At 41.3% G+C, this 72,089-nt stretch overlaps 3 protein-coding genes across 8 annotated transcripts in view; 2 read left to right on the plus strand and 1 right to left on the minus strand.

Annotated features, from left to right (window-relative positions):
• LOC131978774 (LIM and senescent cell antigen-like-containing domain protein 1) overlaps window positions 1-8,277 on the plus strand; it is a 40,403-nt gene extending 32,126 nt beyond the window's left edge. For 3 of the 4 annotated variants that reach the window (XM_059342534.1, XM_059342533.1, XM_059342531.1), the window contains exons 7-11: window positions 612-704; window positions 1,387-1,435; window positions 2,139-2,214; window positions 2,506-2,692; window positions 5,511-5,644. In XM_059342534.1, coding sequence (XP_059198517.1) covers window positions 612-704; window positions 1,387-1,435; window positions 2,139-2,214; window positions 2,506-2,650 — 363 coding nt within the window. In that variant the 3' untranslated portion in view covers window positions 2,651-2,692; window positions 5,511-5,644. Of the gene's footprint in view, window positions 1-611; window positions 705-1,386; window positions 1,436-2,138; window positions 2,215-2,505; window positions 2,693-5,510 lie in introns of all 4 variants that reach the window. The other variant, XM_059342532.1, reaches the window with a different exon arrangement.
• Window positions 8,278-8,747: 470 nt separating this feature from the next.
• Window positions 8,748-48,809, plus strand: ranbp2 (RAN binding protein 2). Of its 3 annotated transcripts, XM_059342525.1 has the most exons (30): window positions 8,748-8,937; window positions 11,403-11,470; window positions 11,568-11,661; window positions 12,155-12,172; window positions 13,774-13,926; window positions 14,058-14,288; window positions 14,381-14,523; window positions 15,161-15,356; window positions 17,353-17,493; window positions 18,481-18,640; window positions 20,755-20,936; window positions 21,795-21,985; window positions 23,066-23,189; window positions 26,339-26,500; window positions 27,417-27,554; window positions 28,464-28,595; window positions 28,672-28,902; window positions 29,035-29,118; window positions 29,334-29,475; window positions 29,589-29,683; window positions 29,854-34,318; window positions 38,568-38,744; window positions 39,761-39,847; window positions 40,050-40,225; window positions 41,976-42,357; window positions 43,468-43,557; window positions 44,082-44,236; window positions 44,325-44,598; window positions 45,113-45,468; window positions 47,790-48,809. In XM_059342525.1, exons 1-30 carry the CDS (start codon window positions 8,866-8,868, stop codon window positions 48,093-48,095), a joined length of 9,225 nt encoding a protein of 3,074 aa, XP_059198508.1. In that variant the 5' UTR covers window positions 8,748-8,865; the 3' UTR covers window positions 48,096-48,809. The 3 variants fall into 3 exon arrangements, with proteins under 3 accessions (XP_059198508.1, XP_059198507.1, XP_059198509.1); XM_059342524.1 differs by lacking the exon at window positions 12,155-12,172 and having other exon boundaries at window positions 11,568-11,679; XM_059342526.1 differs by lacking the exons at window positions 8,748-8,937; window positions 11,403-11,470; window positions 11,568-11,661; window positions 12,155-12,172 and adding an exon at window positions 12,244-12,264.
• Window positions 48,810-51,375: 2,566 nt separating this feature from the next.
• tpt1 (tumor protein, translationally-controlled 1) lies at window positions 51,376-57,409 on the minus strand. Its single transcript, XM_059342537.1, has 6 exons — window positions 57,250-57,409; window positions 56,131-56,204; window positions 53,696-53,880; window positions 53,500-53,605; window positions 52,725-52,841; window positions 51,376-51,793 (listed from the first exon to the last, which is right to left on the minus strand). Exons 1-6 carry the CDS (start codon window positions 57,275-57,277, stop codon window positions 51,791-51,793), a joined length of 513 nt encoding a protein of 170 aa, XP_059198520.1. The 5' UTR covers window positions 57,278-57,409; the 3' UTR covers window positions 51,376-51,790.
• Between the last annotated feature and the right edge of the window lie 14,680 nt (window positions 57,410-72,089).

The following is a 72,089-nucleotide window of genomic DNA, read 5'->3' on the forward strand; positions in this document are numbered from 1 at the left end:
TTAGTTTAGTTTTTATTAGTTTTAGTTTAGTTTTTATTAGTTGTAGTGTAGTTTTTATTAGTTGTAGTTTAGTTTTTATTAGTTGTAGTTTAGTTTTTATTAGTTGTAGTTTAGTTTTTATTAGTTGTAGTTTAGTTTTTATTAGTTGTAGTTGTTTTGTAATGGGGTATTTGTTGGGTCCAGATTCAATAAGGTCACAATAAATGTTTCCTTTATTTCCTTTGTCTGATCCATCTCAGCCCCAATAAGTTTATTAAGTCATAAAACCAGATAGATGAAATAGATTTCATATCAACCAAAAAGGTTTACGGATGAAAAAGTTGACAAAGACCAAAACGAAGCGAACGTTAGTTTTAGTTAGTTTGGAACCACAAAATACAGTTTCAGTTAGTTATGGTTTTTTTAAACTCTGTTTTTTATTTCTATTTCAGTTAATGAAAATGTTTTTTCAATTCTAGTTTTAGTTATTTTGTTAGTTTTCGTTAGTTTTCGTTAACTATAATAACCTTGATGAAACGTCTGAACTGGTCTGGTCTGAACTGGTCTGAACTGGTCTGAACTGGTCTGGTTGTGTTTAACCTTTTGTGTGCTGGGCTCTGGTTTGTTTGCAGCATTTCGTGTGTGCTAAGTGTGAGAAACCGTTCCTGGGACACCGTCACTACGAGCGTAAAGGCCTGGCCTACTGTGAGACCCACTACAACCAGGTGAGTCTCAGCAGGACCAGACAGTCCTGGTCCAGGTGAGTCTCAGCAGGACCAGACAGTCCTGGTCCAGGTGAGTCTCAGCAGGACCAGACAGTCCTGGTCCAGGTGAGTCTCAGCAGGACCAGACAGTCCTGGTCCAGGTGAGTCTCAGCAGGACCAGACAGTCCTGGTCCAGTTAATCCTCATCCTGAACCTAGAACACAATTAAATTAAACATCATCATCAAAGTTATTCTGGGAAACATTATCATTTAACATGATTACTGATTGACTTTGAAAACATTTAACAGTGGTTTTTTTATTGAACCTTTGAAAATAATCTAAAAAAATGTCTAAATAAAATAATATGTTATCATTATTTATTTACACGGTCGCCCTTAAAGATGAAATAAAATATGTTTTACCTCTTTCCATGAAATGATTGTGACAATGTGATTTATTCTGGACAGATAAAGTGTTTATCTTCCCAAAACTTTATTAATCAATCGCTCCCAAACATATCACAGTAAAAATGAAACCATAATTAACAGGATTGTGTCTGAAAACAGAATTATTCCAACTTTATGGATGATTGTGTTTGTGTCTCTGTGCTTGTTTTGATGTTGTTTGAACAGCCTGAAATATGAAATATGAGCCTGATGAAGTTTGAATGTTTTATAACTGATCATCTTTATCTCACTCAGCTCTTTGGAGACGTTTGCTACCACTGCAACCGTGTCATTGAAGGAGATGGTGAGAAAACCTTTATATTTTATATATATATATACATATATATATATATATATATATATGTATATTCATATGTCACTGTAGCATCAGTTTTCACGCCACGCATTTTCATCAGCTACTCCTTCCACAAAGTTCTCCACCATCACTAGATCTCCAGGTCTCGTCTCCCACTAATTGGTTCATCCAAAATGTCCGTCCATCCATTTTCCTCCGCGTATCCGGGGCCGGGTCGCGGGGGCAGCAGGACATCCAGACGTCCCCACAGCAGAGTTTTGTGTCTTGTCAGTGTAGACGGATTACAGTTTTACACTCTGGAGGCACATTTTACCGCTTTTAAGCCCCAAAAACACGTCAACGTCTAAACGAAAGACACTTCACATTAAATATTTAGTCGTTTTTACCTGCAAGAGTCCTGTAAACAAGCCTTAATGTCAGAGTGAACTGAAGTCAGGTGATGTTTATCATGTGATCTTTGTTGTGATGTTTATCATGTGATCTTTGTTGTGATGTTTGTGGTGATCTTTGTTGTGTTGTTTGTTGTGATGTTTGTTGTGATGTTTGTTGTGATGTTTGTTGTGTTGTTTGTTGTGTTGTTTGTTGTGATGTTTGTTGTGATGTTTGTTGTGTTGTTTGTTGTGATGTTTGTTGTGTTGTTTGTTGTGATGTTTGTTGTGATGTTTGTTGTGTTGTTTGTTGTTTGTATCAGTGGTCTCGGCTCTGAACAAGGCGTGGTGTGTCAACTGCTTCGCCTGCTCCACCTGCAACACCAAACTCACCCTGAAGTAAGTAATAAAGGAGAAACTGATAATCAGCAGTTCTTCTCTCACATGTTGGTGGTCGCCTCCTCTCTGCGCCTCCTTTTTATTTCTCCCCTTCCTTCATCAGCTGCTGTCTGTTTCCTCCTTTCTCTAATAATTCTGTCTGTTGACTTGTTTCTCCTCCCTTTCTTCATCCCTCTTTTTGTGTTCTTTGTCTTCACTTTTATCATTCTCCTCCTCCTCCTCCTCCTCCTCTCTGTCCTCCTCCTCCTCCTCTCTGTCCTCCTCCCTGCTCCTCCTCCTCCTGGCCGTCAGGGAGAAGTTTGTGGAGGTGGACCTGAAGCCGGTGTGTAAGCCGTGCTACGATCGGCTGCCAGACGACATGAAACGGCGGCTGGCGAAGCGAGAACGAGACTCCAAAGACAAGAAGAAGAAGTTACTGATCCCCATGTGTCTGTGACCTCCTCTTTCTCCTTTCTCCTCTTCCACTCCTCCTCCTTTGGTCAGTTTCCATCTCGCTTCCTCTTTCTACTCTTTTTTATCTTTCATTGTCATCATATTTAAGACTTTTTTATGTTTCATTGTTATTTCATCTTGTCGGGTTATGAAAGCAGCCGTTTATATTATTATTATTATTATTATTATTATTATTATTATCATTATTATCATTATTATTATTATTATTATTATTATTATTATCATTATTATTATTATTATTATTATTATTATTATTATCATTATTATTATTATTATTATTATTATTATTATCATTATTATTATTATTATTATTATTATTATTATTATTATTATTATTATATTAGAGAGTGACTAGCAGGAGTCAGGGTTGAATCAGATCAGTCACATGCTGAAGTTGTTTCCTGTCTGGACCTAAAGAGTTGAACTTTAATCTCTTCTGTCCGGCTGTGGAGCAGCTGACTGGTCTGACTGGTCTGACTGGTCTAACTGGTCTGACTGGTCTGACTGGTCTGACTGGTCTAACTGGTCTGACTGGTCTAACTGGTCTAACTGGTCTAACTGGTCTAACTGGTCTGACTGGTCTAACTGGTCTGACTGGTCTAACTGGTCTAACTGGTCTGACTGGTCTAACTGGTCTAACTGGTCTAACTGGTCTGACTGGTCCTGCCAGTCAGGATCTGGGAACAAATGTTGTCCAGGACAGCTGGAGGGACAGAGACCACGCTGAGTGTTTAAAACCAGATAAATGATCTAACACTTCTAAATCTAAAGTTTTTTTTTTATCTTGGTAAGAACCAAATAATCATCAGGTCACTCTACTCGGGCCAGTTCATCACTGCTGCAGCTTTACTTTATCTGGTTTAAGAGTTAATTTATTATTTTAAGTGTTCAACATGCTTATTTCTAGATTTAATAATCTTAATTTAATAAATCTTGTCAAGGTAAATTATCTGTCCATGCAGAAGATCATTTCCCTCAGATTTACTGTTTGATCTGGTTTTAGACCTTTAGATTTACTGTTTGATCTGGTTTTAGACCTTTAGATTTACTGTTTGATCTGGTTTTAGACCTTTAGATTTACTGTTTGATCTGGTTTTAGACCTTTAGATTTACTGTTTGATCCGGTTTTAGACCTTTAGATTTACTGTTTGATCTGGTTTTAGACCTTTAGATTTACTGTTTGATCTGGTTTTAGACCTTTAGATTTACTGTTTGATCTGGTTTTAGACCTTTAGATTTACTGTTTGATCTGGTTTTAGACCTTTAGATTTACTGTTTGATCTGGTTTTAGACCTTTAGATTTACTGTTTGATCTGGTTTTAGACCTTTAGATTTACTGTTTGATCTGGTTTTAGACCTTTAGATTTACTGTTTGATCTGGTTTTAGACCTTTAGATTTACTGTTTGATCTGGTTTTAGACCTTTAGATTTACTGTTTGATCTGGTTTTAGACCTTTTTATCAGTGTGGTCAGTCGTTGTCAAATTAAAGGTCTTTGGTAGAGAAAACTACTCTGCCGAGGATTTACAATTCTCCAAATGTGTTATTTCAATCATACAAAACATTGTTAGCTTTAGTTGTCCCAGACATTAGAATGAACAATAACCTGAAGAAAACAAGGAGGTCGAATCATTTCTCCATCACTGAAGGTCTTAAAATACCCTAATGATCTGGAAATGCCCATCCACAATAATAATATTTATATTTATAGTTTCTTTCTGTTTGTTTCTATGTGTTCATGTGTTGTTGCAGATGTTTCTGTAAAGTTCTGAGATGTTTGATTGTCAGAGAGTTTCTGGACATTGTTCAGTCCAGCAGACAGAAATACAGACATACATGACGTCTACCGTCATAACTATATATACATTTATATAACTATAACTATAACTATATATAACTATAACTATATATAAATGTATATAACTATAACTATAACTATATATAACTATAACTATATATAAATGTATATAACTATAACTATAGATAAATGTATATAACTATAACTATAACTATATATAACTATAACTATATATAAATATATATAACTATAACTATAACTGTATATATAAATATAACTATAACTATATATATATAACTATAACTATATATATATAACTATAACTATATATATAAATATAACTATAACTATAACTATATATATATATAACTATAACTATAACTATAACTATATATATAACTATAACTATATATAAATGTATATAACTATAACTATAACTTTATATAACTATAACTATATATAAATATATATAACTATAACTATATATATAACTTTAACTATAACTATATATAACTATAACTATAACTATAACTTTAACTATATATAACTGTAACTGTAACTATATATAACTATAACTATATATACATTTATATAACTATAACTATATATAACTATATAACTCTAACTGTAACTATAACTATAACTTTAACTATAACTTTAACTATAACTTTAACTATATATATATAACTATAACTATAACTATATATATAAATATAACTATAACTATAACTATATATAACTATATAACTCTAACTGTAACTATAACTATAACTTTAACTATAACTTTAACTATAACTATATATTTAACTATAACTATATATAACTATATAACTCTAACTGTAACTATAACTATAACTTTAACTATAACTTTAACTATAGCTATATATAACTATAACTGTAACTATATATATAAATATAACTATAACTATATATATATAAATATAACTATAACTATAACTATAACTATAACTATATATATCAATATAACTATAACTATATATAACTATAACTGTAACTCTAAGAGTGTGTGTGTTTCTCCTTCTCAGGAACAAGTTTGTGGAGTTCGACATGAAGCCGGTTTGTAAGAAATGCTACGAGAAGTTTCCTCTGGAGCTGAAGAAGAGACTGAAGAAGCTGTCTGAGACCGTCGCACGCAAGTAAACAGGAGCAGGAGGAGCAGCAGGGGAGGAGCAGCAGGGGAGGAGCAGCAGAGGAGGAGCAGCAGAGGAGGAGCAGAGGAGACCCTGAGGAGGAGCAGCAGAGGAGGAGCAGAGGAGACCCTGAGGAGGAGGAGCAGAGGAGGAGCATAGGAGCAGCAAAGGAGGAGCAGAGGAGGAGGAGGAGGAGCAGAGGAGGAGCAGAGGAGGAGCAGAGGAGGAGGAGGAGGAGCAGAGGAGGCCCTGGGGGGCCACACTAGGGCTGTACCTGCACAACATTTGAATCCTGAATCCAAATTGAAATGCTGCAGTTTAATTTATTCTGTAGATATTTATGCAGATACATATTGGGCTACATTAATATTAATCATATTTTACTATTTGTTGCTGCGTAGAATACTTGAAGACTTGTGTGATCCAAACATTTCAAGTCCAAAAATCTAAATATATATTTTAAAAAAGAAAGATTCACAATATGTTTCTGCTCATTAATAGTAGATATTTGTTGAGGTTTAATGTGTTTAACTAATCTAATGTCATGAATTCATAAAATATCAGACATTTGTAGTTTCATTCAGAAGCTTTAATATACGCTTTGAATGTAAAAACAAACAAACAAACAAACAAAGACGTTTGGTCCAGTCCTAAAATAAATGAGTTTAGCAGGTTGAATGATTGATGATCAGTCAGCAGCTTCAACATTAACTTTAGTGCCTTTTGCCTCAAATACTGTATATTTCACACGCTTGCCTTATTTACAACATGTATTAAAACAACAATTAACATGACGGTTCTGTATCTGAAAACAACATATAAGAGAACATAGAAACATGATAAACCTGCGTGTTTAACTCAGCTATGTGTCTTCTGTCAGATATATATATATATATATATATATATATATATATATATATATATATATATATATATATATATATATATATATATATATATAATGGAGTAAACCAAAGACAAAATACAGTTTTACTGAATGTGTTTTCCACTAACATGTATTATTTTATGTATTATTTTAATGTGTATTTTCTTTAATATTAGGCAAAGTAAGTTTGTGTTTAGCTCTATAAAGTTAGAATTTGTTTTAGCGTCTACAGTTTATCCACATCAACAGAGCAGCAGGTTGTTTTGTTGCATTTTACAATATGAAACAAACAGCTATTAACTCTGAGTTACCAGTTCATTAGGTTCACTTGGACAATCTTAAATAATCCAATGCAACAGCCAAAAATGAATCCAAAGTTGCTGTTCAGTGTTTGTGAGTTTGCTACAGAACTCTGAATATCAGAAACATCGTTAAAGTCCCAATCAGCAGCAGAATACAGCGAGAAAACCAGAAATACCAGACAGACGAAGCAACATCAGCTTCACAGTCTCAGGATTATAATAGATATATTATATCTTTAATATAATATATATATTATATCTTTAATATAATATATATTATATTAAATATATTATATATTATATAATATATATATTATATCTTTAATATAATATATATATTATATATTAAATATAATATATATATATATTACATTAAATATATAATATAATATAAGTGGAGTAATGTTGGTCAGGGATCATAATGTTTGTAATGTTTGGACCGACTTCCTCAGGTTCAGAATCTCTTAGCAAAGAAACCAACTGTTGCAAATGAGAGAAACAAAGTTTAACTCCAGCAGTTTTTTATCAGAACGCTGATCTTTTACATGAAGTCCGGCGGTTTAGCTAAATAAAGGGACACGCCGGACAAAAGCACCACATTTTTTCCACATACTCTCTATGACTATAGGTTTATATTTTTGGTAGGAGCCACTTCATCCAGATTGCAGATCGGAGATGGCAGCCATATGAAGTCTATGAGAACCAATATATCTTCCAAGCCACTCAGAAGGTCAATCTGGGTGTTAAAGTCTACATTCATTTAAAGCTGTTGAGAATATCACTAGATGATTATTTGATCCAATAGAAATGTTCATGATCTCCCAGACTGGAAGGTCTTCAGGTGCTGCAGCAGGAATCCTGAGCTCAAGGGAACGCTTTGATCTCATATCAGATCTTCATCAACAGATTATTTACAGTGAGTCATCTAGTGATATTCCCAATATCTTTAAATTATTCTTTGACACGGAAAATGTAGATTTTGACACTCAGATTGACCTTCTGAGTGGCTTGGAAGATACATTGGTTCTCATAGATTTTATATGGCTGCCATCTCTGATCCACAATCTTGATGAAGTGGCTCTTACCAACAATGTAAACCTATGGTGATGGAGAGTTTGTGGAAAATGTTGGTGCTCTTATCCGGCGTGTCCCTTTCTGGTCCTGAGCTGCCTGACTGACTGTTTGATAGAAAAACATTCCACTATTTCATGGAAATGGACGCTTGTGTCACTGGGAATTTCACTTCCTGCGCCACAGAATCTGTCACAGTTGTAATAAAGTAAAGTACAACAATGTTTTATTTGATATCTTAGTAGCTGAGATGACTAAACAGACAGACACTGCTCCTATTTATCTTCAAATGCTTTGAATATTTATTCATGTAAACACACCCGAGTGCATGTTCCGGCTGTTTCTCATTATATCTGAGGTATTTCTGTAAACTCTTCTGAATAAACGTTGTATGGCAATGCTACCAGTGTGCATTCATTCATCGCTAACAGCTGATCCTCAGGTCACGGGGGCGAGAGGCGGGTCCACCCTGGACAGGTCTCAGACAACCACGCCCTCATTCACTCCTACGGGCAATTTAGAGTCTCCAATTAAATCTAGGTGCATGTTTTTGGACTGTGGGAGGAAGCCGGAGAACTTGGAGAGAACCCACGCTGACACGGGGAGAACATTATATGTTATATATATATATATGTTCTGTGGTTGACAGCAGAGCCTCATATATTCATATATTATATTATATTTATATTATATTATATTATATTTTTATATTATATTTTTTTATGATATCTGTCTGCCTCCTCTCCTTCAAAATAAAATGCGTCATCGTGCGTCACACTGGATCCTCGCTTCTCATTGGTCCAGGAGCTGGATTCAAGTGAGCCACGTGACTCTGAGCCGTTTGACGGCGGTAATGAGCGTGCGCAGTTACACGCATAGAGATCTATGAGAACAGCACCACCAGGGAGGTATCAGCCGGGACAGAGAGCAGATATTAATGTTTATCATCTAGTCTCTGCTCCACCATCTACCGGAGTCAGCAGGCGGAGTCATGCGGCGGAGCAAGGTGGAGGTGGACCGCTACGTCTCCTCCGTCCAGAGCTCCTCTCCGTCCCTCAAAGAGGTGAGTTAGCCTGTTAGCAGCTAGGCTAGGTAGCATGCTAGCTCCTCTCGTCCCTCAAATAGGAGAATTAGCCTGTTAGCAGCTAGGCTAGTTAACATGCTAGCTGCTATTAGCCCTCACTAAAGGAGGTCAGTTAGCCTGTTAGCAGCTAGTTAGCCTGCTAGCCGGTATCATGTGTGAGGAGACCGGTAACCAGGTAACCGGGCAGTGTGGACTCCGGAGACGGTTAACCGGAGAGGTTTACCTGCTCCTCCGGGCTACCGGGGGCTAGCTGCTCCTCCAGGCTACCGGGGGCTAGCTGTCCCCGGCTAACAGCCGGGAGCAGATAACCGGCACCAGGAGCCTCCAGACTCTTTATTAATGCTCGTTATTAATGCGCGGCATGGCTGGGACAGACAGCTAGCAGCTAGTTAGCATTAGCAGCTAGCTAGCAGCTAGCTAGCAGCAGAGAGTAAGTTTCATTTCCCGGGAACAGCAACATGTCTCCTCCTGTCAGCAGCTGCAACATTTCTCTGTTTAACTGCTGATATGATCATCTTTAACTGTTACATGGAGAACTTTATGGTTCTGAACATTACCTGAAACTTTTGCGGTTCTGAATAAAAGGGACAAAATATTCCCATCAGGATAACTTTTATTGTTATTTATTGTTTATTGGTGGTTTTCACATACATAGAACTTGCTGTGGAGAATTCCTGCATAACAACAAAGCACTAAAATATAAATAGAGATTGAGGAAGCTACTCAAAAACAGCAGCATAGATAGAAAATAAGAAGAGTAGAAGAGGTCAACATATAAAACCTCTTGTAAAGTATAAGCCGTAGAAACAATATCAACAGATATGATATGTAAATAAATATGTTATGTAAATGAGGGAGGAGCTGTGCAAGGTGTCCAGGAATGTGCAAATTAAGATTATTAATATTTATCATATATGTAGTCCAGGTTATTGGATCACTATAAACTACAAAACAACGTAACATTTATAAGTGTATCAGAAGAGCTTCAGGAGACTATTTGAATCTTATGCAAAGAGTCTAGACAGATGGTTCACACCACAGACATATTAAATAGATGGATAATATAATGGATAGATATAAAAGACTTATTATTATCTATCATATCTGTATACATACAGATATGATAGATAATAATAAGTCTTTATTAGGGCCACAGGAGCACTGGCCCCTACGGCAATAGCTCCGAGCACTATTGTTATACTGTGGATTTTTTCTTTTTCCTCTTCCGGACATAATTTCGTCCCACAAAGCACTTTTGGCAAAACCATAATACCTATCATTGATCCGACTTCACTTTGAGCGTCCTGAGTTCTTCCTGAACGTCTTCATATGTTTTTATGTTTATGTTTGTGATTATGTTTGTGAAGAAAAATGAAGAAATAGCTTTGTTAGAGCGATCTAAAAAACTGTTCCATCTCCCTTTTTCATAAATCTTCCTGTGTTTTTAATATGGGAGCCAATGAGGCTGTTGGTGGTGTTGGTGGATCATCTGTGCGTCCTACGCCCAAACTATAACTCTGACAGCTTTACCAGAGGATTGTGAGGGAGAAGACTAATTTTCCTACGTTTCTATGTATAAATTATTTCTGTAGAGTGGAATTTGCGGCCTGGAGCGCAGTTTTCTAGTTTACTATTTGACAGTTTTTTCTCTCCCTCTACACACATTCCGTGCAATACACACCCATTAAAATCTCAGAATTTCTCCAAAAATGATCATGGCCATTGAACAGGGATTGATAAAAAACTATATGACCTATCGAAACGTGGATTAATACACCGATACACAAGACTTGTGTCTACTGTTTAAAGTTTAAATGGAGTCTCTAGGTGAAATTATGCCGGAGAAGTAGACGTTTAAAAATCTACAATTATTGTTCTTTGTCGCTCTTTTTTTTTTCAGCCGTCCCATTCACTTCAATGCAAAATTTTGCGCAGTTTTTCGCGAGTAAAGTCTTAAGTCCTGAAAAATATGTACCGGGGCGAAATTGTGTCCAGAAGAGGACGAAGAAAAAATCCACAGTATAACAATAGTGCTGGGTGCGATGGCCCCGTGGCCCTAATAAGAAGAGTAGAAGAGGTCAACATACCAAAACGGTCGTCTTCTGATCGGAGGGTTGGTGGTTCGATCCCCGACCATGGCAGCCTACATGTTGAAGTTTCCTTGAGCAAGATACTGAACGATTATTGCTCCTGATGCTGCGTTCATCGGTGTGTGAATGAATTCCCACTGGTGGCAGGTGGCACCAGTGTGCCCTGGTAGCCTCTAACACCAGTATGAATGTGTGTGAACGGGGGTCCATGGGGGGCCATTTACTTTTTTAGGAGTACACAAGAGTTAAGGCGTTTTATCAATAAACTTTTAACTCTTCATGAAATGACCGTTTGACTGCTAGTTAACAGATCGACAACATTATTGTATAATACTGATTATTTTCTTCCAACAGAAGCCAGTCAAGGGGTTTTTATTCGCTAAATTGTACTTCGAGGCAAAAGAATATGAACTTGCAAAAAGGTAAGCACAAGCTTCTCTATTATTGATCGATTGGATGTGGTCTCCATTATAATCTTATTCTAATAATTATAATCTTTCCTTTTTCTGCTTTTCCTAGACATGTATCAGAGTATCTCAAAGTCCAGGAGAGAGATCCCAAAGCACACAAGTTCCTGGGACAGCTCTACGAGAAGGAGGGAGACGTCAACAAGGCCGTAGGGTGTTATAAGGTAGGAACCACACAAGATTATATATAGATTATATATAGATTATATAGTTTATATACAGATTATTAAAGAGGGAGACGTCAACAAGGCCGTAGGATGCTACAAGGTAGGAGCAACACAAGATTATATATAGATTATATAGTTTATATACAGATTATTAAAGAGGGAGACGTCAACAAGGCCGTAGGATGCTACAAGGTAGGAACAACACAAGATTATATATAGATTATATAGTTTATATACAGATTATTAAAGAGGGAGACGTCAACAAGGCCGTAGGATGCTACAAGGTAGGAACAACACAAGATTATATATAGATTATATATAGATTATATAGTTTATATACATATTATTAAAGAGGGAGACGTCAACAAGGCCGTAGGATGCTACAAGGTAGGAGCAACACAAGATTATATATAGATTATATATAGATTATATAGTTTATATACATATTATTAAAGAGGGAGACGTCAACAAGGCCGTAGGATGCTACAAGGTAGGAGCAACACAAGATTATATATAGATTATATAGTTTATATACATATTATTAAAGAGGGAGACGTCAACAAGGCCGTAGGATGCTACAAGGTAGGAACAACACAAGATTATATATAGATTATTTATAGATTGTAGATAGATAGATAGATAGATAGATAGATAACATGAAGGCAGATCAGACTAAAGGGTGTTTATAACTTTGTTGAATTAGTTCAGTTACTTTAAAGGGGGCGAATACTTATGCAATCACTTATTTTACCTTATATATTTTTAATTAATTGATACTATTTTGTAGAAATCTGTTTTCACTTTGATGTTAAAGAGGGTTTTTTGCAAATTCTTTTTAAAAAGGCCAAATTATATCGACCATGATTTCATGTGTAAAAGCAACAAAACGGTGAAACATCCAAGGGGGAAGAATACTTTTGCAAGCCACTGTATGTGTATTTTTATATATATATATATATATATATATACACATTCTCCCTATCAGGACGGTACGTCAGCACAGATGTGGCCCTGTCTATATTTAGCCAAGAAAAACTTTGAGTGTATAGACGTGCACAGAACTGAAGAAAGTAAATGACAGCAATGAACTAATATGAAGAGATGTTTGAAAAGACAAAGTGTCTCTTTGGAACCAGTCCTCATCATTGGTGAACCAACCAAACCGGTACTTTGGGATGTTATTAATACCTGGAAGTTACACACATTCTTCTGAATGTTTTACATAGAAAATCTGTCTGACAGTTTTTCATCCGTCCACCTGGTTTTAAATATGTAAAATGTGAAAGTTTCAAACATACATTTGGTTTAAGATGCAGTAGGTAATCCATCAAAGTGAGCATTAAATGTCCCTTGGCTTTTTGTTGTTGAGCTTTAGGTTTACTTCCACATTCAAGAATTAATATTTCCTAAAAGCACTGATGAGCTGTGAGAGAATTATAAAGTCTCGGCAAAGTTTAACACAACTGGCAGGGACAGTTTTAACTTACATTACCTTGTTATTAAATACAGCTGATAACAATAAAGGCTACTGTATGCATGCTCTGAAAAGAATATCAGAAGTAATGTTGACTGTAATCAAGTCAGTTGAACATAACAAATCTATCAACGTGGTCCTAAACTGGTTTGTAGAGTTTGTTTCCCTCGTGTGACTGTATTCAGGCTGCTCCACCAGCATTACATCTAAAACAACAGATTTATTTATCACGGAGGAGGAGGAGGAGGAGGAGGAGGAGGAGGAGGAGGAGGAGGAGGAGGAGGAGTCCAGTTTTAAGGATCAAACATTTGGCAGAGCAAACTATGACCATGTTGGGATTACTTCAGTTGCTTCAGAGAGATCCAACCAATCCAATCCACTTTATTTGTATAGCACATTTAAACAACAAATCAACAAAAAAAACATTTCCATATAACAACCAGCAATAAATAATAAGTGTATACATCTAAAATGATGCTATATATAAAACCGTAAAATCAAACAGATAAACGTAATAAAATCATCGTGGTTATTCCATCACTTCATTAGGCTTTATTTAGTTTTATTATTATTTATTTTTTATTCCAGTCTTGTATGAACTGCTCTGTGTGTTCCAGCGGTCGGTGGACCTGAACCCGGCCCAGAGGGACCTGGTCCTGAAGGTGGCTGAGCTCCTGGTCGGTAAGCAGGAATGTGACAGCAGAGCAGAGTTCTGGGTGGAGAAAGCTGCCAAGCTGCTGCCAGGAAACCCTGCAGTCTTCAACCTGAAGGTGAGGCTCCTTTCCTCCTGGTGTATCCACCGTCAGTGACCTGCTGACTCCCACATGTCAGCCAACAGGTTTCTGTTGATAACTCCAGTGAGAATGTCTTGGAGAAGGCTGATGTGTGCTCCTCTCTGCAGGAACGCTTGTTGAGTCGGCAGGGTCAGCCGGGGTGGAACCGGCTGTTCGACCTGCTGCAGGCCGAGCTGGCAGCCAGACCAGCAGACGCCCACGTCAACGTGAAGCTGGTTCAGCTCTTCTGTCAGGACGGACGGCTGGATGAAGCTGTTAAACACTGTCTGGCTGCTGAGAAGAGAGGCGTCCTGACCAGCAGCCTGGACTGGTACACAGTGGTGGTCCACACACTGAAGGTAGCGTGGAGCTAGTGACCAGGATACCTTCTGTCTTCTGTTCTGTTTCATATCATGTCTAACCTGTCTAACTGACGTGGTGCTGGTTCCAGGAGTATCTGTCTCAGCCCAGCGTCTCCAGTAATGAGAAGATGTGTCGGCGTCTCCAGAGAGAGCTGCTGTTGGCTCACTGCAGCCTGCTGAGGATCTCTCTGTCTGAGAGCAACATGCAGCCCAGCCTCCAGGCTCTCACAGGGTCCGTACTCACCATTCACCCTCACGTCTACACTTCACTCATCATTTCACACCATCCTCAGCTTCTTTGTGTATTTATGCTGTATTTCTACATCCTGGTGACTATTCTGTTGCACTTAGAGAAGACAACACTCTGAACTCTGAAACAGTTGCAGAAACTATTTTCCATTATCTACTTTCCTTTGGAGCACACTTTGCACACTGCAAAAAAGGTGAAAAACCAGATCAAACAGTAAATCTGTCTTTAAAAACCAGATCAAACAGTAAATCTGTGTTTAAAAACCAGATCAAACAGTAAATCTGTGTTTAAAACCAGATCAAACAGTAAATCTGAGGGAAATGATCTTGCTGCATGGACAGATAATTTACCTTGACAAGATGTATTAAATTAAGATTATTAAATCTAGAAATAAGCATGTTGAACACTTAAAATAAGAAATTAACACTTCTAAATCTAAAGTTTTTTTTTATCTTGGTAAGAACCAAATAATCATCAGGTCACTCTGCTCGGGCCAGTTCATCACTGCTGGCAGCTTTAATTTGTCTGGTTTTAAGAGTTAATTTATTATTTTAAGTGTTCAACATGCTTATTGCCGTTTTAGGCCTAAATGGGTTAAACTGTGTGTGTTTGTGTGTAGTTTTGACCAGGCTATGCAGACACTGAGCAGCGTTGCTGGTCGCCATAGTGACGACCTGTGTGAGGTGTTTGTGGAGATGAGAGGTCACCTCTACCTGCATGCTGCCACTCTGCTGCTGAAGCTGGCTCAGGACCACCAGCACACCTGGAGGGCCGTCATCGACCTGGCTGCTCTCTGCTACCTGCTGGCCTACCAGGTACACCAACCACCTTAGAGTCCATTAACCCTCCTCCAACCACCTTAGAGTCCATTAACCCTCCACCAACCACCTTAGAGTCCATTAACCCTCCACCAACCACCTTAGAGTCCATTAACCCTCCACCAACCACCTTAGAGTCCATTAACCCTCCACCAACCACCTTAGAGTCCATTAACCCTCCACCAACCACCTTAGAGTGCATTAACCCTCCACCAACCACCTTAGAGTCCATTAACCCTCCACCAACCACCTTAGAGTGCATTAACCCTCCACCAACCACCTTAGAGTCCATTAACCCTCCACCAACCACCTTAGAGTCCATTAACCCTCCACCAACCACCTTAGAGTGCATTAACCCTCCACCAACCACCTTAGAGTCCATTAACCCTCCACCAACCACCTTAGAGTCCTTTAACCCTCCTCCAACCACCTTAGAGTCCATTAACCCTCCACCAACCACCTTAGAGTGCATTAACCCTCCTCCAACCACCTTAGAGTCCATTAACCCTCCACCAACCACCTTAGAGTCCTTTAACCCTCCACCAACCACCTTAGAGTCCATTAACCCTCCTCCAACCACCTTAGAGTGCATTAACCCTCCTCCAACCACCTTAGAGTGCATTAACCCTCCACCAACCACCTTAGAGTCCTTTAACCCTCCACCAACCACCTTAGAGTCCATTAACCCTCCACCAACCACCTTAGAGTGCATTAACCCTCCACCAACCACCTTAGAGTCCATTAACCCTCCACCAACCACCTTAGAGTGCATTAACCCTCCACCAACCACCTTAGAGTCCATTAACCCTCCTCCAACCACCTTAGAGTCCTTTAACCCTCCTCCAACCACCTTAGAGTCCATTAACCCTCCTCCAACCACCTTAGAGTCCTTTAACCCTCCTCCAACCACCTTAGAGTGCATTAACCCTCCACCAACCACCTTAGAGTCCATTAACCCTCCTCCAACCACCTTAGAGTCCTTTAACCCTCCTCCAACCACCTTAGAGTCCATTAACCCTCCTCCAACCACCTTAGAGTCCTTTAACCCTCCTCCAACCACCTTAGAGTCCATTAACCCTCCTCCAACCACCTTAGAGTCCTTTAACCCTCCTCCAACCACCTTAGAGTCCATTAACCCTCCACCAACCACCTTAGAGTGCATTAACCCTCCACCAACCACCTTAGAGTGCATTAACCCTCCACCAACCACCTTAGAGTGCATTAACCCTCCACCAACCACCTTAGAGTGCATTAACCCTCCACCAACCACCTTAGAGTCCATTAACCCTCCACCAACCACCTTAGAGTGCATTAACCCTCCACCAACCACCTTAGAGTCCATTAACCCTCCTCCAACCACCTTAGAGTCCTTTAACCCTCCTCCAACCACCTTAGAGTCCATTAACCCTCCTCCAACCACCTTAGAGTCCTTTAACCCTCCTCCAACCACCTTAGAGTGCATTAACCCTCCACCAACCACCTTAGAGTCCATTAACCCTCCTCCAACCACCTTAGAGTCCTTTAACCCTCCTCCAACCACCTTAGAGTCCATTAACCCTCCTCCAACCACCTTAGAGTCCTTTAACCCTCCTCCAACCACCTTAGAGTCCATTAACCCTCCTCCAACCACCTTAGAGTCCTTTAACCCTCCTCCAACCACCTTAGAGTCCATTAACCCTCCACCAACCACCTTAGAGTGCATTAACCCTCCACCAACCACCTTAGAGTGCATTAACCCTCCACCAACCACCTTAGAGTGCATTAACCCTCCACCAACCACCTTAGAGTGCATTAACCCTCCACCAACCAACTAACTAACTAACTATATAAGACAAAAAAACATGTTCTCAATCAGCACGTAAAGCTATGGTCAGTAGAACAAGATAATTAAGATACTATTGGTAGATAGAAGAAGAAAATACTTGGTAAGCTTCATGTTTTTTGCAGTGCAGGAACTTTTGAATATAGTGTGTTGTGTTTTTCCTTCCACCAGACGCCCAGACCGAAGCCCAAAGTGACTAAACGCGATCAGTCGGCTCCACAGCTGCTGGAGCTGCTGGCCAACGACAGACAGAGTCAGGCCGGCCACATGTTGCTCAACCTGAGCAACGACTCGTCCACGTTGATCAGAGAGGTCAGTCACTGAATGTTATCGTCTGTTTCAGCAGGATGGAAGAGGACACCACTGAAGGGAAATGGAATAAAATGATTGGATTTATTTTAATTTATTAAATATGGCTTGGAATTGATATTTTATGCTGTAGGTCAGGGGCCTCAAGCTGGGGGCCGCTGCCATCTCAGTGGGGGGCCACTTCAGTGTTCGAGTTTCAAAAAGAAATCATAACTTTTCCTGAAAACAGGATTTATTTTCAAATATTGTATGATAATATTACAAAACTATTAAATTCACAGTAAGTGCAAATGTTTTTGGCCTCATTGTTAAATAACTAATCAAAACCTTTCATGAACTAATTGACAGCACTTCTGTTCATACATTATTCACATTTTAACAGTTTACCTTAAATAACTTCCCAGCTTTGTGGAAAAGTTCTTTGTGGGATAACAGAACTCTTTGTAGCTGCTCGGCTCGCCTTTTCCTGTCTTCTCTGCTGTGTTTCTCCTACTGTTCTCCGTGTTTAGTCGTGTAATGTCGCTTGAGATTATAATCCTTAAGAACGGCAAGTTTCTCTTTACATATTAGACAGATGGCATTTCCACCGAACTCGAAAAAAAATACTGTAATGTCAATCTTTCTTGGAATTGTCTGTGTTCGTCATCCACTTTTCTCTTACATTTGGAGAGCGACATCATCAGCTTCTTCTTCTTCTCCTACTATTTACCTTTTCTTCTTCTGCGCTTCTCTTTCATGTTGTCATTATTTCCTGTGAAATCATTTTGGATTTATTTATTTATTATTAGATTTTTTAATTTATTTAAATTGCATGCAGAATTATTCTCTCCCGGGCCGGGAGTTGTAGGTGCAAACAACTGTCACAACCATGACCGATGCTCTGTTGCTTTGTCTTCACTGTCTAATGCTGAATGGCTTATTTCTGCACCGATAAACTGACGGTTCATTGATATGTTTTTAAACCTCCATAACTGTATGTTTTGTCTGTAGGTGGTGGAGGCGTTTGGAAACCCTCGTGGTCAGGACTCTCTGTTTGAGCTCCTGTTTGGACCTCAGGCCTCAGCTGGATCCTCCTTTATTGCCAATGATGACATTCGTTCCATTAACACCACGGCTCCAGAGCCAAATCAACTCGCCAAATGGGATGCAGGTAAGAAACCAGTAGTCTGCATGGATTAAAGTTCTCCATCGCTACCACGGATTTCCTTCATTTGGAGTTCAGAGGCCACTTATGAGATCAGTAGCCGTGTTTCCTTTAGGGGGAAGAGTGGCTGCAGGGAAAGTCTCTGGCCACGCCCTCTCTAAAGTCTCTGGCCACGCCCTCTCTAAAGTCTCTGGCCATGCCCTCTCTAAAGTCTCAGGCCACGCCCTCTCTAAAGTCTCTGGCCACGCCCTCTCTAAAGTCTCAGGCCACGCCCTCTCTAAAGTCTCTGGCCACGCCCTCTCTAAAGTCTCTGGCCACGCCCTCTCTAAAGTCTCTGGCCACGCCCTCTCTAAAGTCTCAGGCCACGCCCTCTCTAAAGGCCACGCCCTCTCTAAAGTCTCTGGCCACGTCCTCTCTAAAGGCCACGCCCTCTCTAAAGTCTCAGGCCACGTCCTCTCTAAAGGCCACGCCCTCTCTAAAGTCTCTGGCCACGCCCTCTCTAAAGTCTCAGGCCACGCCCTCTCTAAAGGCCACGCCCTCTCTAAAGTCTCAGGCCACGTCCTCTCTAAAGGCCACGCCCTCTCTAAAGTCTCAGGCCACGTCCTCTCTAAAGGCCACGCCCTCTCTAAAGTCTCAGGCCACGCCCTCTCTAAAGTCTCAGGCCACGCCCTCTCTATAGTCTCAGGCCACGCCCTCTCTAAAGGCCACGCCCTCTCTAAAGGCCACGCCCTCTCTAAAGGCCCTGGCCACGCCCTCTCTAAAGTCTCTGGCCACGCCCTCTCTAAAGTCTCTGGCCACGCCCTCTCTAAAGTCTCTGGCCACGCCCTCTCTAAAGTCTCTGGCCACGCCCTCTCTAAAGTCTCAGGCCACGCCCTCTCTAAAGTCTCAGGCCACGCCCTCTCTAAAGTCTAAGGCCACGCCCTCTCTACGGTCTCAGGCCACGCCCTCTCTAAAGTCTCAGGCCACGCCCTCTCTAAAGTCTCAGGCCACGCCCTCTCTAATGTCTCAGGCCACGCCCTCTCTAAAGTCTCAGGCCACGCCCTCTCTAAAGTCTCAGGCCACGCCCTCTCTAAAGTCTCAGGCCACGCCCTCTATAAAGGCCACGCCCTCTCTAAAGTCTCAGGCCACGTCCTCTCTAATGTCTCAGGCCACGCCCTCTCTAAAGTCTCAGGCCACGCTCTCTCTAAAGTCTCAGGCCACGCCCTCTCTAAAGTCTCTGGCCACGTCCTCTCTAATGTCTCAGGCCACGCCCTCTCTAAAGTCTCAGGCCACGCCCTCTCTAAAGTCTCAGGCCACGCCCTCTCTAAAGTCTCAGGCCACGCCCTCTATAAAGGCCACGCCCTCTCTAAAGTCTCAGGCCACGTCCTCTCTAATGTCTCAGGCCACGCCCTCTCTAAAGTCTCAGGCCACGCTCTCTCTAAAGTCTCAGGCCACGCCCTCTCTACAGTCTCAGGCCACGTCCTCTCTAAAGTCTCAGGCCACGCCCTCTCTAAAGTCTCAGGCCACGTCCTCTCTAATGTCTCAGGCCACGCCCTCTCTAAAGTCTCAGGCCACGCTCTCTCTAAAGTCTCAGGCCACGCCCTCTAAAGTCTCAGGCCACGCCCTCTAAAGTCTCAGGCCACGCCCTCTAAAGTCTCAGGCCACGCCCTCTCTACAGTCTCAGGCCACGCCCTCTCTACAGTCTCAGGCCCCGCCCTCTCTAATGTCTAATGTCATTTCCAACTCCTTGCCGTTTAGTGAAAGCCCATATACATCAAGTCTTTGTAAACGGGTTCCTAGGGCCAAAATCTTTTAGCCTGATGTGGTAATTTCATATCTCAATACCAATACATGTCGTGGTATAGAATATTTTCTAGTAATTCAGTAAATAACTAGTTTGCCCAATTTAACCACAAGGTAAAGCCTGTCTTTGTTTACTTCATGGTCTCAGTACAGCTACTCTATGCTTTGCTCCCATGTGCAAGGATCATCAGAGGTTGTAAATATTGCCCTAACCCTACTTTGTGTTTTTTAAATATATTAAATGTCTATTGCACATGTTTCTCTGTGGTGCTTTGGATATGTTAGTATTGTATTGAGTACGTAGAATGAACAGAGTATTATATAACTGCCTCCTGCAGGCTCGGTCCTGCTGCATGCTGGGGACCTGCAGCATCTGAGCTGGTTGGGTCTGCAGTGGACCCTCCTGGCCCAGAGACCCGCCATGAGGGACTGGCTGCAGCAGCTCTTCCCTCGACTCACTCTGGAAACCTCCAAGCTGGACACCAACGCACCAGAGTCCATCTGCCTGCTGGACCTGGAGGTAGGTGTAGTACACAGGATGAAGCTCTACAGGAGGATCTGCAGCATTTTGTCATGTCCAGTATTCAGCATTGTTATAGAATGTATGAAAGAAAATGTAATGATGCATTTTAGGGTGTAAATAACCTGGAAATGTCTTCATACCATTAAAATACACACACATACAAAGTATGTAACGTATCATTTAGGGATTTGGTCTTTTTTTGAGACTCGCCTCATTAATCTTGTGTTTACCAGTAAGAGTAAGGTTTTCAAGATTTTTTTTTTAATACAATAATTGTCCCTGTTTAGCAAAATATCTATACAGGGGTCAATCAATGTGTGTGTGTGTGTGTGTGTGTAAACGTGAGGACAAGTTAGTTGTAAAGTAATATCTTTAAAAGGATATCAGCTTGCTGAATATGAAGGCGCCCAGAAGTCAGGCTGAACAATTTGGGAAAATAATCTAATTGCAATTTTTTTTCACCAGTATTGTGATTTAATTTCAAATTCCTGATCATCTGATCCGTTCACAAGCAATAAATCCTTCCATCGTCTAACAACAGCATATAAACAACGTCTCTAGGTTATAATTAAACATCCGTATTTGTCTGAGAAGTGCTGACCAGTCATGTCTGAGGTCTTTGGTTGCTTGCAGGTAAAAAGTGGCAACATTTATGGCTGAAATGCAATCTGAGAACCTGATGACTCCGTTGTTTATTTGCTTGACTTTCTCATGAATCTGTTCATATGCAAAGAAACAATCTGGTGCAGATAGTTTGGCGTCGTCCACCAGTGAGACACTTCCTGATAAATGTCAGTTTTGCTGCTCAGTTTGTAACATTGAACATTTAAACTAAATGTTGTTGTGTCCCTGCAGGTGTTTCTGTACGGCGTGGTGTTCTGCAGCCACTGCCAGCTGCAGGAGACGGCTAAGATCGGCAGCGGAGTGAACCAGCAGCAGCTGTACGAGCCTCGCTGCCTCCCTCTCCCTCTGCTGCGCCTCCTCACCACCGACAGGCAGAGGGAGTGGTGGGACGCCATCTACAGCCTCATTCATAAACGAGCAGTGTGAGTTTAAACAAAAATGCAGTATGTTTCCTAAAATACAAGCTGTTAAAATGATTAACTGGTCAGCGTTGTTTACGTCTCATCGATAAGATTGGATCAAGTGACAGGAAGTTGTCTCATTTAGTTTTATATAGACAATGTGTGAAGTTTATTACATAACATTTATAGTTGTTCTAGCGCCCTCTGGTGGTGGCAGTCCCCACGCTGTGTTTTTAGACAGATCTTTTGTATTACTGCCGTTGTTTTTGACTGGTGAAGCTGAGCTGGCCAGTTAAGAGATATGTATAAAAACTGATTACAACTTGTGTTGAAGCCCTTAAATATGTTGATGTTTGTGGATTGTACAGTTGATTAAATGTCCGTGTCATTAATGTTGTGATTTTGTTTACATTTGTGTCGTTTCGGTTGATTAGCTGGCGAACGGCACGGTTGCTATCCATGTGCTAATAAGCATAGCATGTAAAACTGTTATGCTAATGCTAAATGAACACGTGTAAAGACGGTAATCAGCTGTTTCATCAGTTAAGACCTCCCTATACGGTGGGAGTTATTAGATTAACGAAGTTTGTTTAACCCATTTAAGGCGGGAAAGCATTACCACATTTCTACCATTAAAACCGGGGGCGCTGTTGCGTTATTCTACCATTAAAGCGGATACGTGGTTTTGTAGTATTTGTAGTTTTTTCTACCTATTTTCGGTCTCTTGGCCAATGAAATGCATCAGAATACATGTGGGAGTGTCTCAATGCATCACGTTGATTTTTAAAAAAACTTTATTGAAGGTTTGGACAAATAAACTCAAATTCTCATGAAAACCACAGGTATAAACTCTAAAAAATACTTGTTGAATTTATTTTCTATCTGCTACAGAGGCTGAAAAATCTATTATTTAGTAGGAAGAGTTGACACTTCTGTTGAGTTTACAGAAAAACTTTTAGGGGCTTATTTAAAAATCACCGAGGTTTTACAGGCTTTTTTTCCAGCCGTTTTAGGCCTGAATGGGTTAATAAAACCGTACAGACAACTTTTTACACACTTTCTGTGAGCGAGTGTTGAGTCTTCTGGTTCATGTCTCTGCAGCCCCGGCATGTCGGCCAAACTCAGGATGATTGTGCAGCATGGACTAAACACTCTGAGAGCCGGAGAGAAACACGGACTCCAACCAGCGCTGGTCATCCACTGGGCCCAGTGTCTCAGCCAGACGGTACACACACACACACACACACACACACACACAGTCTGAGGGTCCAGCTAGACCAAAGACAGGATGTGTTTATCTTTGCATCTCAACCTTTACTAGCAGAAGGAGTTACAGATTGATACAGCTGCTTGACTCTGTGTGTTGGAGTTTGGGGCTATTTTGTTGGTTTTGAACTCCTTTTCATTCTGCCTGCATAAACAACTTTAAAAACCTGTTTTCAGCACAACTTACCTATATGACCTGATTTTTTTTTTCATTTTGACTTACTGGATCAACATTTTGAACAAAAAAAAATACAAAAAACATACACAAAATTACAAAAAACACACACAACATTACAAAGAAGACATACAAAACACATCAAAAACATTAAATATTTTTACAAAAAACACACAAAGAAATTACAAAGAACACAAAAAAACAGTAAACACAAAATATTACATTAAAATGCCGTGCTCCGGCGCTTTCCTGGACTCCAGACGGTTAATACACTCTACTTTCTAACTTAAACTGATGTTTTATTATCAAAAGTTCTTGCATGTTCATGCTTTGCCTTCATGCAGTGTCAGAGCTACACTGCAAAAACCAACTGACAAAAAAATAAGAAATAAATAAATAGAATTAAGCAAAAACATGCTTGAAACAAGTCAAATTATCTGCCAGTGCAGTAAGTAAATGTTTCTTTGTAAGAATTCTTTAAATAAGTAAAAAATATCTAGAAACTAGGAAAACAATGATGTCTTGAAATAAATCCAAATATACTTATTTTGAGCAATTGTGGCTTGAAAAGCCAGACTGTAGTAACATTAAAATAAGCCAGAAATACTTGAAACGAGCACGTTTTGGTGATAGAAAATGCTTTTGAAATATTCAAACTACCTGCAACTAAAACTCTCAACTGGAGCCAATATTTTAGGTAAAAACTCACCATATTCAACAGTTGAATAGATTGAAAAGCATGAAAAAGCTCACAATGTCAATCCTAAAAACAAGTCTTTACACAATAAGATAATTACATAAGCACATAATAATAATACTAATAATTAAATAAGCACATAAAGCTATGGTCAGTAGGTAAATTATACTCAAAACCATATAATTAAGATACTATTGCTAGATAGAAGAAGAAAATACTTGGTAAGCTTCATGTTTTTTGCAGTGTTCTGCATAATGAACAACAAGATGTAGAGATGGACAGCGGTATGTGCTGCAGAAACATCACTATGAATACATAAATATCAACGTTTCAAACGTTACCAAGAGGATCAGCTAAAGGAGTCCAGAACAGTTGTGGGTGGCAGTCGTGCACACAGAGACACGCAGCACGGCCAGAAAAATCTCCCTGAGATAACTCAGCACCTGCCAGATCGCTGCCGTCCACCTGCTGCTCTCTGTCACTGAGCTACAACTGTTGGATGGGATCAAGATGTCCAAGCACACTGCAACGAAGGTGTTTAGTCTAAAAACCAGATACAACAGTAAATCTAAAGGTCTAAAAACCAGATACAACAGTAAATCTAAAGGTCTAAAACCAGATCAAACAGTAAATCTAAAGGTCTAAAAACCAGATCAAACAGTAAATCTAAAGGTCTAAAACCAGATCAAACAGTAAATCTAAAGGTCTAAAACCAGATCAAACAGTAAATCTGAGGGAAATGATCTTGCTGCATGGACAGATAATTTACCTTGACAAGATTTATTAAATTAAGATTATTAAATCTAGAAATAAGCATGTTGAACACTTAAAATAATAAATTGACTCTTAAAACAACATACATTTTCTAACACTTATAAATCTAAAGGTTTTTTTTATCTTGATGTGGTTTTTTTCTACCTTGTTATTGTTCTGCATTAAGCTAATGTGGCAGGTAGGGCTGCACGATTATGGCCAAAATGATAATCACGATTGTTTTGATCAATATTGTAATCACGGGGCGTCCCGGTGGCTCACACTGGTGGAGCGCTTACCCTCAAGGCTGAGTCCTCGCCGCGGCGGAGCGGGGTTCAAGTCCCGCCTGGGCTCCCTTTGCTGCATGTCCTCCCCTCTGTCACCCCCTTTCAATCTATCACTTTCAATAAAGCATGAAAAATGGCCAAAAAAAATCTTAAAAAAAAAATATATATTGTAATCACGATTATTAATCACGATTATTTATCATGTTAGGGAAAACATCTGTATTTTTATTGCACTACTTTCAAACAAACAGTGTCTTTTTTATCTTGATCTTTTTTATGTTTTTAGTGTCTGGTGTTTGTTGTAAACAAACAGAGATCGCTAAGCTAACACCTCCTGCAGCAGCAGCACCACATACACACTGTACTGCTACAGAGCTATCTGTTAGCCTGTTAGCACTTACACACTGTACTGCTACAGAGCTAACTGTTAGCCTGTTAGCACATACACACTGTACTACTACATAGCTAACTGTTAGCCTGTTAGCACATACACGCTGTACTGCTACAGAGCTAACTGTTAGCGATTTGCAGACTGGACGCTAAGGGGTTAACATCCCCTCCGGCTCTGCAGCTGGGAGAGACTGCTGCAGGAGGACTGTGCTGCCTCGACTCGTTCTTACTCTTGTTTAAGAGCCGCTGGCCCCCGCAGCTCGTTAAGAAGAGCCTCCGGCCCCCGCAGCTCGTTAAGAAGAGCCTCCGGCCCCCGCAGCTCGTTAAGAAGAGTAAGAACGAGTCTCCAAAAGTCTCCAATAACACCAGAAAAAGTTGCTGGATTTGTCTCCAGTCGCTTTTTTGAAAAATAGTCTCTAAGGGGGTCTGAAAAGTCTCTAAATATAGCAACAAAGTCGCTAAGTTGGCAACACTGCTTCTCCAGCTTTTACAAATGTCGCATGTTGTTGTGGCGTCCAGTGCTACATCACATCCTGCTTAGCGTTCTATCCAATCAGCAACCAGGATTTTTTCAGGGGAGAAACACGGCCCCGCCCCCTGGTGGTTGGAGGACTACTGGTGTAGAAAGTGTTGATTGGATATGCAGGAGAACCGCATTTTAAAATGGAAATAACACAGACGATCAGGTTAATTTAATCGTGGCGGCCAAAATCGTGATCACTATTAAAACTGGATTAATTGTGCAGCCCTAGTGGCAGGCTGACCTTCTCTCCTTGATGCTCAACCTCTTCTTGTTAATACCTCAGGGCGATGGAGTGAACTCCTACTACGACCAGAAGGAGTACGTCGGCCGCAGTGTCCATTACTGGAATGTTGTGCTTCCACTGTTGGAAAAGATCAGAAACAGACGCAGTATACCAGAACCACTGGAGCCCCTCTTCATACACTTTCCTTCTAAAGATGTTCAGGTAAACACTGTTGTGTTTGTTCTTTTATTATATGAAATTCTGGATATGAATAGGTGATGGGTGGACTTTCTTTCTGTTCACCCTGAAGTCGGTTAGTCTTAATCCATAAGAACCCAGAGCCAGTTATCCTTAAAGGAAAATTATGGAGATACACAACAGACCAAGTGGACCACATAGAACACATTTATCATGTTTTAAAAAAAATTTACCCCTAAATGTCAACGATCCGTGACGTGACATATACGATACATTGGGCGTTTATGGTATTTATCTTTATGGTATTTCTTATTTATAAAATCAATTAACTAGACACCTTTTCTGCTTACAGAAACACAAATTTGCCTTTTTCTCTGCATCTCCACAACATTTATCAAAATTGTGAAATTAATAGTGCTGTTTAACAACTAATTGTTTTTCATATTTGTTTTTAAGTAACAAAATAAGAATAAATCAATAAATAAAATAAAATAACCATTTGCCTTTTTGTTTGCATCTCCATAACATATATCATAATTGTGACTTTAATTTCTTCAGGAAATCTGGTCAGAACAAGTTAAATGCAATACAGGACATTAATAGATTAGAATTGTTAAATGGGTTTAAACTTAGCCTCGGAATAAAAAATAAAAGCTTCTTCAAATTAGCTACTTTTTCACATTTCTGTTTCCAGTCACAGCTACATGTTAGAGTCACTTCCTGTCACAGTCACATGGCCACCACACCAGGTGTTGAGTATACGTCTCTTAGGGATTTAATGAGTTAAGGTGAAGCATAAAGCTGAATATGGGAGATTCTAGAAGATTTAAAGTGTTTGTTACACGGGTGTCAGTGAATGTTTATGGAGAATTTGCCAAATGACAGTTTCACGCTGCACCAGATCGGCTAACAAGTTGTATATGTGCATGTGGCTTTGCAGACTTCTGCTGTGAAGGGTTATGAAGACGAAGCCAAGATCGCCTATGCAGTTCTTCTTGACATTGAAGGCAAAACAGAAGAGGCCATTGCTTCCTTGGAAACCATCAATAACATGTCGTCCATCTGGCAGTTGGCACAGGTAACTGGGATGAGTTCCGCTTTGACAATGTGAATTTGTATTTAACATTGGTGTAGACCCAAAGCAATTAGTATTCAATTTTAAAAATGTGCAGCATATAAACGGCATTGAATCACTTTTAAAAAAACTTTTTAGTCAACTTAAATGTACGTCATAGCTTACAAAATGTCTACTGCACGGCACCTTAACCTCTACATTTTTTCTAACTACAAGTTTAGTTTTAAATTTCCCTAGCGAGTCTTAGTAGGCTGTTTTATCGTCATTGTAAGGCTTAAAATACGATTTGCGGCTCCATTCTGACGTTTTTTCCCTTTTTTCTGCCACCAGTGGCTCTTTTGTCCAAAAAAGTTGCCGACCCCTGGACTATACATTTGAATTCAACAATGCTTAGGCTTAGGGTTATTTATGTCAGTAATTCAGTTCAAAAAGGTGAAATAACACATTATATAGATCCAGTACACACAGAATGAAACATTTCATGTCTTCATTTATTTAATTTCTTCTAATTATAATGATTATGGCTTACATTTAATGAAGACATAAAATTCAGTGTCCCAAAAAATGTCATATAAGACCAATACAAAGTATGTTAAATATGTAAATGTTTCCTCTGAACAGTCTGTCGTCTATATGACTCAATACTTGGTTGACTTGAACTACTGAAATGGACTTTTCCATCATATTCTAATGTGTTGAGATGGTCCTGTAGCACTTGGTTTTTAAGGCAACATAATGTAGGATTTGCGTGGGTTTTCTTGCACACTTTTAGTCTGGAAATGTTTAAATTCACTCGGATCAGCCAGCTGATGTGTGTTTTATAGTTGGTTCATGCCTGATATGAATGTTGGTGCTTCTGGCAGCTCAACCTGCCTTTTTATTTTTTTGTTTTCTATAACGTTTTCTTGACAGATCTACCAGCGGCTATCAGAGGAGGCCAGCAATGGGGTTGAAGAAACCCAAGACCGATGCATCACTTTTCTGAGAAAGTTTAGAACCTACCTGTCTAAGATCTACAATGCTAATGCAGACGACATTGAGAAGGTAAGTCCTGTTTGCTTGTACATGTTCGTTGAACAACTCTGCAGCAGTGTAACCATTTATTACACTTGTGTCCCAGCTGCCTGTCTCCATGGAGGAAGTTGTGGACCTCCTGAATGATGTGAACCAGCAGCTGGGTGAGAGTGGGGAGGCCATGGATGAAGAGGAAGAGAAAGAGGAGGAGGGTCGAAGAGGACCAACCCACTCCAGCCCTGCTCACCCCACAGAAACCTCTGCCACCATATCCCACATCAAATTCTCCAGTCCCTCCCCTAACAAAAGCATCATCTCTCCTTCCAAAAGGCACCTGGTAGGTTCAGCTTATTGGTTCTCTTTCACAACATCATCAGCGTATTTTATGTCATCTATATATTTTTTTTTCCTTGTGTTTTTTACGGAGATATTGATTCACAACACGTATGTTCTTTCTCCTGTTGTTCAGATTTCTCCCAAGACACCACCTCACTGGGTGGAGGACCAGAAAAGTCTCCTTCAGATGCTGTGTCAGCAGGTTGAAGCTCTCAAGGTCAGGATTAGAGATTAAGCACGTTTTTCGTTTTTATTTTCATTCCACACCATTTCACACTGATTCCACTTAGAAGGAATACATTAGTGAGTGAGAACTGAAGTTTAAAAGAGAATCTGGGTAAATATGAATTTACTTGCGTGATGATTCTACCTAGTATGAGTTTAATATCCTGTCAAATTGAGTCACTTCTCATCATGCTTCTTGTTTTGCAGAATGAGGTTCATGATCTGAGACACAACTCTTCAGGGAATGCAGGCTCCCCTCACCACAAGATGTACGGGGAGAGCTATGGAGCCGAGGGCCTCCAGGAGCCTTTTACCCCAGTCCAGTCCTACCATGGGGCCCCACTAACCGGTCAGCACACTATATAGAATCAAAGCATGTCTCAATTTATAGTCCATGTTAGTACTCAACGGAAAAAAAAATGTTAAATTAACTTTATATATTTCTCTCTTTCTTTTGTTAAGTTGCTACCACAACCCCGTCTGTGTACTACAACCAGTCTCCAGCTTATAACTCTCAGTATCTCCTGCGCACAGCAGCAAATGTGACCCCCACTAAGGTAAATATGGTTATAGTTTATAGTTTATATGCCCATTTCTGCCAGTAAGACACAAATGCATTTTTTTAATGATGAGAAGCTTTATTTTGAAATGCAAAGTCATTCTTAGGACAAACTTGTTTATGGAATATTAAATGAGGTGATTTTTTTCTCTCTCCCTGTCTACACAGGGCCCAATGTATGGTATGAACCGTATGCCACCTCAGCAGCATATGTATGCCTACCAGCCACCCACTCATACTCCACCATTGCAGACAGCCCCAGCCTGCATTTACCCTCCTCAAGAACAGGTCTTTGGTGCCCCTCTGCGGTTTGAATCACAAGCCACGAGCCTTCTTTCCCCATATAGTGAGGAATATTATGGGCAGAGTGTAACCCCACAAACCACTAACCCTCCCCTGCCTGAACCTGGCTACTTCACAAAGCCAACAGTAGTCCCTGTCCAGCCTCCAAAGGGCATTGAGGGGAAGCCCATGGACTTTGGGAAGCTCTCCTTCAGCCAGCAGGCACCTGCTGAAGTCCCCAAAGTGCCTTCTTTTGGAGCAGGGGCAGTTGCCCAGTCAACGCCTTCAGCTGCTTTTAAATTCAACTCCAACTTTAAATCCAACGATGGAGATTTCACTTTCCCGCCTTCTCAGTCCAAGCCCAGTGAAAGTCTGCTTGGTCTTCTCACGTCAGACATTCCCTCAAAAACAGATGCTGCAGAAAAGCCTTCAGCTCAGGAGCAGCCCCCCAGCCAATCTGGCATCTTCACCTTCGGCAAAAATGTTACTGGCTTCTCGTTTACTGACTCTGCACAGAGCACAGGCACGAGCCTTTTCGGAAATGCGGAGCAGCCGTTTAAATTTGGAGATGTTCCCAAGCCAGCATTTGGGGTTGCCACGTCGACAGCAGAAGAGGAAAGAGCAGCAGAGAGCGACAATGACAGCACTCATGTTGACGAGGATGAAGATGGTCCTCATTTTGAACCCATTGTACCACTTCCAGATAAAGTAGATGTCAAAACGGGCGAGGAGGAAGAGGAAGAAATGTTTTGCAACAGGGCAAAACTGTTTCGATTTGATGTAGACACTAAAGAGTGGAAGGAGCGGGGCATTGGCAGCGTTAAAATCCTAAAACACAGCGCCAAAGGGAAGGTCCGTCTCCTTATGAGAAGGGAACAGGTCCTTAAGATCTGTGCAAACCATTACATCAATGCTGAAATGCTCCTGAAACCGAATGCTGGCTCTGACAAATCATGGGTGTGGAATGCCATCGATTATGCTGATGAAGAACCTAAGCCTGAACAGCTGGCCATCCGCTTCAAAACGGCAGATGAGGCATCGCTTTTCAAAGCTAAGTTTGAGGAAGCCCAAAAAATTGTTCTCAAATCAGCAGAAAAGCATGATCAACCACAGAAGAAAGAGGAAAGCTCAAAAGGTTCCGAATCACTGGCAGCCATGTTTGCACTTAAAGATGGGGAGTGGGAATGCACTATCTGCTATGTAAGAAATAAACCCACGGACATGCGATGTGCCGCTTGTCAGACTGCCAATCCCAATGCTTCCTCCAAGCCAGACACTCAGGCTGCTGGTGACACCAAAGCCAGTCCCTTCACTTTCAAATTTGGGACTGATTCATCAAAACCCAGCAGTTCTGCCTCTCCATTTTCTGGATTTGGTGCTTTTGGAGCGTCTATACCCTCCTCATTTACATTTGGTACCAGCTCCTCAAAACCTGCTGACACAGCAACCAGCGGGTTTGGTTCTGGCTTTGCAGCTCAGTTTGGCAAAAAGCCAGGGCAGTGGGACTGTGATTGCTGCGAAGTAAGAAATGAGGCATCTGCAGACTGTTGTGTTTCTTGTAAAACTGTCAAAGCCACACCGAAAACTAGTGTGACAGCACAAACGGCACCAGCTGCAGATGAACCAGATAGTTCCTCTATATCTGCTCTTGGCTCTGGGTTTGGTGCCCAGTTCAGCAAGAAGCCAGGGCAGTGGGACTGTGATGTGTGCGCAGTAAGAAATGAAGCCTCTAAGGACAGTTGCGTCGCCTGTAAAACCCCCAATCCTGCTGCTAAATCAACAGAGGCGCCTCCAGTAACACCGATTCTGCCAGCGATGCCAGGATTTGGGGCTGCTTTTGAAAAGAAGGATGGGCAGTGGGACTGCGACACCTGCCTAGTCAGAAATGAGGCATCTGCTTCTAAATGCGTTTCCTGCAGTGCACCACATGCTGCGTCTTCTATAGAAGCCATGTTTGCCAAGAAGACTGGGGAATGGGATTGTGACGTTTGTCTGGTGAGAAACGAATCCTCTGCTGATAAGTGTGCAGCCTGTCAGACCCCAAATCCAAATGCTAAAAGCACCACCAGCACTGCTCCCTCAGCCTCCACGTTCAGCTTTAAATTTGGAAGCAATAGTTCATCAAGCCAGCCTGCTGGAACTGGTTTTACAATGCCTTTTGCAACTGACAGCACTTTTCAGTTTGGTCAAAACAAAGAAAAAAGCTCAGCTGCTTCTTTTAAGTTTGAAGCTCCTCCGTCTGGATCTGGTAGCACAAGCGCTTCAGGCTTCTCTTTCTCAATGCCCTTTTCATCTGATGGCTTCAAGTTTGGCATCCAGGACTCTGCAAAAGAAACTCCCTCAACTGATAATCAAACACCTCCATCAGGGTCAGCCTCTAGTTTTTTGAAAAGCATAGCTGAAAAACACAAAGAGAAAGAAGATGGGCCTGTGCCCTCAGAGAGCCAAGTGGAGCAAGATCAAAATCCATTAATTGCTGGAAAAACCAGTTCATTCGGTTTTGCAGAGTTGGCACAATCCTCTGGAGGAGACTTCCAGTTTGGCCAGAGTGACCCCGATTTTAAAGGTTTCTCTGGGGCTGGTCAGCAGTTGTTCTCAACCCCCACCAAGGCAGATCCCACGAATGAGCTGGAGGACGACGACATGTATAAAACGGAGGAAAATGACGACATTCAGTTTGAACCAGTGGTACAGATGCCTGATAGGGTGGACCTGGTGACGGGGGAGGAGGATGAACAAGTTCTTTATTCTCAGCGTGTCAAACTGTTCAGATTTGACTTGGACACCAGTCAGTGGAAAGAACGTGGTGTAGGAGTCCTAAAATTCCTGAAAAACAATGATAACGGCAGGCTAAGGGTTCTGATGAGAAGAGAACAAGTTCTGAAGGTGTGCGCCAACCACTGGATCACCACCACCATGAATCTGAAGCCCCTGGCAGGCTCAGACAAAGCATGGATGTGGATGGCCAACGACTTCTCTGATGGAGATGCTAAACTTGAACAGCTGGCTGCTAAGTTTAAAACCCCAGAGCTTGCTGAGGAGTTCAAGGAGAAATTTGAAGAGTGTCAGAGACTTCTTTTGGACATCCCCCTACAAACTCCCCACAAGCTTGTTGACACGGGCAGAACGGCACACCTCATCAAGAAAGCAGAGGAAATGAAGTCTGGTTTGAAAGACCTGAAATCCTTTTTGACAGACGAGAAAACGAAGATCAAAGATGATGACGGCCAGGGAGACATCACAACCTCCAGCAATGTTTCAAACCTTGTAATCAAGCCTCATGGTGAAACCACCGGCCCCACCTTGGAGTGGGATAACTACGATCTTAGAGAAGAGGCTTTAGAGGATACAGCAGACTCCTCAGTCTATGCCTCTCCTCTTGCCAGCAGCCCCCTGAGAAAAAACCTTTTCCGCTTTGGAGAATCCACAGGCGGATTCAACTTCAGCTTCCAACCTGGGATCAGCCCCTCCAAGTCTCCGGCTAAGCTCAACCAGAGCAGAGCCTCAGTGGGTACTGACGATGAGCAGGATGTGACCCAGGATGAGGAGAGGGATGGCCAGTACTTTGAACCTGTGGTCCCCTTGCCTGATCTGGTGGACGTCTCAACAGGAGAGGAAAATGAGCAGGTGGTCTTCAGTCACAGGGCCAAACTGTATCGCTACGATAAGGAACTGGGTCAGTGGAAGGAGAGGGGTATCGGAGACCTCAAGGTCTTGCAGAATTATGACACCAAACGAGTGAGATTAATAATGAGGAGAGACCAGGTCCTTAAGATCTGTGCCAACCACAGGATCACAGTAGCCATGAAGCTGGAACCTATGAAGGGTGCGGAGAAGGCCTGGGTCTGGAGTGCCTTAGACTTTTCTGAAGTAGGAGAGGGTCAAATTGAGCAGTTGGCTGTGAGATTTAAGCTGCAGGAAACTGCAAACGCTTTCAAACAGGTATTTGAAGATGCCAAGATTGCCCAAGAAAAAGAGGAACTCATGACCCAAGTGACACCCAGGGTTTCCACACCTCAAGACAGTGGACCTGCAGCATCTGAACAGACTGTTCCAGCTGTGTGTGGGAAGGCAGCCATCGCTGTTCTAGAAGAGACCACAAAGGAACGTACAGAGCTTCCCCCTGATAGTCAGCCATGTGCAGCTGGGTCTCCAAGTCCAGCCAACCCCTCAAAGACAGTGGTCTCACCCCCGAAGTTTGTCTTTGGCACTCAAAGTCTGCAGAAGATTTTTGGCTCTATTAAATTTCACTCTGAGACGGAGGAGTCTGCATCTGGTTTGAAGGCCAAAGATTCAGGACGTCCTGCCGAGGCTTCACCTGCAGCACCTGCATTCAGAATCCCAGAAAAAGGTAAGAAAAAACAAAAGTATAGATTTTTTACGTGCAATATCTGTATGATTTTCTGATGTGTTTTTGAATGAATATTCTGACTGATTTTGTTCATTTGAGTTTTACTCCACTGTCTTGTTTCATCTGCATCTCATTGCTCCATCATCTCTTTAGTTGACCCAGCATAGACCCTCTCAAAATTTTCTAGGACAGAAATTTCATCAAAATCCGTGATTTTTCCATTGCCACTTTCTATACATTGTTTTATTATATTGGGGATAAGTCAGATATGTTTTTAATTGGATTTTTATGAGGTATTTATCTGTAGTCAGTGTACTACTACAGTCAGTGGTGGTCTGAATGCTTTGAAGAAGCAGCCTGGAGTACGGGAGCTAAGCATTGTACTGCTGTGGACGGACGGCAGCAAAATGTATTATTTCACCTAATTAAATCATTTAAGGTGTAAGCTATATTTAGAATGTTTTTCCGGCTTTACCTTGCTGGCAGACAGCAAGTACTGCTTTTATGCGCCATAACACAAATAAACTAACTAATCAGGGCAGTTCCACAAGGTAAAATTGATGATTTTTTCAATGAAGTTGTTGAGAGCACAGATAACACCTTCAGTTCTCTCCTTATTAACGTAGATTGGGATGTCTGACAGCAAGCTAAAATAGTGAGCATGTTCTAACTATACTGTCCTACAGTCTAACTGCAGTAACTACGCAAAAGGTGAAACTGAGAAAAACTGCTTTAAAGTTTTTTAACATGTTTTTTAACTGTCCAGCCAAATGTGTCATAGGTAGGTCAGTGATATGACACTTATTTCTACATGTACTGATGATGCAACTTTTATGCTCAAAAATCATGACGATTTATTTGACTTTTGACCCCAAAAATGTAGTTACTGCCCTCTGGTTTGCTGGAAAAGGTTCTAATAGTGATGATAAACAGAGAGCAGGAACTATAATGTTGTTGTCTTCTTTCAGCTTTTATATTTAGTTTTCAGTGAATCAACATTTTTAAATTGATTTTGTTATAAATGTATTTAAAAGTGTTTAACAACTCTATTCAAAGATTTGTGTATTTTAGACTTAATATCATAAAGTAATGTTATATTTTAGTCTTAATATATTTATTTTATCTCACTTTTTTTACTTCATCACTATCTAGATAATAATTTCCCTTTCATATAAATGTATAATTTCTATAAATTTTATGTTTAAATTAGTATATATAACTTTGTCACAAGATAAAACAGACATCAAGGAGTTCATTAGGGACGGAGCACTGAAAGTTGTAATTGGTCCGTTTTTCTGTAGTTGTAACTGAATTTTGAACAAAAATGTATTTACTGCTGTTAGTCTTTGTAGGGCAGTATAGCATAGACTTAAACTGATGTTTTTCATGAGGCTAAAAGATGTTGAGCTGCTGCCCTCGTCCGTATGAGTACATTGCTTAGCTTCTGTGCTGGTAATCCTGCCTGCTTCTCTAAACTAGGGCACTGACCGCCACCTGCTGCAGGTAACACACTGACTATGGATAAAACAACCATGGAAACTCTCTCTAAACAAAGTCATTACCTTAAGTCAAGCTGCATACAGTAAGTTTTAGTGAACATGCTGAACACATGCAGCGTACCCTCAAAATTCATCCCACACGCTCATATACACACATATACATGTATATATAACATTTTCATTCATTTGAACACTTTTGGCCGTGTTTTATGATTTTGAAAATAGCCTCACAATTAGTTTCTCTTCGCCCAACAACCCATCATCCTTTAGGGCTGGATTTTAGGCTTTTCAAAGATAACCCAATGGCTTTTTGGACCAGCACATCAACCACCCAATTTGAACCCGCAGGTACTCTAATCACTGCAGTGTGTGTTAACACTTCTCAGCTGTCACCTGGCTGGCCCTGCCACTAGTCAGAAATAACCTGGATGCACGGAGTGGAAAAACATTGAAGCTAATGTGTTGCATGTCCAGTGTGTGGAGGTGCAGTTTTAATTGTACAAATAATTGAATAGTTAAATACTCAAGCAGCACCTATGTCACATGAATTTCATTTCTATCTGCTACAGATGATGGAGGATTATTTAGTAGGAAGCATTGCACTTCTGTTGAATTTCCAGAAAAACTTCAGGTTTTAGGGGGTTATTTTAAAATCGCCCAGAGGTTTTACAGGCATTTTTTCCAGGATATATGTAATATTATCAGTTTTCATTTTTCATTCAATTATTTTAAGATTAAATTCCCATGTTTCAGCTCAAATAGTTGTTTTTTGTTCTACTAAAAATGCTAACTGTGGTTTTTATCCATGCAGTGTTTCTCAGCCTACCAGGGCTGGGCAGTGTATCAATATTATATCAATATTCTATCAATATCATCCTATGAGACTAGATAGGAGTTTGGCAATGGTAATATTGCATAAGTGTTGTCTTTTCTTGGTTCTGAAGGCCGCAGTGCATTAAAGGAATTTAATCTGAACATACTAGACTGTTATTGGACCAAGTGGTCACATTACTGATGGTAATCTATCAGAAATCTTGATGTGTAGTTATTTTGAGAAAGCACTACAGTATCATTGCAGTATTGATATTGAGGTATTTGGTAAATAATTGCACCACATGAACGCCTACCAGAGAACAAATGTCAGTTTATGTTTAGGTAAACTGTCTTTCATCAGTTCTTGAATCAAGATGAAGGACAATCAGACGATCTCATACGGAGCTTCAGTTTTCTACATGCATGAAAAATTAGAATAATGGGAATAGTGTAATAACTGTAGTAAAATGTGATAAAGGTTAGCATTTCATCAATCGGGGGGTTAGAGAAAGGGTTAGAGAATCAAACTAGAGTTTTGTATAGCAACAGGAGCCAGATGAGAAAATGTTGATGTGTTTGAAAGGTGAGCTGAGAGGATTCCTCACTCTACAAACGTCACACGGCCATTTTTAGTGCAGGATGTGTAGCAACAGCATGAAATGTAATTCCCCATCTAGTCTGGTTTCTGCCAGTGATGTGCACCTCAGCAAAGGCTCATTAGAGTTAAAGCTCAGCTATTTATGCAGTTTATTGATACATTAGGGCTGCATGATTATGGCCAAAATGATAATCACCATTATTTTTGATCAATATTGTAATCACGATTAGTAATCACGATTATTCATCATGTTAGTGAAAACATCTGTATTTTTATTTCACTACTTTTAAACAAACAATAGCAACAGTTTTTAGTGTCCGGTGCTTGTTGTAAACAAACAGAGATCACTAAGTGAAGCACATACACACTGTACTGCTACAGAGCTAACTGTTAGCCTGTTAGCACATACACACTGTACTGCTACAGAGCTAACTGTTAGCCTGTTAGCACATACACACTGTACTGCTACAGAGCTAACTGTTAGCCTGTTAGCAATTTGCAGACTGGACGCTAAGGGGTTAACATCCTCTCCGTCTCTGCAGCTGAGAGAGACTGCTGCAGGAGGACTGTGCTGATTCGACTCGTTCTTACTCTTCTTAACGAGCCTCTGGCCCCCGCGTTCTTACTCTTCTTAACGAGCCTCTGGCCCCCGCGTTCTTACTCTTCTTAACGAGCCTCTGGCCCCCGCGTTCTTACTCTTCTTAACGAGCCTCTGGCCCTGCGAACAAGTCTCCAAAAGTCTCTAATAACACCAGAAGAAGTTGCTGGATTTATCTCCAGTCAGTCGCTAAGGGGGTCTGAAAAGTCGCTAAATTGGCAACACTGCTTCACTAGCTTTTACAAATGTCGCGTGTTGTTGTGGCGTCCAGTACTATGTCACATCCTGCTTAGCGTTCTATCCAATCAGCAACCAGGCTTTTTTCAGGGGAGAAACACGGCCCCGCCCCCTGGTGGTTGGTGGACTACTTGTGTAGAAAGTGCTTGATTAGATCTGCAGGAGAACCGCATTTTAAAATGGAAATATTGCAGACGATCAGGTTAATTTAATCGTTGCTGCCAATATCGTGATCACGATTAAAATTGGATTAATTGTGCAGCCCTAATACATGCGTCCCATAGTAAGTCTATTAGATAGAACGCCATAAGAAATATTCTCTTAATGCAAATAGTCTCACACATTTGTAAATCAGATGCATGCTATTCATTTGTGCCGTGCATGACTTTTGTGTGTGTGAAACTAACAGCTGTGGTTATTGAGGCAATAAAACCGTTTCTCTTGTCTTCTCAGCAGTTGCTTCCCATGCTCACTGTATTGTTTTACTTGTGTTGTGTGTCACAGGTTCCCCTCAGGCAGCAGGAGGCAGTGCCGGGTCAGAGGAGGACTCGGAGGTGGAGGTTGTGTATGTCAGGGAACCCACCGCTGAACAGGCAGCTTTAGCCAGACAACTCCAGCTGCCTCTCACCTTCTTCTGCTACCAGAATGAACCAGGATACACCAGCGACGACCAAACTGATGGTGAGACCAAAAGATACGAGTGCAACAGTTTGTTGTTGAAGGCAACATGGTGACTAGAAAACAGGGTTCCACACTGCATCCATTTCTTGTTGGTGTGCAAAGTTCAAATTTCCTGTATTTGCATTCATGTAATTTTTTTTATTTGCACCATAAGAAGAGACAATTAGTTTGTGGGAGTGAAGTCAGAACAGTGGGCTCAATATCAGCAAAAACAAAAGTAATTTAACCCATGAGAAGCCATGGTGACACCCGAGTAACAAACACTTTAAATCTTCTAGAATCTCCCATATTCAGCTTTATGCTTCACCTTAACTCATTAAATCCCTAAGAGACGTATACTCAACACCTGGTGTGGTGGCCATGTGACTGAGACAGGAAGTGACTCTAACATGTGGCTGTGACTGGAAACAGAAATGTGAAAAAGTAGCTTATTTTAAAAAGCTTATTTTTTGTTATCTGGCTAAGTTTAAACCCATTTAACAATTCTAATCCGTTAATAAGGTGTCCTGTATTGCATTTAACTTGTTCTGACCAGATTTCCTGAACAAATTGAAGTCACAATTTTGATATATGTTATGGAGATGAAAACAAAAAGGCAAATGGTTATTTGTTTTTTATTTATTATTGATTTATTATTATTTTGTTATTTAAAAACAAGACTGAAAAATAATTTGTTGTTAAACAGCACTATTAATGTCACAACTTTGATATATGTTGTGGAGATGCAAAGAAAACGCCAATTTTGTCTCTCTGTAAGCAGAAAATGTGTCCAGTTTTATTTTAAAATAAGAAATATCATAAACATAAATACCATAAATGCCAAATGTGACACACATGTCACATCACAGATCTTTGACATTTAGGGGTAGAATTTTTGAAAAAACATGATAAATGTGTTCTGGTCCACTTGGTCTGTGGTATATCCCCCAGCATTTTCCTTGAAGGATTACTGGGTCCGGGTTCTTATGGGTTAAGGGAAATTAAATTAAAGTGTTGAATTTCTTTTTAATTTTCAGATGAAGACTTTGAGTCAGCAGTGAAAGCCTTGAATGGAAAGCTCTACCCTGACCCTCCAGAGCAGAAGGCTGCAGCATGTGCTGATGGTATGTTTCTTATCCTGTCACACACTCTGTTATGTCCTCTGTCAAGTACCATGTTGCTTCATTTATTTTCTACATTTTCAAGGCTGTGTTGGATAAATGATGTTTTTCAATACACTATTCACTACATGGCAAAGTATGCAGACTTAGTCAAAAGTGATGCTCACCTCTCCTGCCAGTCTGACCCTGTAACTTGTGTATTCAGAGCCGGACTGCCAGGTGGTTTGGGAGAAGAAGCCGACGCCGGAGGAGGAAGAGAAGGCCAAAAGTCTCCAGCTCCCACCCCACTTCTTCTGCGGCCTGAGCACCACAGACAGCGACACAGACCACGACAAGCCTGAAGACTTTGAGACAGAAGTCCGCAAGGCACAACAAGACCTGGTAACAAACGCTTCATGAGGATTTATACAGATAATAATGCAAATCAAAAGCCTCTAAATACAATGGATTACACAATGTACACATTAGGGATGTGCATTTCAGGCAAAACTACTATTGGATAATCCTGGGGTACTAATCGATTAATATTCGATAATAATCCGATCCCGCGCCTACTTAAGAAGAGCCTCCGACCCCACGCCTCGTTGAGAAGAGCCTCCTACCACACCACGAGTTAAGAAGAGCCTCCGACCCCACGCCTAGTTAAGAAGAGCCTCTGACCCCGCGCCTAGTTAAAAAGAGCCTCCGACCCCACGCCTCGTTAAGAAAAGCCTCTGACCCCACGCCTCGTTAAGAAGAGCCTCTGACCCCGCGCCTAGTTAAAAAGAGCCTCCGACCCCACGCCTCGTTAAGAAGAGCCTCTGACCCCACGCCTCGTTGAGAAGAGCCTCCTACCACACCACGAGTTAAGAAGAGCCTCCGACCCCGCGCCTAGTTAAGAAGAGCCTCCGACCCCACGCCTTGTTGAGAAGAGCCTCCTACCACACCACGAGTTAAGAAGAGCCTCCGACCCCACGCCTAGTTAAGAAGAGCCTCCGACCCCACGCCTCGTTAAGAAGAGCCTCCGACCCCACGCCTAGTTAAGAAAAGCCTCCGACCCCACGCCTCGTTAAGAAGAGCCTCTGACCCCACGCCTCGTTAAGAAGAGCCTCTGACCCCGCGCCTAGTTAAAAAGAGCCTCTGACCCCGTTCCTCGTTAAGAAGAGCCTCTGACCCCACGCCTCGTTAAGAAGAGCCTCTGACCCCGCGCCTAGTTAAAAAGAGCCTCTGACCCCGCGCCTAGTTAAAAAGAGCCTCTGACCCCGTTCCTCGTTAAGAAGAGCCTCTGACCCCACGCCTCGTTAAGAAGAGCCTCTGACCCTGCGCCTAGTTAAAAAGAGCCTCTGACCCCGCTCCTCGTTAAGAAGAGCCTCTGACCCCACGCCTCGTGAAGAAGAGCCTCCGTCAGCGGCAGTAAGCCACACTTAGCTCTGTAGCAGTACAGTGTGTATGTGCTAACAGGCTAACAGTTAGCTCTGTAGCAGTACAGTGTGTATGTGCTAACAGGCTAACAGTTAGCTCTGTAGCAGTACAGTGTGTATGTGCTGCTGCTGCAGGAGGTGTTCACTTAGCGATCTCTGTTTGTTTACAACAAGCACCAGACACTCTGTACACAGTTAGTGATGCCGGTTAATTCATCATCACTATGTTTATGATCAGTGGAGACTCTGTGCATAATTAGCCATGCTGCTTTCAGCTGCTGACGTTGTGTACAGTTAGCGACGGTGAAAACCAAACGTCCCCTCCGGAGTCTCTAAATCCCTCTGGAGGCTAACTGACTTGCCTGCCGTGGAAAACCCTCTCCTCTGTTTGTTTCTCTTCTACAGTTTGGTATCTAGCCGCCACGCTGTGTATCAGCAAATGCTACACTGCCCCCGTGTGGAAGGCACCAGTAATACAACTTTTTTTTCCAGATATGATGAACTATTGTTTGCTAATGTAAAACTAATGTTTTAATGTCTATTTGAAAATTGATGCCCATCCCTAGTACACATGTGATCAGCTGCCACGCGCATGACGACTGGTTTCACTCCCATCAATGGATAGATTTATTAATGCAGGTCATTTTAGCTTCGTCCAACCAGTTGCAGGGTTTTTTGTAGCATCAAGAGAGCATCAGCATTATTGTAGTTCAATTCTTAAATTGTTTCAGGATGCCCAGTTAAATGAAGCTGAAAGGGCCTCCAGTAGTCCTGCTGTGGCCCCAGAAGAAGAACCGACGTCAGGCCCGTCAACCAGCAGCCCAGAAGCTGCAGGAAGCTCAGAAGCTGCAGGAATCCCAGAAGCTGCAGGAATCCCAGAAGCTGCAGGAATCCCAGAAGCTGCAGGAAGCTCAGAAGCTGCAGGAAGCACATCTACGCTGCAGACTTCCTCTGACCAGACATCTGTCCAGACCTCAGAGCAGCCAACAGAGTCTCAGACAGAAGCAGCTACCAGCAGCTCTCCCATTGACCTGTCGACTAAGAAAAGCCCAGAGCCAGAGTCCAACATGGGGACTTTAGCTGCAGCTCCTCCTGCTACAACAGCTGGTCCAGGTACAGACATTAACGTGGAAGACCTTGTTGTGTTTGGGTCACAACTGGTACATTAACCCTTTAACCCCTTTTTGTATCCATCTAGTAGCTGTAAAACCATTTTTTTTAAATTCTCTTAAAATGGTAAAAATATTAGTATAGCAGGATTTGTCATTTTGTTAAAAATGGAATTAGTTGTGATCGTCATGATTTCAACATATTTATTCTATATAATTACCAAATTTACTTGGAAATCATCTCAGAAAGTGACAAAAACTACATAATTAATTATTTCAGCATATGTATGATGGAATAACATTAAATGTTTCATATTTACAGCAATTAATGATCAGAAGTTATGATTTCATAGCACATAGTTCATTATAATGAAATTAGCTTAATACCGATAAGCTAACCAAAAAGCGCCAAATCGACCGTTTGCTTGAGATAGTTTTTAAAAAATGATTATACATTCATTACAGTTTTTTGGTGGAGTCATTTAACATTCTGTCCAGTAAGGCGTCTGACAGTATGATATGTCAAAGTAGTTTACCTACCTTTAAAATTTCACCAAAAACAGAATAAATGTCGAGAGGGATTTTCTTGTTTCTGATTTCCTGGCTGGAGGCGGGACTAAAGGCAAACTATTTAAAGACACAGTGACATCTAGAGGATTTTTTTTTAGAGAAACGTACCTCAGCCAAGTGGTAGAGATGACTCAATCAGGTGGATTTCAGTTAAACACTCCTTTCATTGACCTCCACCATATGGTTGAGCGGGCAGTTAAAGGGTTAAATATGTGAAAATGCCCTCTTATTCAAAATGTTTCTGTTAGGTGTATTAATCTCAACAGCCATCCTTATTAGACTCATTTCTGTAATTACTCTTGTGTAATATAGCCTTGTGCTAACATGTTATCATTGATTTTCTGGTATTTGATTTGATATGTTTGTCTGAATGATACACGTTGGCCAGGAATAATATGGAAATGTAGCACAGAAAAGTTTGAAAAGAGTATGGACACATACTGTCTACTTATCCATATTCCTCTGTTACCTTAACACATTTAGCTGATTATACTTTTACTTTATTCAATTCAATATTAAATGAGTGTTTTCCCTCCATCCACAGACTCCTCCAACTTTGGCTTCAACGCATTCGGAGGCTCCACTTTTGCAGAATTGTCCCAAAACACAGATAAATTTGCCTTTGGATCTCAAGGTTGGCTTCAGCATTGACATTTTCTTTAAGGGATATTTTCTATTGTATTTTTTTAAGTGGGGTTGTCACTGTCAGTGTATTTCCAACTGTAAATGGGTGTCAGAACACCCCCAGTTTTTAGACGCAGACAGGAAAAAACTGGCTCAAGAGCTGAACAATGTACAAATATTTTTATATCAGTTTAAGTGTACGCTTAATCTGGAATATTTTCATGGCAGACTGGGAACTGAAGCTGTTATACTCTCCTCAAAGCAACCAGACTACTTTGACAGAAGGGCTGTTTCCACTACCTGGCAACACCCGTAATGAGGCGGGTCTCACTCGCCCAAACGCCCCTAATCTGAATACGAGCCGTCTGCTGATTTTAGAATCACCAATCAGAGGGTTTACAGGTTTTTTTTTTACAGCCGTTTTAGGCCTGAATGGGTTTTTAATAAATCAACCATCCTTTAAGAAGGACAACAGGCTGTTACTAATAAATCATGACAATATATTTCACCACATATCGGTTCTCTTTTATTAAGATTCAAACTTCTCCTGGGCGAATGCTGGAGCGACAGTCTTTGGGACCAGTATGACGTCGGCCCCCAAACCCGCCGGTGGCGAGGAGGGCAGCGATGAAGAGGACACGTCGAATAATGTGGACATTCACTTTGAGCCAATAGTGTCACTGCCAGAGGTGATACTGAGCTCTACAGCATCCATTAAACTAAAGTTTAGTTTAGATTTACAGCCACACCTCATCGTTACTTCATGTTGTCTCTCAGGTGGAGACCAAGTCTGGCGAGGAGGACGAGGAGATCCTGTTCAAGGAGCGGGCCAAGCTGTACCGGTGGGACCGGGACCTGGGCCAGTGGAAGGAGCGCGGCATCGGGGACCTCAAGATCCTCTTCCACCCCACCAAACGCTTCTACCGGATCCTGATGAGAAGAGAGCAGGTGCTGAGGGTTTGTGCCAACCACACCATCACACAGCTGATGGACCTGAAACCCATGAACACGTCGGCCAACGCGCTGGTCTGGACCGCCACCGACTACTCAGGTACCCATCGGTCTGGTCTGGGGTCTTTAGCCTGATGCTAATGAGTTAGCTAGAAGCAGATTTAGTCACTACACGCCTTTCATTGGACATTGATAACCTGCATTTTAATTATTTTTAGCTACATTTCCACTGCATGGTGCAGTTATTCACCTCAAGCTGCTCTTTGGTGGTTTTCAGAGTTGTGGATAGTTCCTGGTACTTTTCTCTGGACCACCTCAGTCTGGTACTTTTCTCTGGACCACCTCAGTCTGGTACTTTTCTCTGGACCACCTCAGTCTGGGGCTGTAGCCAGCCACGAGAACCTTTCACCCATTCTTAAACCAGTCGATGATTCAATGGGGTCAAAGACCAGCAGAGAGGAAGTGAGAATGTTGGAGCAGCCGTACAGTGATCTGTACATAAAGAAAGAGCCGGTTTCCATAGAAGACTATGAGTGAAGTTGTTAGACATAGACTGAAGTATTACTATCACTTTGTGCTAACTGTGACCGTCTCTTGTTTCTTCTGTTGTTCAGACGGTGACGGCGTCGTGGAGCAGCTCGCGGCCAAGTTTAAAACTGCCGACATCGCAGAATCCTTCCAGAAGACGTTCTGCGAGTGTCAGAGCCGCTCGGGCCAGAGCGAAGGAGACGACTCGGGTATCACCTCCCCTCAGATGTCCAGAGTCCAGGAGCACTCCCGGGACTCCAACCCTCAGGTGTTCCTCAGGGTGGCGGCCGACGGAGAACCTCTGGGCACCGTCACCATCGAGCTGTTCTCCCACCTGGTCCCCAAGACGGCGGAGAACTTCAGAGCGCTCTGCACCGGAGAGAACGGCTTCGGGCTCCGAGACTCCATCTTCCACAGAGTCATCCCCAACTTCATGTGTCAGGTGATCAGGTCACATGACTGGAGGTTCAGATTTAACCCTTTGAGCCCTGCTGCTCCTGCTGCTCCTCCTGCTCCTCCTCCTGCTGCTCCTCCTGCTCCTCCTCCTGCTGCTGCTCCTGCTCCTCCTCCTCCTGCTGCTCCTGCTCCTCCTCCTCCTGCTGCTCCTGCTCCTCCTCCTCCTGCTGCTCCTGCTCCTCCTCCTGCTCCTCCTCCTCCTGCTGCTCCTGCTGCTCCTGCTCCTCCTCCTGCTCCTCCTCCTCCTGCTGCTCCTGCTCCTCCTCCTCCTCCTGCTCCTCCTCCTCCTGCTCCTCCTGCTCCTGCTCCTCCTCCTCCTCCTGCTCCTCCTCCTCCTCCTCCTCCTTACTGCCCTCTGGGGACACGCACACTAAACCTGCTATTAAATCAACATCAATGTTTTCTTTTTCAGATTTTGTTCTCCATAACTCTCTTAAACAACTTCAGACTTGTTGAAAACCACCAAACATTAAATAATGTTCTGAATGTTAACCCTTTGACTTCTATAGAACTGTATTTTCTCACACAGTGAAATAGATAAAGTGATTAATAATAATAATCCTCGTGCTGTGATAGAAATCATCTGATCACTCAACAGAAGCATTCAGAACTAGAGCAGTTTATTTATATACAGTCATGGAAAAACTGATCAGACCTCCTTGTTTTCTTCAGTTTCTGGTTCATTTTAATGTCTGGTTCAACTAAAGGTTCATTTATTTGGACAAATATAATGATAATAATAAAATATCTGATGAGTTTAATTTAAGAGCTGATATCTAGACATTTAACATGGTTTATTCATAATGATTTTGGTTATTATCAAGAATGTTTCCATGACTGTAGATGTAAAAAAGACTGAAAAAAACACAAATTAACCAAAAATAGACGTAAAAATGACACAAAATGACAAGAAATGCAGTCATGGAAAACAGTCATCTGTTTGGACAAATATACTGATAATAACAAAAATATCTGATAAGAGTTTAATGTGAGAGCTGATATCTAGACATTTAACATGGTTTATTGATAATAACCAACATTATGATCAGGAAAACCATGTTAAATGTCTAGATAGTCTTTAGTTGTACCAGGCATTAAATGGAAAAGAAGTGTGGTCTAATCATTATTATATATTATTATATTATTATATATACAGAAGCACATTTCAAGCTACTGAGACTTTATCTACACTATTCATAATATAAAGTTATTGTCAAAATAAGACCCTAAATAAAACATACTAGAACCCTGATTCTCCTTTACAATGATTAATTAAAGTATGCAGTCATTACGATCAGTGTTTATGATGGATTAGTGGCATTAGAATGAGTGAGAGGCCCCTGGACCCCATAGATGCATTTTTTTGTATTTGGCAACTGTTGAGACCTGCGAAAAACTTTACAAGTTTTTTATTTATTTATACTGACTAAAACATATTTTCTATATATTATTTAGTAATATCGTCAAAAATATATTGATATTGGGTGTTTTCATAAATTATTTATGTATTTGTTAATTTAATCTATTTATTTTCTATTTTTTTGTAAGTGTTTTATGTAAATATGTTAGTTGAGTAGTGGAGAAGGTTTAAATAAGCATATTATGCTTCATCCTGCTCCTTTCAGACATGGTGCGTTCACGTTATTGCTATTGTTGTTTTGTTTATTCTCATTGGATTTGTTTGTTTTTCAGTTTATTTTGTTGTGTTACTCGCACATGTTCGAAATAAAAAAGCTAAAGTAAACTAGTAAAAACTAAACTAATGTCTTATCCCAAAAATCCCCTGAGACATTGTGATCTTGTTTTATGTCCGTATCGCCCGGCGGTAACGCTCGGTAGAGTTCATACTGTTTCCTCAGTGTGACGTCACTAAAACATCCTGTCGGTGTTTCAGGGCGAGTTCATATTGGTTCCTCAGTGTGACATCACTAAAACATCCTGTCGGTGTTTCAGGGCGAGTTAATATTGTTTCCTCTGTGTGACGTCACTAAAACATCCTGTCGGTGTTTCAGGGCGAGTTAATATTGTTTCCTCAGTGTGACGTCACTAAAACATCCTGTCGGTGTTTCAGGGCGAGTTCATATTGTTTCCTCAGTGTGACGTCACTAAAACATCCTGTCGGTGTTTCAGGGCGAGTTAATATTGTTTCCTCAGTGTGACATCACTAAAACATCCTGTCGGTGTTTCAGGGCGAGTTAATATTGTTTCCTCAGTGTGACGTCACTAAAACATCCTGTCGGTGTTTCAGGGCGAGTTAATATTGTTTCCTCAGTGTGACGTCACTAAAACATCCTGTCGGTGTTTCAGGGCGGTGACATCACCAACGGCGACGGCACCGGGGGAAAGTCCATCTACGGCAGCAAGTTCGAGGATGAGAACTTTGACGTTCGGCACACGGGCCCCGGCATCCTCTCCATGGCCAACCGGGGACGGGACACCAACAACTCCCAGTTCTTCATCACCCTGAAGAAAGCCGAACACCTGGACTTCAAACACGTGGCGTTCGGCTGGGTGAAGGACGGCGTGGAGGTGCTGCTGAGGATGGGAGAGCTCGGCACCAAGGAGGGAAAACCAGCCAAGAAGCTCCTCATCACAGACTGCGGACAGCTGTAGCTTTTAAAGTTAACACCAAGATGGACTGAATCATAGTCATTAGAGAATAAACACTGATCACAAGACTACTGAGCAAGACTCTTCATGGTAGAAACTCTGGCCTGAAGTCAGAAATGATTTTCTATGATGATCACAGTGGGAACCATGGTGTCGGTCTGTGGGAGGTCACATGATCACAGTGGGAACCATGGTGTCGGTCTGTGGGAGGTTAACTTCTGCTCTGTTGCACTTGCATCTTTGTCATCGTCTGTCAATAAATTCCCGTCGTGTTTATTTTGTGTGTATAATTGTAAATGGGCTACTTTTTTAATGTTGTTTTTTTGTTCTTTTGTCTTGCATGTGTTCAATTTGAATGTGCTGGTCCAATTCAGAAGCTCCACTTGGGTCATTTTTCCCTTTTTGAGGAAGTCTTAACTATATTGGAAGGTTATTTGTATACATCTTTTGGTTTGTAACTGCCTACTCTCCTAATGCCCCCCCCCACTCATTCTTTTTCTTTCTAAGTGGATTTCACAATGTGCAGATGATTGGATTCACACTTGCCCACATTAACTTGATGTCAGTGTGTTGCCGTGTGGACGTTTGATGACTTTACATCTGGTTTGGATTTTACAAAGGTGATTCATTATAGTTTGAGATAATCACAACGTTCAAGTTGGTGCTTGTTGTACCAAATATGCTGATAAATGAGAAATAAAGTTGCTTTATGAGTAATGGATGGTAGTTTGAAATATTTTCCTTTTAATGTTTCATAGTTGGTGTTGATTAAAGAAACAAATACACATTCAAACATGCTGGATGTTGATTTTACAGTCCAAATGTGTGTTTGTAACGCAGATGTGCTGTGATCTCTACCTCTGATCTCTCTTCTTAAATGATTGAGTTAACTTCAAATATTAAGAACTTGAATTCTCCACTGGTAGATTGTATAGTCTTATTGCAGAATTTGTAGTCTAGTATTATAAAATTAATATATTATTTCCGATTTAATCTTGATCTGTACTGAAGCCATGAAGTCAGTAAATGAAGGATTCTTGAGGTCACAACCAGAAGTATTGTTTAGTCCTTCATGTTTGGAAAATACCCTTTAAGCTCTATAGATTACCGCTTAAATAAATAGAAAATCATAAATAACAGTGAGATACAACTTAGACATTAATTTTTGAGCCCTTTCTTTTTTTTTTAAAGGTAGTTTAAATGGAAGCCAAGTTATTGCCTCAAGCTGTAAATAGTCAAAAACATAAATACAGACGGGACAAATCAGTAAAAAGTTGTAGAGACGCATGAATTAAACACAGATGCTTCCATTCCCCAGGGCTGTATATATATATATATATATATATATATATATATATAAAATATATAGGCCTTGTTCAACAATGCCTTTATGTAATATAAACGTTCATCTTTAGATCCATTTAGTGATGTCTGTGATTTGCTCTGATGCCTTTTATCTGGATGGATGATAGGAAGGAGTCTGTTGTTGGCTCTAAGCTTGTCACCCTTGAGGAGGACAGGATGCTGTCATAATAATAATAGTAATACATTTTATTGGTAAAGCATTTTTCATAAAGAAATCTCAAAGTGCTACAGAAACCAGAAACTAAACAAACTAAAGACTGAGAAAAAGGAGACCATCACCTCCTCCTCAGGAGCAGCCCAGGCCACACACACACTACTGAGCCTCATTCTGACGTGTTTTAAGGACATTACATCAAAGCTGGATCAGCCTCGTGTGTTTTAACACTTTAATTTTGAGTGACTCCAGATCCAGACCTCCACGGGTTAATACATTTGATTTCCATTGATCATTTTTGTGTGATTTTGTTGTCAGCACATTCAACTATGTAAAGAACAAAGTATTTAAGAATATTTCATTCATTCAGATCTAGGATGTTATTTTTAGTGTTCCCTTTATTTTTTTGAACAGTTTATATAAGAGATGGGCCGTTTGACACTGAGGCTCCGAAGCCTGTTTCACTGGTTCAAACACTGTTGAGGCTTCTATCTATCTATCTATCTATCTATCTATCTATCTATCTATCTATCTATCTATCCATCCATCCATCCATCCATCCATCTATCTATTTATCCATCCATCCATCCATCCATCCATCCATCCATCCATCCATCTATCTATCTATCTATCTATCTATCCATCCATCCATCCATCCATCCATCCATCCATCCATCCATCCATCCATCGATCTATCCATCTATCCGAGCTCTGTGATCATGTGATCGGTGACGTTTGAGGCTTCGTACGTCACAACGAAGCAGGTGAAGTGAGGTGAGTGAGGTGAATGATTTGAATCTTTGGCACCGCTTCATTCGAGACGCGAAATGATTGTTGTTCCTCCTGCTTCATATAAATACAAGAGATCTAAAACCTTTTTGTTCAGGCATTTTTAGGTTGTCCCTAGATGTTTTTGTCTCTGCACCTTAACCTCCTTTAGCCGTTTTCTTTAATCTTCTTTATTACCCGTGTCTTTATCTACTGCTGATTTTAACGTGTCTGATTTTTCTCTTAGTCGGTATATTTTGTTCCTGGTTTCTGTAGTACTTTGAGATTTCTTTATGAAAAGTGCTTTATAAATAAAATGTATCTTCAACTGCATAATCCCCGCATGTACACAAGCACTTCATTCTCACACTGTAGCACAATATTCACTTTCTTATTGCGGCACAAGAAAGCCCTTTAGAATCAAACAAAAGTACTTCTACATTGTTGAATTTGAATCCCAAATTATTTGTAACACATTCAAACATGTTATTAGTAAATTGACATTTCAAAATGTTGTAACAATGTCACGGGAGAATAATGATTCTCAGAAAGAAGTCATAGCTGCTTAAGACTGATTTTAAATCTTTGTGTTGGAACTGGAATCAATAAGATGTGTGAATCATTTGGAAGGTTGTGGCTGCTATAATATATATATATATATATATATATATATATATATATATATATATATATATATATATATATATATATATATATATATATATATATATAGCCAGTAGATGTCTCTGGTCTGTCTGCCTTTGGAGCTTCAAATTTTTTTTCGATACAATCAGGAAGCCTCAAAAGCTTCATCCACCCATCTCTCATATTTTTTAAATGATATATATATATATATATATATATACACATACACACACACACACATTAGAATCAGATGTGTCACTTGTTTCAGTAGTTTGAATCCTATAAACAGCTAAACACACACTCCATTTCTATGTTCAGAGTAAAAGCTTAAATCAACAGCACACAAAAATAGAAGTTGGTGGTACTAGATTTTATTTTCAAAATTAAACCAGAAGTATCTTTATTGTAGATGAAATCGTATTCAAGAGGTCTGAGGAGGTCAACAGGTATAATAGATCATTGCTAAAATAAGAATATCCATCTCCAGTAAGAGTTTCAGTCACTGTCCTGCCTTTTGTTTTCAACCACAAAAAAACTGGGCCAATACCAAACACTGCAAAAAGCCAAAAATTAAAAACTGTATTGAGTGAGCGATCAGGTTTGGTTGAGCCAGCCTCGGCCTGGTGCTCTGGGCCTTAATGTGAATATATGAAGAAATAGTACGAATGTTTCCGTTAGGCATGATGCAGAATAGTGCTCCTTCATCCGCTCTTGGGGCCATTTGGTCAGCAGCAGCCAATTGAAAAGCAGATGTAGTTTGGGGAGGTTACTGCAAAAAAAGAAGAGGAAAACACGTTAACTGGAGGTCATCTACCAAACAGTTCCCTACGATTCAAATATAAACATTTACATTTTGTTCTAAAACGCTTTAGTGCTACTTTCTCAGACTATTAAACTGTTGCCATGTGACCCGGCGCAGCTTTTTGGACGTTGTATTGGAGCTGCACAATTATGGCCAAAATGATAATCATGATTATTTTGATCAATATTGTAATCAATCAATCAATCAATATTGTTAGGGAAAACATCTGTATCTTTATTACACTACTTTTAAACAAACAATAAAAACAGTTTAGTGTCTGGTGCTTGTTATAAACAAACAGAGATCGCTAAGTGAACACCTCCTGCAGCAGCAGCAGCACATACACACTGTACTGCTACAGAGCTAACTGTTAGCCTGTTAGCACATACACACTGTACTGCTACAGAGCTAACTGTTAGCCTGTTAGCACATACACACTGTACTGCTACAGAGCTAACTGTTAGCTTGTTAGCACATACACACTGTACTGCTACAGAGCTAACTGTTAGCACATACACACTGTACTGCTACAGAGCTAACTGTTAGCCTGTTAGCACATACACACTGTACTGCTACAGAGCTAACTGTTAGCCTGTTAGCACATACACACTGTACTGCTACAGAGCTAACTGTTAGCCTGTTAGCACATACACACTGTACTGCTACAGAGCTAACTGTTAGCCTGTTAGCACATACACACTGTACTGCTACAGAGCTAACTGTTAGCCTGTTAGCACATACACACTGTACTGCTACAGTACGGCTCGTTAAGAAGAGTAAGAACGAGTCTCCAAAAGTCTCCAATAACACCAGAAAAAGTCGCTGGATTTGTTGCCAGTCAGTTTTAAAAAGCAGTTACTTCATGACTCTGTATCTGGAGACTCAGCTGACTACTTACACATTTCTCAACGAGCAGACCATCTTTGAAGAAAAGCATGAACGGTGTGATCTGATCCTCGCGGTAGTCAAGCAGTCCCACCATGCCGTCTGGGTTCATGGACTCTCCTGTGAAGAACTGAAGGGAGACGAAGGAAGAACATGAGAAGGAAGCCGGCAAAACGGCGTGAGCTCAGTTTTTAATAAGAGATGCTCGATTCAAGATAACTGACGGACCGCAGCGTTTACAGTTATCAAATCAAAATGACTTCATTTAGCCTGAGGGTGAGTCCAGTGAGTGTTAGTCAGTCTGATGGCTGTAGGAGAGGAGGAGAATAATAATAATAATAATAATAATAATAATAATAATAATAATAATAATAGAGAAGGATCTTCTGAATCTCCCAGTCCTGTAGTAGTAGTAATAATAATAATAATCTTCTGAATCTCAGTCCTGTAACCGAGAGAGGAGCCGTCCACTGATGTTTTGGGATACTTTTAGATCTCTTTTGGGTAATTTTACTTCTTGATTTTGGTATTTTTAAGTCTTTTTTGTAATTTTAGATATTTTTTTCAGTTAAATTAACATTTTTTGGGGGGTAATTAAAAAAAGTTTTTACATATTTTCAATTCAATTCAAATCTCCTTTATTGCCCCAGAGGGTGAGTCCAGTGAGTGTGTTATCTGTTAGAGATGATATCAGAGGCTCACTTGTCTCATTCTGAGATATATATATATATATATATATATACACACACACACATACATACAGTTGGCACACAACACAATCATGATACCTGGTAGTCACCAATCTTTGCCAAGATCTTCTTAATGGCTGGTTCGGCTTTTGACACAAACTCGTCCACCCGTTCTGGATTGGTCTCTTCCAGCCGGGCCTTAACGCTGGACATGCAAACACAAATGACAAGTTTTAAAGAATTTCAGTCTCTGTAGCCAACACACCAAACAGTTTGTACTTCTGCAGATACTCACGCCTTCATGTAGCCCTTCATGTATTTCAGATAGTCCTTCTTGCTGAAACCCGTCTCCTGCAGTTTGTGGTTGAGGATGATGTCCACGCCAGAGACGCTGCTGGAGTCCGTCCCCTCTGAGGCCTCTTCAGCAGAGGCATTGGCCGAAATCAGAGCCTCGTCGAAGCCTTCTGTCCTGGTGACGGTCTGCACACATTACAGTGGGGAGAACTTTAAATGTACCGTAGAACATCAGAGAAACCAACTTGGCATAATAATATATGTACGATTTTTGATGTCAAGATCAAATACCAATAATCTGCTACAGATTTGCTTTGAACTACTGTAACATTCAGTGTATAAATCGCACTGGAATATAAGTCGCAGGCCGTTTTCATGGTCTCAAACTGGGAAAAAATGTTTTCTGTTGCTATTTGTTAATAAAAACATTATACACATTATTTCAACACTGAGATGAAAATTAATGGAAACAAACATTCAAAACAGTTAGTGGGTTTACTTTTCAGATTTTTAACAAAGTATATCAAAGTTTTTCTTCTTTTTTTTTTTTAACAAGACTGTTCTTGTTCGGCAATCTTGTTGTACAAATTTACCGCGTCAGCATTTACCTTGGTCTATAGGTCGCACCACTGTATAACCCACACCCAACTTTTTAGAGGGGAAAAGGGAAAAGAGTGCGACTTATACACCAAAACCAGACCCACATCAGCTAAAAATGTAAAATCAATGTGGAGAACATGAAGAGTAACTAAATGTCTTTCTCCAGATCTAATGGTTGCAGTTGGTGGCGCCCTGACAAAAAGACGACAAGGTCACGATCTGGAGTCCAAGTATGATGTGACCAGTTCAGTTTCTGACCAGACGTCTTTAACCCTTTCTGATTACCAGTTATACATTTTTAGAGAACACGATGTCAGTCAAGTTTACATTTTGGATAAACATGGGTCATTTCAACCTATTTTGAGTGGAACTTTGCTATAACTAGCACGAGTTTTAAATTATTGCCAAAAGCATGATGTGACTGATCAGTGACCTTTAGCCTTAAAATTTGTATCAGTTCAGAGCCGTTAAAGCTGATCCTTTTCATGTTGTTCCTCCTTTCACAGCTAATGGCAGGAGCTTAAGAAATGTATGGACAAAATACTGAGGGTAGACCTTCCACCTACTTTTGAGGTTTTATATTTGGGGAAATCAGACAGATTTTATGAGATTAGGAGACAAACATGTATAAAATAATGTTGATTGCAAGCAAAAAAGCAATTACCAGAAAGTGAATGAAGAAGGAGGAACCTAAGATTGAGGACTGGGTTAAGCTTATACATAATATTTATGTGATGGAAAAGTTAACTTCCCCCTGGAGACTGGAGGAGGACAGATTTAAAAGAATATGGAAAACTTAGGGAGTGTACATAAAACCAGTTAGGTCTGACTTTGTCTGAGGTGTCCATCATTAGAAGGAAAAGTACACTGGTTTGTAGCTACAGAAGTTCAAATGTTCTGTTTTTTAATCGATTATAATTATTTCTAATTTGATTTAATTTTGGGTTTTTTCTTTTATGGATATTTTGATTGATTTCTCTATTTTTCCTACACTGGAACAAATTGCTGTTCAACTGGTCATAATTTTTGGATGACTACTATCTCAGTTGCACAATTTTATTAGAGTATATACAAAGGTAAAGTTATTTTATATCTGATCCAAGATGAAATATTGAGGAAAGATGTCAAGTGTAATCTGAAGATGTATTATTGGAGGGGTTTGATTTATGTATAACAGATGTATGCAAAATGTTTGTTAAAATGTTCAATAAAAAGTTAAAAAAAATATTATCAGCTGATCCATGAGTCTGATTGGATGTCTGAGCTAAACTTGAACAGTTACCTCGTGTTCCTGAGATATTGTGTTCTTCAGAATAGTATAAAAACATGTAATCCACTGGAATTATAGGGGCGATTTGATGGAGTTGTCCTTTATGTCCTGAGTCTTAATAAGGCAGAGCACCTTTAAACTGAACTCATCTGGGCCTTTAAGCTACTGATATTATGAAGCCACATGACAGAACGTCTGATTAGAAATGGTGAAACTGAACACTTATGTTTTGTCTAATTCTGACTTGAATACGTTGACTGTGGTTGATTCTTTGTGTGTCAGTCACACATTCATAATGACTGAGTCACGATGACGTAGACTCATTAAATTAACCGTTTCACATACACCACCCTTGTGAGTCAGTGAATGTTTTTTATGTGGAGTGTGATTCACAGAAAGTTGTTTGATGCAGCATCTTCACTGGACTCTTGTCTCAACTGAACTAAATACGAAAGATAACTTGTTAGCATAATCTCATTTAGTTTAGGTGATGCCAGAACGATAAAACCTACTAACCCTAACCCTCCACAACCAAAGATCCATCTGACCGAGGACGACCAACTCACCTTTCCTTCAACTTCGTAGAAGAGACCATCTGCAGATTCTTTGACTTTGAAGGTGTCCGAGAACATCTCATCATCTGGAGAGGACACATTAGGACATTAATGGTTAAAATAAAGACACATGGGACATTAGTGGTTAAAATAAGGACACATTGGGACATTAATGGTTAAAATAAAAACACATTGGGACATAAATGGTTAAAAGAAAGACACATGGGACATTAATGGTTAAATTAAGGACACATTGGGACATTAATGGTTAAATTAAGGACATATTGGGACATAAATGGTTAAAATAAGGACACATTGGGATATTAATGGTTAAATTAAGGCCACATTGGGACATTAATGGTTAAATTAAGGACATATTGGGATATTAATGGTTAAAATAAGGACACATTGGGATATTAATGGTTAAAATAAGGACACATTGGGACATTAATGGTTAAATAATGGCCACATTGGTATATTAATGGTTAAATAATGGCGGGTTTCTTGGCCTCCTGCTGGATGATGCTAATGATGCTAATGATGCTAAACTAACTCTAGAACATTCTGCAGTCACATGAATAACTAGCTGTTAGCAGCTAGCAGCTAAATGCCACGTCTCTTACAGTACCACCCTGGTATTTTACCGTGTCTGTGTGTTTATACCTGATCACGTGTCAAGTCATTTATCCCCATAGAACCCTATGATGACTACTAACAGTCTGTTTTCGACGTTTACCGACCGGTTGAATCACAGCCAGAGCTACATGCTAGAAGCTAAAAGCTAAAAGCTAAAAGCTAAAAGCTAAAAGCTAAGCCGTGTTGTGTCTAGTCTTTAGACTAGTTCCAGTGTTCCAGTGTTCCAGTGTTTAGCCATAGCCCTGACCCTGTTTAACCGGGTTATTTCAGACTGAACCGCCGTCTGAAGGAGGACACGTGTAGCCGAGGACGGAGCCTTCTGTCCGGGCTCTCCGGGGCCTCAGCGTCCCGGCTAGCATCAGGGTGGCTAACTGTTAGCATCTGGACAACACGAGTTAGCCGCTAACGGAGGTTCTCGTCATAGACTTCTATGGATCTACCGGCCCATAACATCAATAAAGACCACCAGTAAAAACTGAACGTTAGAGAACTTACCGGAGATGAAACACTTGTAGATGATCATGTTGGTGGCTGATGGAGACTCTCAGAGAGACAGACAGGTCAGATCAGAGAGACAGACAGGAGAGGCCTCACGCTCTACAGACTCTCAGAGAGAAAAGAGCGACGAGCGGCAGGGCGCTGGGTTTACTGCCTCATGACGTCACATCCTGATGACGTCACCGGGGGCGGCCTCTGACGCTCCACTCTGCTGCCACCCTGAACCCGGCGGCCGACAGCGGTACTACAATTAAACCTTATTTATAAACAGTCTGTGGTACTACACATAAACCTTATTTATATACAGTCTATAGTACTACACATAAACCTTATTTATATACAGTCTATAGTACTACACCTAAACATTATTTATATACAGTCTATAGTACTACACCTAAACCTTATACAGTCTGTGGTACTACACCTAAACCTTATTTATATACAGTCTATAGTACTACACCTAAACCTTATACAGTCTGTGGTACTACACCTAAACCTTATTTATATACAGTCTATGGTACTACACCTAAACCTTATACAGTCTGTGGTACTACACCTAAACCTTATTTATATATAGTCTATGGTACTACACATAAACCTTATTTATAAACAGTCTGTGGTACTACACATAAACCTTATTTATATACAGTCTATAGTACTACACCTAAACCTTATTTATATACAGTCTATGGTACTACACCTAAACCTTATTTATAAACAGTCTGTGATACTACACCTAAACCTTATTTATATACAGTCTATAGTACTACACCTAAACCTTATTTATATACAGTCTGTGGTACTCCACCTCAACCTGAAACCATCTATCTACATAGATAGATAGATAGATAGATAGATAGATAGATAGATAGATAGATAGATAGATAGATAGATAGATAGATAGAAGGCCAGTATAGTAATAATACTAATGGAAGCAACAGTATATGTCAAGTCAAAGTTTATTTATAGAGCACATTTAAAAACAACCTCAGTTGACCAAAGTGCTGTACAGTTATTAAAATAGAATAAATCATACACAACTGGGTATAAAGAAAAACAATAAAAAGAATAAAATACTAAAAACATTAAAAACAATAAAATAAAATAGACTAAAATAGTAACAAAAACTCAATCCAAAACAGAGTTAGAGATACAAAAGACAAATAAAAGGGTAAAAAAAAGTAAAAAAAGAAAGCCAAGGATTCTTGCCTAGCTGGGACTGAACGCCAAGGAGAATAAATAGGTTTTTAATAATGTTTTAAAGTGCTCAATGTAACGGCTATGTGCGGTCAGGGAATGAAGGATGAGTCGATTGCACTGTTTTCTGAGTTTATTTTCCTCCTGCAGAAGACATAATAACATTTTAGACATGTTCTGCTTCCTCCTCTGCATCAGCGCTGCCCTCACGAACACAAACAGGGACTGTGGGGGCAGAGGGGAGGGGCTACAGAAGCCCAGGAGGTACACAACAGACGGAGTGCAGGGAGGTCAAATGTATAAAATAATGGTAAACGAAAATAACTCATTGAGATAAAATTCATAAATACTCAAAATAATCATGAAATGTTAATTAAAATGTACAAATACAAATTGGAAATAATAAATGCATTTTTAGCTCTGTTACACCCACCCCCACTGAATTTTATCGAATATGAGCACTATAGAAAGTTTACACCATAGAAAACACAAATCACCAGGGGCCATAAACAATAAAACCAACACCAAATGTATCCCATAAGGATGAAGTGGCATGAGAGCAGCGCTTATCTCTCAATCCAGCAACTGGTAACAGGGTGCCTTATACACCCCACAAGACCCCAAAACATAGTGTAGTTCAGGCTCACGACACAGTATAAAATGAAAACATTAGAACATTATCAATACAAAAACTTTCAGACCCAAAAGGGGCACAGGCTACCTGATTAAGGTTCTAGTCAGCAAAAGCCTGGAACACCGATTTGCAAACAGCTTTAACACTGAACTTGTCCTGAACAACATCCTGCCTGGACATGGTTTGTATGAGCCTGTTCACAGGTTTGACTAAACGACCAAATCCTGACCTGACTTGTGTCTGTGCATTAGAACGGTCAGAATGCATGGTTGAGGTCTGGTCAACAGTGTGCAGAATGTCTGAGTCTGAGTCTGTCTGTGTCATGGTACTGAGAGGAGGGGCTGGCTGGCTCACACTTGCCAGGACGTCCACAGCAGTCACGGGGGCAGAGTCACAAGTCACAGACAGACCTGTCATGTGACCCTCAGGTGGGACAGAGCAGTTCTGGGGGTCAGAGGTAATGCTTGTCATGTCAGTAACATCCGCTGCTGACAGACTTGGCGCAGACAGCTGTGTGATCCATTCTATGGTTCTCCTCCCAGAGTCCACAGGCTCCGTATCAGTCAAAAGGGGCCGACCCTCCTCCACAGTCACAGGTGAGTGTCTGTCACTTCCAGCATCAAGGCTCTCACTAGCTCCGCAGAGAGTCTCGCTCTCTCTCTCAAACAAGGTCTCTCCATCCTCTCTGACGCCATCAGTTCCTGGGGCTGAGGATTCTGTGCTCACAGGCATGGATGAGGCAGGGTCAGACATGTGTCCTCCACAGGGAGAAAATTGACCAGCATCAGCAGGTTTCTGTGAATCACCTTCTCCTGTCCAGTGACTGTGTCGCGGATCCTGTATGTGTGCGTCTCTGCATTCATGTCCATCACAGTGTAGATGGTTGATTCCCACCTGTCAGCGAGCTTCTTCTTACCCCTTTCCTTCCTATTGGCCAAGAGCACTCTGTCACCGATGGTAATGTTTGACCCCTTCACTTTCCTGTTGTACAGCTGAGCGTGCCTCTTCTGCTCTTTCGTGGCATGGTCCTGAGCAATCACCATGGCTTCCTTCAGGTCATTAGCGAGGCATGCAGCATACTGTCATAGCTCGTCACAGCAGAGTCATGAAGGACAATACGGAAGAGGACGTCTACAGGTAGGCGGGGGACTCGGCAGAACATGAGGTAAAAGGGGGCATAACCTGTCGTCTCATGGGCTGCACAGTTATACACAAAGGTCAGTGTCTGCGAGCGGCGTGGCCAGTCAGCTTTCTCCTCAGGGGGCAACGCACTGATCATGCCACCCAAAGTCCGATTGAATCGTTCCACGCTTCCGTTTCCCATAGGATGGTAGGGAGTTGTGTGTGATTTTCTGACACCTGACACCCTGAGGAGCTCACTTATCAGCTGACTCTCAAAGTGCCTTGGTCGCTGTGAATCCTTTCAGGAAAGCCAAAGACACAGAAATACCGGTCCCAGAGAACCCTCGCCAACTGCTTAGCTGTCTGGTCTTTACACAAAAATGCCTGAGCCATTCTTGTGAAATGGTCTGTTATCACCAAAACATCGACAGACTTGTTTCTGGAGTCTTCGGCCGACCAAAAGTCAATACATACCAGCTCTAGAGGCCTGGTTGATATTATGGTCTCCAAAGGAGCCCTACCCTCAGGCTCAATGGTCTTACTGACGATGCATCGCTGACAATGACGAACATAGTCTTTCACGTCTCAGATTCAGCCAGAAAAACCTCTGTCTTGTCAAGCTGAGACTCCTGAACTGAGCGATGAGCGCTTTGCCTTGGTCTTCTGATCCCTTGAAATCCTGTACAGCACACCGTTGCTCACAGTTAGCCTATCCCAGTGCTTCAGGTATTTTGTGACAGAGACAGACTCTTTAAACCTTTCTCTCCTAGAGGGCCTCCGACGTCTCTCAATGTAGAACACAACACGAGAGAGAGTTCTGTCCTCCAACTGCTTGTCACGGAGGTCCTTTTCGGTGTAGGCAGGTAAGGTGTCTAGTCCAGGTGGAACCAACTGAGGTAAGTACTGCAACACGTCAACAGCACGGGCCCTCGGACCAGCATCCCACTCAATGTGCGACTGTAGCACAGCAGACACACCCTCCGACGCAACAGACTGAGTGTGCATTTGTAGCGGACTGCATGTGGACTGGGCATCGATGCTCACTGGAAAGGGTTTCTTGTGACCACTTGATGACCGGAAGGCATTTTGGACGGAGGAATTAGACACATCCTTGACCTCGGTGAGAAGACCAACATAGGGCTCAACGAGCAGCCTGTGGCCGACGCTCTCCTTGACAAATGGCACACGGCGCAAGGCATCAGCCACAATGTTCTGCCAACCTGGAATATACTTGATATGGAAGTCGTAGCTCGCCAACTTGGCCACCCAGCGTTGCTCACAACAGTCTAGCTTTGGCTTCGTCAGGATGTGAGTCAACGGGTTGTTATCAGTCCAGACTGTGAATTTGTGGCCTTTCAGCCAATGACTGAACTTGTCACAGACTGCCCATTTCAAGGCTAGAAACTCTAACCTGTGGGCCGGGTAATTCTTTTGGGACTGAGACAACGACTTGCTGGCAAAAACAATGGGCCTGGCTCGTGTTTCACCCTCCTTAACCTGAGACAGAACAGCACCTATGCCATCCAGGGATGCATCAGTTGACAGCATGAAGGGACGGGTGAAATCTGGATGAGCCAGCACGGCACTGTGAATCAGTGAGGATTTCAGGTGTTCAAAAGACTGTTCCTGCTCTGCTGTCCAGTCAGAAGCACACAACTTCCTGCCAGTTTGGTCTTATGGTGTTTGCCTTTTCTTTTCTCACCCTTTAGCAGATCAAAGAGCGGCTTGACGATGGTGGAGTACCTGGGCACGAAGTGCTGATAGTAATTTACCATCCCCAAAAAGGACCTTACCCTCTTCTGAGATGGGGTCACGCCATCGGGCTCCATAAGGTCAGTGGTCACCATGTTTGCAATGTTCTCAACCTTACTGGGGTCAGTTGAAACACCATTCTCATCTATTATGTGACCCAGAAACTTGACAGACCTCCTGAGAAAGAAACACTTTCTGGGGGCCAGCTTCAAGTTGTGAACACGCAGCCTCTTGAACACCATCTCCAGCCGCTGCAAGGCAGCCTCCTCGTCAGGTGCAAACACCAACAGATCATCCAAGTAGCACAGTAGACTCAGATAGTTTTGGTCTCCGAAAATGCTGGTCATCATGTGCATAAAGCTCCCAGGGCTGTTGCAGAGGCCCTGCGGCAGACGGTTGTACTCATATAAGCCCATGAGAGTGGTGATTGCTAAGTACTTCCTGTCGTCCTCATGGAGTGGCATATTGTAGAATCCGGAGGTCAAATCCATCGTGCTGAACAGACAGTTTCCTCCCAGCGCTGCCAAACAATCTGCCTGGTGAGGAAGGGGATGTGCGTCCTTCAGGGTTCTCCTGTTCAACCAGCGAAAGTCTGTACAGATGCGGAGATCTCCATTTTTTTCCACACAAGCACCAATGGTGATGCATATTCACTGGTCGATTTTCTAATGATCTCCTTCTCCATCTCACTCAGCACTTGGCGCAGCTTCTGGTACTGGCCAGGGGGCACTCGCCTGTATGGGAGCCTGAATGGTCTGCTGTCTGACAGTTGTATGCGGTGTACAAAGCCTTTTGCCTCCCCACAGTCAAGATGGTGGCGTGAAAAGACATCCTCATACTGCAAAACAAGGTCAGCCATTCTCCTCTTGCCGTCCACCCGTGACCTCCTCACCCTCACTCATCCACCCGTAACCTCCCCACCCTCACTCATCCACCCGTAACCTCCCCACCCTCACTCATCCACCCGTAACCTCCTCACTCATCCACCCGTAACCTCCTCACCCTCACTCATCCACCTGTAACCTCCTCACCCTCATTCATCCACCCGTAACCTCCTCACCCTCACTCATCCACCTGTAACCTCCTCAACCCTCACTCATCCACCCGTAACCTCCTCACCCTCACTCATCCACCCGTAACCTCCTCAACCCTCACACATCCACCCGTAACCTCCTCACCCTCACTCATCCACCCGTAACCTCCTCACCCTCACTCACCCACCTGTAACCTCCTCAACCCTCACTCATCCACCCGTAACCTCCTCACCCTCACTCATCCACCCGTAACCTCCTCACCCTCACTCATCCACCTGTAACCTCCTCAACCCTCACACATCCACCCGTAACCTCCTCACTCATCCACCCGTAACCTCCTCACCCCTCACTCATCCACCCGTAACCTCCTCACCCCTCACTCATCCACCCGTAACCTCCTCACCCTCACTCATCCACCCGTAACCTCCTCACCCCTCACTCATCCACCCGTAACCTCCTCACCCTCACTCATCCACCCGTAACCTCCTCACCCCTAACTCATCCACCCGTAACCTCCTCAACCCTCACACATCCACCCGTAACCTCCTCACCCTCACTCATCCACCCGTAACCTCCTCACCCTCACTCATCCACCCGTAACCTCCTCACCCTCACTCATCCACCCGTAACCTCCTCACCCTCACTCATCCACCTGTAACCTCCTCAACCCTCACACATCCACCCGTAACCTCCTCACTCATCCACCCGTAACCTCCTCACCCCTCACTCATCCACCCGTAACCTCCTCACCCTCACTCATCCACCTGTAACCTCCTCACCTTCACTCATCCACCCGTAACCTCCTCACCCCTAACTCATCCACCCGTAACCTCCTCAACCCTCACACATCCACCCGTAACCTCCTCACCCTCACTCATCCACCCGTAACCTCCTCACCCTCACTCATCCACCTGTAACCTCCTCAACCCTCACACATCCACCCGTAACCTCCTCACCCTCACTCATCCACCTGTAACCTCCTCACCTTCACTCATCCACCCGTAACCTCCTCACCCCTAACTCATCCACCCGTAACCTCCTCAACCCTCACACATCCACCCGTAACCTCCTCACCCTCACTCATCCACCCGTAACCTCCTCACCCTCACTCATCCACCTGTAACCTCCTCACCTTCACTCATCCACCCGTAACCTCCTCACCCCTAACTCATCCACCCGTAACCTCCTCAACCCTCACACATCCACCCGTAACCTCCTCACCCTCACTCATCCACCCGTAACCTCCTCACCCTCACTCATCCACCCGTAACCTCCTCACCCCTCACTCATCCACCCGTAACCTCCTCACCCTCACTCATCCACCTGTAACCTCCTCACCTTCACTCATCCACCCGTAACCTCCTCAACCCTCACACATCCACCCGTAACCTCCTCACCCTCACTCATCCACCCGTAACCTCCTCACCCTCACTCATCCACCTGTAACCTCCTCAACCCTCACACATCCACCCGTAACCTCCTCACTCATCCACCCGTAACCTCCTCACCCCTCACTCATCCACCCGTAACCTCCTCACCCTCACTCATCCACCTGTAACCTCCTCACCTTCACTCATCCACCCGTAACCTCCTCACCCCTAACTCATCCACCCTAACCTCCTCACCCATCCACCCATATCCTCCTATTGCATGGATTTTAACTTTATTTTATAGCACTTACTTTTATTCACCTTTAAAAGCACTGATATTTATTTTGCATGTTTTATACACCTCTGATCGTTTACATATTTATATTTTAAATCCATCAGCACTTATTCTGGAACTGCATGTTTAAATTATTTATATATGATTTCTATACGTATTTATTAGAAATCTATTTTATTTCTTTTTTATACTTATCCTAATTATTTATGTAATTAATTATTTATTGGTTTGCCTATTTATTAATTTTATTCTTTTTTATATATTATTTTACATGGTTCTTGAATTGTGATTTTACTCCACTTTTATACAACTTATATCTTTTAAATCTCCTCCGAGGAAATAATCGGAGCAGCCCTTAATAAACTCCACTTTTATTTATTTATTTTAATTTTAATTTTTATCCTTCATTGATCTTACTCACGGAGTTGTTTAATCGCTCCCTCAACCCCCGCCCGGACCTCCAGCCTCCAGCTTTTAAAACGATTATTTTAAACAATTTTATGGCAGACAAAAAATTATTTTTTATAACCCTAACCCTAGCTGAACCTAACCCTAACCCTCCTCTCCCCCCTAACCCTAACTTTTCTCCCACCTACTCTAAACCCCCCTCCCCCCCTACCTCTAACCCTAACATCTCTCTCACCCACCCCACATCCCCCCTCCCCCTCCTTCTCTCTAACCCTAACCTCCGTCCTACCTGCTCTAAACACCCCTCCTCCCATACCTCTAATCCTAACTCCTCCCCTACCATCACTAAACCCTCCCCCTCTTCCTCCTCTAACCCCAAATTTCTGCCCACCCCCTTCTTCCGCTCTACTTCCACACCCTCCCATTCTCACACCCGCTTAGTTAATGCAACCATTGAACCTACCCCTCTGGAAAATAAACAACCGGAATTCCCTTTATCTTCCAACCAGAACTCACCCCAACTATTACATCAACAAAAACACAATTCATATATTAGTAATACAGCAGTATTAATGGATGACGACCTTTTACCTGCCTCACTCTCTCTCTCTTCCTCTGCCCCTACAAGAAACGAGCAAAGGTTAAAGGGGATCCCTCCACAAAATAAAACACCTGACTGGGATGGTATGACACTGGGAGGACCTCAAATGATGAAGGGTAACATTTCGGAAAGTCATAATGACACGAAAAACACCCATTCTGAGTCCTCTTATTCTGCCTCCCCAGCTCCGGCTACACTAAGTGGGGGATCCCCTCGCAGGGAACCTAAACGACATATTAATACAGACAAAAAGGTTAGAGACTGGAAAATCAAAATAGAAAAACCCATAATAATCATAGGAGACTCAAACCTATCCAGGATCCCACCGTTTGAGGATGAAAATGTTCAGGTGGACAGCTTCCCAGGGGCGCAACTATACCACCTGACAGAAATAATAACAAAAATCGAACCAACAAAAGACGTAAAACAAGTAATTCTCTCAGGGGGTCTAAATAACTGCCTAAAACAACTCAAGATAACAACAAGCAATAAACATTTACAAATATTGGTAAAAGAAGCAAAAAACAAATTTCCAAATGCCACCATCTACCTCCAGTTAATAAACTACTCAGACAGACTCCCCAACAACCAAAAAAATACTCATACAGGAACTAAATAAAACCATAAGCAACAAGTACAACTTTTTAAATGAACTAAATCCCCTCTATTTTAAAGTAGGTAATGACAATATCCACTGGACGGAAACAACTGCAAAAGCAATTTTAACCACCTGGACTGATCAATTAAACTTGTAATGGGGGGAAAGGGATCACGTTCTACCCCCCATACAACAAATGTAATGGTTTTATGCTCAAATTTTAAACTAACAAAGGAACAGGGGGAGCTCCTCGAAAAGGGTCTTACTTTTATTCCGACGCCCGGCCCCCCTGACCCGCTGGAGCTGCGTAGGGACCTCCATACTTACCATAGAAGAATTAAACTACTGGACCATTTTAACTACAACTTACAATATCCACATATTCGATTTACCAAACCATCAACCTGGGAACCAAAAATAGAAAACCTCTCCGACCAAATAAAAAACTTAATCTCAAAAGACATCACCAGCTACAATAACCACAGAAACCATAAAAACACCAAAAACAATATCACAGAAAAACATAAAATAGCATTAAAAAATCTCAAAAACTTAAAAGACATCATCATCAAACCAGCAGACAAAGGAGGCCAAATTGTACTACAGGACAAAACAAATTACTTAACTGAAGCTAACAGACAATTGGACAATAAAAATTATTACATTCCACTCACTCATCCCTTAATAACCACCACCCAAACAATAATCAGAAACATCTTAAACTCACTATATAACCGCAAAATCATTTCTTACAAACAGTTAAATTATTTATGGGGTCCAGAAAACCCACGACCCCATTTATTTTATTTACTTCCAAAAATTCACAAATCACCAGAATCTTGGACAATACCCCACATAGTACCAACAGGCAGACCCATAGTCAGTGATTGCAGCTCCGAGTCATACAAAATAGCGGAATATATCGACCATCACATCAACCCTTTATCTCAAACACACCCCAGCTACATCAAAGATACTTATGCTTTCGTTAACAGACTCAAATCACTCACCATTCCATCTAATACCTTTTTATTCTCCATCGACATTGATTCACTGTACACCAATATAGACACAAATTTAGGATTAACAGCAGTTAAGAGGTCCCTCGCAGCCTCCCCGGAGGCTGGGCGTCCTGATGAGGAGCTCCTCCAATTACTGGAAATCACTCTAACCAGAAATGACTTTGATTTTAACGGAAAAACATATCTACAAGTATGCGGCTGTGCGATGGGGAGAAAATACTCCCCATCGTACGCAGATATTTACCTAGCAGATTGGGAGAAGACAGCTTTTTTAAAATGCAAAACCCGCCCACTTTTATACCTACGCTACCTGGATGATATTTTCGGCCTCTGGAAGGATACAGAGGCCGATTTTAATGAATTTTTAGACATTTTAAACAACCATCATCCCAAAATCAAACTCAAACATAACATACAAAAAACAGAAATAGAATTCCTGGACACAAAAGTTTTTTTTACAGCTAACAATCACCGCACTAAAAAATTGGCAACAAAAGTATTTTTTAAAGAAACAGACCGTCATGCACTCCTCCATAAGACAAGTTATCATCCGAAACACACACTCAAAGGCCTCATAAAATCTCAACTAATCCGTTTCCACCGCATTTGCACTTTTCCTGAAGACATTGAAACAGCCACAAAAACCCTTTTCACAGCCCTCAGACCCAGAAGATACAGCAAAAGATTTTTTTTTTAAAGATTATTTTTTTGGCATTTTACATGCTTTTATTGAAAGTGAGAGACAGATAGAAAGGGGGTGACAGAGGGGAGGACATGCGGCAAAGGGAGCTCAGGCCGGATTCAAACCCGGCTCCACCGCAGCGAGGACTGTAGCCTCTATACATGGGGCGCCTGTGTAACCCACTACGCTACGGACCACCCCGCAAAAGATTTTTAAGGAAAATAAAAGAAGAAGTTAAAAACAATTTTAAACAGCAACAAAATTTTAATCAAATAAAAAACACAACCCCGCTAATTCCAATGGTCATTACATACTCCAAACAATTATCCAAATTAAACTCACAGCTCAAACAACATTTTCAACAGACCCAAAATACATTTAATCCTATCAAACCCTTCAAACAAATCACAGCGTTCAGAAGAAATAAAAACTTAGGCGACATCCTGGTCCATACAGCACTTAACAAACCAACCGATAATCATAGAAATAAAAAAGACGACCATCTCCTTCCATATGCACCATACATTCTAAATAAAATCACAGGACAAGGACAGCCAATCAACCAAAACATATCACCTCAAAATAATAATGTAATCTATATCATCCAGTGCAACTTATGTAACAAACTATATGTGGGAGAAACAGGCAGGGAATTAAAAACCAGAATTAGAGAACACATTAACAAAATCAGAAAACAAGACAAAAACACACTTTTATATCAACATTTTAGTTTACATAAAATCGAAAATTTCAAATACAGGGGCGTGGAAAGCAACACAATGTGGTCAAAACAACAAAGGCAAAAAATGGAAAGACTTTGGATTTTAAAATTAAATACAATTGATCCGATGGGCCTAAACGAGAAATTTTAAAACCACTAATGCATTTTAACGTTCTTAACTGTCAAAGATCAATCCCTCCCAATTACTAAATAAGCGGACAATAAAGCCAAAAAAAAGCATTAAAACACAACCAACCATCCGTAAGATCCAGCCTCCTAAAAATATAAAAAGAGTTTCTAACCCATTTTAAATGTTCTTTATTTATTTTTTAACTTTTTATTTATTTACGAATATTTATTACCTTATGAACTTTTAATGCATTTTAGGTTTTTACCAACTCACCCCGAGGAGTATACGCCTGTGTTTTATTTGCATGAAAAAATAAAAACCATCTGAACACAAACCAGAACGTGCTACCTTTTATATATATTTTATATTTATTGCATATACTGTGTGATGTTGCATGCCCCCTTTTCCTGGTGTTCAATTTTATTATGAAATATGTTTCTTAACTATTTATGGTTTTTATGGTGGTGATTTGGTAAATACCCTATTTTATGCATTATTAACACAACATATTTATCCTTATTTATCCTATAGAGGTTTTTAAACTCATTAGAAAACATTTGTACTCCGTTTTAGTTGCTTTTATTCCGCTTTTTATAACTCCGTTTTTAGGCCTTTTTTACCAATATATCGTCGGCCGTTTTGTAGATCATTCTTTTTAAACCTCGACTAACCCATTTTTAAGCACTTACCCTGCAAATTTGGCACTTAAACACTTTAAAACCCTTCAAATTACAAAACCGTATTTCCGGGTTTTAGGAGGCTTAAGGGACAATGGTATGGTTTCTCCCAGCCGCATGACGCTTCACAGGAGGGAGACGGAATCGCTATTAAGGATTTTAAGAAGAAGGTCTTTTTACTGTGTGTCTGTATTTATTTATGTATATATAAATGTTCTCCTCCCCCCATACACCCCCCCAACCGCTTTTCTTTCCTCCTAACAAAGCACTTTTATATATTATATATTATATATTATATTTTAAGTTTTATATACTATGTTTAAATTGCATGTGTTTGCTCTTTTAATATATGGTGTGTTTTTACAAAAAGGTTTTGAAATATATTTATGAAGACCACGCAGAAGTTTTTAAAATGGTCTATGCATGACAAAACTACACATTTTTATGGAATGATTTTATCGGACAATTCCCGATGTGTGAAAAAAATACAAAAAACAAACCAACAAGTAGCGGGAGGTAGATTTTCAACACCATTAGACAATAACACAACCTTCTCAAAATAATGACCCCTTAGGGAAATAAAAGAAATAAAGGATAGTTGCTCCCCACACAAAGTACATAGGGGAAGCTGTCCCCTCCTTTTATTTCCGTTTCTTTTAATTAATTAATTTATTTATTTGATTAACCCTTTCTTTTATAACATAAGTAAACATATTTTTAATCGCAAAAGGAGCTGTTTTTACTACATGATGGAGTTTTACATGATTTTAAGAAATAGCCTGTGCCAGTGCATGTGGCAAAACAGTTTATCTGTTTTGCCACCACTTTTTCCTCAACAAAACCTAACCCTAACCCCTCCAGGAGGCGCTATAGCTCCCTGCGCTCCAGAACCAACAGGTTCAGGAACAGCTTTTTCCCCTCAGCCGTCACCCTCTTGAACTCTACACAGAAGTGACCCACCTACTGTTCTGTAATCTGTCCACATTCATGACTATTTTTGACTATTTATTACCATCCATTCATCTACCTGCACTGCTGATTTACTGTACATTGTTTACTGGATATATTTCTACAACATATTCATTCACTGTATATATCCTATAGTATATTCAATTAATACCTGCACTATATTTATACACTGGATATATACACTTAGGGTTAGGGTTAAAAAAAGAAGGGTTTCGCAGCAGTGTCTTTGACCACCTTCGGTGGTCAAAGACAGTTCATACTGCTGCGAAAAAAATTTTTTTGACCCTAACCCTAACTGAACCCTAACCCTAACCCTAACCCTAACTGAACCCTAACCCTAACCCTAACTGAACCCTAACCCTAACCCTAACCCTAACTGAACCCTAACCCTAACCCTAACTGAACCCTAACCCTAACCCTAACTGAACCCTAACCCTAACCCTAACCCTAACTGAACCCTAACCCTAACCCTAACTGAACCCTAACCCTAACCCTAACTGAACCCTAACCCTAACCCTAACTGAACCCTAACCCTAACCCTAACTGAACCCTAACCCTAACCCTAACCCCTAACCCCTTAGGGTTCAGTTAGGGTTCGGGTTAGGGTTCAGTTAGGGTTAGGGTTAGGGTTCAGTTAGGGTTAGGGTTAGGGTTCAGTTAGGGTTAGGGTTAGGGTTCAGTTAGGGTTAGGGTTAGGGTTCAGTTAGGGTTAGGGTTAGGGTTAGGGTTCAGTTAGGGTTAGGGTTAGGGTTCAGTTAGGGTTAGGGTTAGGGTTCAGTTAGGGTTAGGGTTAGGGTTAGGGTTCAGTTAGGGTTAGGGTTAGGGTTAGGGTTAGGGTTAGGTTATAGGGATAAATACGTCCTTTGAGGGGCCCCTCAAGAATGTTTTTGCCAATAACTCCGGATAGGAATGTCCTATCATCATAGAACCAAGTTCCTTGGATTCCTTGGCCCCAGACCTTTCCAATGATGTGTCGTTTGACCCCGTGGAACCTTGGGAAATTTTCGAAATCTTAGTTTGAAACTTTAAAATGGCCATATCTCCGGAACGGTAAGTCGTAGAGACTTGAATTCAACTCTGGCGTGTTCAGCGACCCCAAATTAGGTCTGACGCGACCGACTTTCAAGTCTCTAGCACCTTCGGTTCCGAAGATATTGGCCAAAAACGGAATTCGGAAATTTTCGTTTTCTGAAAAATTCAAAATTTTGATAGGAAGGTCGTAGAGACACGTGAGTGGGCTCTACGTGACGGGCGTGGCCGAAATAGGGTTAGGGTTAGGGTTAGGGTTAGGGTTAGGGTTTAGGGTTAGGGTTAGGGTTAGGGTTAGGGTTAGGGTTAGGGGGTTAGGGTTAGGGTTAGGGTTAGGGTTAGGGTTAGGGGTTAGGGTTAGGGTTAGGGTTAGGGTTAGGGTTAGGTTATAGGGATAAATACGTCCTTTGAGGGGCCCCTCAAGAATGTTTTTGCCAATAACTCCGGATAGGAATGTCCTATCATCATAGAACCAAGTTCCTTGGATTCCTTGGCCCCAGACCTTTCCAATGATGTGTCGTTTGACCCCGTGGAACCTTGGGAAATTTTCGAAATCTTAGTTTGAAACTTTAAAATGGCCATATCTCCGGAACGGT

This window comes from Centropristis striata, chromosome 10 (assembly GCF_030273125.1).
Source record: "Centropristis striata isolate RG_2023a ecotype Rhode Island chromosome 10, C.striata_1.0, whole genome shotgun sequence".
NCBI classification, from domain to species: Eukaryota; Metazoa; Chordata; class Actinopteri; order Perciformes; family Serranidae; genus Centropristis; species Centropristis striata.

What these genes read in the sequence shown, in the direction of transcription:
- ranbp2 (XM_059342524.1), top strand. Translation starts at nt 8,866, where the DNA reads ATGCGGCGGAGCAAGGTGGAGGTGGACCGCTACGTCTCCTCCGTCCAG. An exon ending in GCAAGGCACAACAAGACCTG is followed by an intron (nt 40,226 to 41,975) that starts GTAACAAACGCT and finishes AAATTGTTTCAG; the next exon opens with GATGCCCAGTTAAATGAAGC. An exon ending in TGCTACAACAGCTGGTCCAG is followed by an intron (nt 42,358 to 43,467) that starts GTACAGACATTA and finishes CTCCATCCACAG; the next exon opens with ACTCCTCCAACTTTGGCTTC.
- tpt1 (XM_059342537.1), bottom strand. Translation starts at nt 57,277, where the DNA reads ATGATCATCTACAAGTGTTTCATCTCCG. An exon ending in TCTACGAAGTTGAAGGAAAG is followed by an intron (nt 53,881 to 56,130) that starts GTGAGTTGGTCG and finishes TAATGTGTGCAG; the next exon opens with ACCGTCACCAGGACAGAAGG. An exon ending in CAAAGATTGGTGACTACCAG is followed by an intron (nt 52,842 to 53,499) that starts GTATCATGATTG and finishes GTCTCCCTTCAG; the next exon opens with TTCTTCACAGGAGAGTCCAT.